This window comes from Vipera berus (assembly GCF_964194415.1).
Source record: "Vipera berus genome assembly, chromosome: Z".
NCBI classification, from domain to species: Eukaryota; Metazoa; Chordata; class Lepidosauria; order Squamata; family Viperidae; genus Vipera; species Vipera berus.
The window spans coordinates 12,068,627-12,140,715 of NC_138205.1; the positions used below are offsets into that span (position 1 = coordinate 12,068,627).

Here is a 72,089-nt window from a genome sequence, read left to right on the forward strand (position 1 = left end):
TTAGTGATGGACGTTCCAGCTCAATTGTGGTCAGAAGTGGACCCTTGGTCTCATCCCATAATTAGGTAGCTTTGTATATTAATTTGTAATCAGGATGCAATATCAAAGTGGTTGCGTCAACTGAGGTTACCCAGGATGTAAACTGGTCCATTAATACCTTTTGTAGCCTCAGTACACTACCAAAATTTGCTCACTGCTTTCAGTTTATTCACTATTGTGCCATGGTGTTTTATATATATAGGTAAGGATTTAAGGGACGCGGTGGCTCAGTGGGTTAGGACGCTGAGCTTGTCGATCAGAAGGTCGGCAGTTTGGCGGGTCGAATTCCGAGTGCTGCGTAACAGAGTGAGCGCCTGTTACTCGTCCCAGCTTCTGCCAACCTAGCAGTTCGAAAGCACGTAAAAATGCAAGTAGAAAAATAGGGACCACTGCGGTGGGAAGGTAACAGCGTTCCGTGCGCCTTTGGCGTCTAGTCATGCCGGCCACATGACCACGGAGATGTCCTTGGACAAGCGCTGGCTCTTTGGCTTTGAAACGGAGATGAGCACCGGCCCCTAGAGTCGGAAACGACTAGCACGCATGTGCGGGGGAGCCTTTACCTTTACCTTTAAGGATTTAATTTATATTGCTGCCCAAATCTCTGGCATGGTTATTGCTTGAAGGCCATTCTCAATAAATGTGATTACACCCTGTGTTTCCTGCATTTTATTTCCTTCTGAACTCTCTGCACAGACTTCCTTCTCAGTTACTAAAATAAAGTTGTTTATGTATATCAGGATAATTTACATATCACATGTCATAATAACATTATGGTCATGAATGGCTGTCAGATAATCATTTTTGCTAAAATTGATATTTTGAGCATCAGATGATCTGTAGTTCTAAATTCCATCGTAAAACTAATTTAATTGTCCAGAGGAGACGGCTAAGCTAATTTCTTTCAGAGAGAAAAAAAGGTCTATATTTACAGTTGACTAGAAAGCCCTTACAAATATTTGCCTAAAAGAGGAAAAATTCACTTATGATTTGTAATTCTGATGATTAAAAAAATATAAAAAAGTGAGTTCTCATTTGGTAATCATAAAGCATGAGGGCAATTTGGAAATAAACCTCTGTTTGGTTATCAGTGACAGGCACTGGCAGATACAGAACTTTTATTATACACATTAGAAAACTACAACATTACATTACTTTTTGACATAATTGTCATTCAAATTGAGGCACTTGTTATAATGTCTTACAAGGTTTGAAATTCCTTAGTAGTAGTCCCTCAGTACCAAATCTGGGCTATGGGGGGGGGGGATGATCAAAAACATCCCAATGGAACTGCTTCAAAGGTTCTTGGGTGCATCTAGTGGTGTGTGGGCAAGTATTATTGTGAACCAACACCACAGCAGAAGTGGTGCCATAGAAAATCCCACCAAATATGAAGATGCCAAAGGAGTACTGCTAATGAAGTTCATGGAGCATGCTTTGACCATCGATTCAGAAGAGTACTGTGAAACATTATGAAAACTCAGATGAGCCATCCATACAAGCATCAGGGCATGCTGACTTCCAGTGTGGTGTTGGTTCACAATAATGCTTACCCACATGCCACTAGATGCACACAAGAACTTTTGAAGCAGTTTTGTTGGGGTGTTTTTGATCACCCCCTCATAGCCCAGATTTGGCACCGAGCGATTACTATTAAGGAATTTCAAAACTTGTAAGACGTTATGACAAGTGCCTCAATGTGAATGGTGATTATGTTGAAAAGTAATGTTGTTATGTACTGGGTTCTTGTGATACACCACGTGGGTTGCTGGAGCAGCTAACGGCTCTCCAGCAACCCAGACTACCAGTCTCCTGTGCTGCAATTGGCTATCCCTAGGTGGCAATGGTTGATTCAAACCTATTGGCTGCCGCCTAGGGGCTAGACTATATATTGCGGCTGGTTGCAGCCTTTTCCTCAGTACAGTTCCAGCATGAAATAAAGTATGAGTTATCCTGTACTCAGCTTCATGTCTTCATTCCTGCACCAAAGAACCCACTATTTAACAAATGTAATGTTGTAGTTTTGTAATCTGTATAATAAAGGTTTTGTATCTGTGTCTATCATTGATAACTAAATGGAGGTTTATTTCTGAATTGCCCTCATATAACCATAAGTAAGAATCTATATTGTAAATATAATAATTGTAGCAGAAGAAAAAAAAAAGTGAGTTCTTTTTCCTGTAATCATAAAGAGTCAAAATTGTAAATATAGTATTTGCTGCAGAGCAAATTGGAAGCTGCTTTTTCCTTTCTCTTTTTGTTCTGTCTGTATGCACTGTTTGTCTTCTCTTTCTTCTTTTTTCCTTCTTTTATCTTTGCTTGCTTGGCTCTGCATTAACTTGTGTTAGCTTTTATATTCTTGTAAAACTTTTAATAAAAATTAGAAACAAAACACACAGAATGGAAGCTTAGTGTTTTTTCCCAGGGCAAATCTGAGGGAAGAATCGGTGTTTGACATGACAAATATTTGACATGACATAAACTAGAAAACATGACACTTAAAACCAACAGAATAAAGAAAACAAGTAAATATGACGAATGATTAATAAACCATAGTCTTTGCTTCCCACTAGGATGTAGAATCAATGGGTATATATTTTGATAACTCTTTTTTTTACCCAAGGAAATACTTGCCAATTATCTTTCAGTCTGAGCTTCATTTCCTTTCCTATCAGTTATGGGAAAAAGAAGAGGGTGGACCAGGAAATCCTTGAAGAAAGTCATGCATCTTGATTTTGTGCCAGGCCTATCTGGAGACTATTTAATGGTTGCTCAGAAAGTGAGAGTCCACCAGTCCAACTGTCCACCAATTCAACCTCTCCAGTTGAAGAACTTTGCAAAGTGAGAGGCTGAAGGCATTCTTGGTAAGTGCTGGTTAGATAGTCTCTGCTATCTGTATAGTGACATGGCATTGCTATAAGGAGAGAATTTTTTGAAGTAGAAATAGAATTTTCCATAGGTTGTATGCTAGACACCGCAATAGCAAAGTATGCAGGTAAACTAGATTCAGAATGAAATGATGGACCTCAAAAATTTGCTTTCTTTCTCAGCAGGCTAATATGAATTGCCACTCTATTAATCCTTCTATACATCTATTTCTCTATTCTCCTAAAGGGCAACCAGAAGATGGGATTTTCCATATATTTCGGCCTCTGTTGCCTTGGAATCTTGATCACCAATCCTTTTTTGGGAGGTGAGCCCCCCAAATTAATCATGATATGGGAAACATAGAGAATTAAACAATTCAGATAAGCCAGAAATTTTCATATGTCCTATACAGGTCAGGTAATCTCCCAGCATTCTGAAATTGTATTGCTGAGGTGCACTAGAAAATGAATATTCTGCTTTTTTCTCCTTGCAGCCAGGGCTGCGTCATGCCCCACAGACTGGTTGCAGAAACAGGGGAACTGCTATGGATATTTCGATGAAAAATTAGATTGGGATGCTGCTGAGGTAAGCCCCCCCCTTTTTTTTCACCAGTCCAGGTGTGGTGAAAGGTTTCCTGAGAAACCAAAATCACACAAATGGAGATGTGCAAGGTTTAAAGTTTGAGACAATCCCACTCATGAGAATGGAGTGCCATTTTTGTGTCTTCCCTCTCTTCCTAGCTCGAGTGCCAGAGCCACGGGCCAGGATGTCATCTTGCCTCTGTCCTCAGCCGCCAAGAGTCCTCACTGTTGTCTCTATACATGAAAGACAAACAGGAATTCCTTAGCAGTGTCTGGATAGGGCTCTTTGATATTTCTGGGGTGAGTCCAACATATTTCGTTTTATTTGATTTTTTCCCATTCCTGATCCACAGTTTGTAATCTTCACACAGTAATTTTACACACACGCTTCAGTTATTTTGGGTGAGCTGTTTGCCGAGGATAATGTATTGTTAGGACCTGAGATTGTTTGTTGATGCTCATAACTGCAGTCAGTGCTGGATTTAGGCATAAGCTAAATAATCTATATTTGAAGTTTGAGAAGTTCCCCCTCCCCAAAATAAAAGATTCTACAGGATATTAAAAGAGGCAGGATACACATATACAGTCCTCTTTAGCTACACTTTAGATTTCAGATGCATTTCTGGTGCATGTCTTTAACAATAGGCCCTTCCAAGCTTTATTGAGTTTAGGGCCTCAAACTAGTCCACATCCTGCACTGACTTCTGTGATATCAAGAAGGCTTCTAAATTATAACCAGTGCTAGGTATTTCACTCCCTCCCTTTTTTTTGAAGGGGGGACCACTTCATCCTGACAGTATAATAACAAAAGTTCATTGTAAGCGGCCTTCCACCTCTACCTTTCAGGCAAATATGAACGGTGGGCGAAGAGTGGTTGCAATAGTCCAAAATATTTCACAAAATTCACCTCTGGCAATCCAAACTTTCATAGAGCTGAATGTTAGATGCAACATATGATGGTGGCGAATATAAATTTCCACCACATTCACTGTCGTGAATTAGTCATGATATGATGCCTTGAGATTCTTTATTTCAATGCATATGCACTACAAAAATTGTAACTTGACCCCCTTGGAAAATTGCTTGAACTTCTTCATCATAGCTAGTATCTAAGAGCTGCCCACCGCTCAACTCTTTCAGCTAATCTGTGTAGTTTATCATTCCAGGTGGTTACTTACCTTCTTAACATGTGATTGCGGTCTGTCTTTCATCAACAGAAAAGGCGATGGAGATGGGCTGATGAATCCACCTACAACTTCAGAGCCTGGATGACAAACCAGCCAGACAACTCTAATCAGGAGGAGCACTGTACGGAGGTGACACATGACTCGGGTAAGCCAACACTTCTTAGCTGGTATTCTCTAATGAGCCATTATTTTCAAGTCAGATCCAGTCATGAAAATTAGAGTTTGTTTTTTTGAATTTGGACTCATCCCATCAGTCAGAGGAATGGAGCCCATATGTTTCACGGAGCTTTTCATAATTGAAAACTGAAGATGTCCTCTCTCTCTCTCAATCTCTCTCTCTCTCTCTCTCTCTTTTAATAATAGCCTTTTAAGAGTAATAGTTAGCATTCCATGAGGGCAAAGCTGGATAATTGTTATCCAGATACAATTTAGCCTTTCCAAATCTGGTCCCCACCAGAGTAAACTTTCCAGCATCAACGGAGGTGCAACAGATCTGAAAAGCAATGAGATGGAGAAAAATGGCCTAAATCTTTTCAAATGAGCATGCCATGTCCTACTGAATGCTCAAAACTGAACCTCTTGTTAGGAAGAGCATGGTAGGCACGTCACAGAGCAGGTCCAAAGTGTAATGAAAGGGCAGGACAATTATGAGTTAAACATTTTTTGATGCTTGAAATTTTTGCCATGCAAGATCTTAGTGGGATCTTGCCTGCCTTTGCGTAAATGTTTTGGATCAAGCGAAGTACTTTGGACAGATTCTCTGCATGATGTGAAAAAATGACTGGTTCAACCAAAATAATCCAGAAGGAAATTTTTTTTTAAAAAAATCCCATTTATATCCTGCCCTTCTCCGAAGACTCAGGGCGGCTTACAATCTAAGAAGCACAAATCAATGTGCTTAGCAATAGCCTTCATTCTATGTATATGCCTGCTTATTAGGGCTTTTGCCCCCCCCCCAGTGGCATTATTACAAAGTCAGCTTATTGCCCCCAACAATCTGGGTCCTCATTTTACCTACCTCGGAAGGATGGAAGGCTGAGTCAACCTTGAGCCTGGTGGGACTCGAACCTGCACTAATTGCAGGCAGCTGGTGTTACTTAAGGAGGCATTAGCCCACTGCTCCACCAAGGATTGCCATTGCAACAGCAGGATCCACTGTCAGTTAAGGTAAAGGTAAAGGTTCCCCTGCACATGCGTGCTAGTCGTTTCCAACTCTAGGCGCTGGTGCTCATCTCCGTTTCAAAGCCGAAGAGCCAGTGCTTGTCCGAGACATCTCCGTGGTCATGTGGCCGGCATGACTAGATGCCAAAGGCACATGGAACGCTGTTACCTTCCCACCGTAGTGGTCCCTATTTTTCTACTTGCATTTTTACGTGCTTTCGAACTGCTAGGTTGGCAGAAGCTGGGATGAGTAACAGGCACTCACTCTGTTATGCGGCACTCGGGATTCGACCCGTCAAACTGCCGACCTTCTGATCAAAAAGCTCAGCGTCCTAACCCACTGAGCCACTGTGTCCCTTTCCACTGTCAGTTACTAGCACTTATTTATGCATTCATTTGTGTATCTGTAGTTAATGTGTTCCACTTTCTATTTTTAACTCAGGAATTTTCTTCATATAGTTTAATAATCATGGGCAATTAAGGTCAGCACCTACATCTCTCACTTCTAGATTAAAAAGTGGTTTTGGAATTGTGAGATCAGGAGAAAAAAATTCATATGAATTCCTTTCCTTTCCTTTCCTTTCCTTTCCTTTCCTTTCCTTTCCTTTCCTTTCCTTTCCTTTCCTTTCCTTTCCTTTCCTTTCCTTTCCTTTCCTTTCCTTTCCTTTCCTTTCCTTTCCTTTCCTTTCCTTTCCTTTCCTTTCCTTTCCTTCCCTTCCCTTCCCTTCCCTTCCCTTCCCTTCCCTTCCCTTCTCTTTTTCCAGACTCCTAAATCTCTTTCTGCCATAAAGAGAGGGACTTTTAATTTTACAATAGCAATTGAAAATATTTTTTTGGGTGGATGATGGTTGTGGAATATTAACTGCTTCCAGTTCTCCATTTATTCCCTGGAAGTCAACATTCTTTCGGCTTTTCCTGGGAAATTCTCTTGGGGCCTCTGGAGATATTTTTATGAAATTTAAAGGGTGACAATATTTTCTAGGTCACTGCTGAAGGAATTAAGAATTAAATTTTGTCCTATCTTTTGCATTTTAGATTTTAAATTGTGGAATGATAAGCCATGTAGCAGTCCTAATGCTTACATCTGTAAGTACCGTCTGTAGAGCCATCTGAGCAAATGTAGCTGGGATGCAACCAGTACCAACTATGAAATACCTGCAGATTTGATTGACACCCTGTTGATTTCACCGCCTTTGAAGCATTCAGAATGACAGACCAGAACTTTCCCTTTTCTATCCACATTTCCTCTTAGAATAGACAACTTTCCCTTTACCCCATCTCCTGACTTTTCTCGGTGGCGATACAACACTAATAAAACCTCTACAGCACATATGTGCAAAGCTTCTGAGTATATTTCTGTCATTTAAGAACAGGAGATGACAACACTTGGTGAGGTTGGGAGGAGTGTAAACAGTTGTATTGGCTGGGTCAAATCCAAGTGTTTCATCCCAGTGTTTGAGGAGAAAGGAATAAAAGGAATGAATGAAATAGAGGGGAGAAAACACATAACTTTTCCAACTAAGTATATACAAAGTGTTGAAGGAGCAGTGAATCCCTAACCACAATAGTTACAAAAAGCTGGCATAAGTAAAGTGCCTTATAAGGAAATTCTGAATCAAGAATCAACAAAAAAAAAGATTGTCCAGATGATGTCTCATCTTAAGTGTAAAACAGGAGAGATGTAATTTTTTTTATTTTATTTTTTAATCCCATTTATATCCCGCCCTTCTCCGAAGACTTAGAGTGGCTTACAATCTAAGCACAAATCAAATGTGCTTAGCAATAGGGGAAGGAAAAAGACGGTGCACTTAACTTCCCTGATCAAACCTATCTTGATAGTTCCTGGTTAACCTGCACCCCTTTTATATCCCTGGCTCTGAGAGATTGATGGTATGCTGAAGGATTCTCCAATAGATGGTGAGACAGGTCTGAACATATCTGGAAGAGCTTAAGAGTCTTTGCTTTCCCATACCAACCTGCTTCCCCCTTCTTCCTTTTCTGTCCCCTTTCCTTTATTTAGGATGCTGAACTTTGTAATCACTGACCCATCTTTAAAGACCTAATTTTGTAATCCCTTACTCAACTTTTGATCCCCCATTTTAAAGTAAATGCAGAAGAAGAAACATCATCTGCTCTTCTAAACCAATAACAATAATAATAGCACCTAGATTTATACTTTATATCACTTCATCGTGCTTTACAGCCCTCTCTAGGCATTTTACAGAGTCAGGATATTGCCCCAACAATCTGGGTCCTCATTTTACCAACCTCGGAAAAATGGAAGGCTGAGTCAACTTTGAGTTGGTCAGAATCGAACTCCTGACTGTGGGCAGAGTTGACTTGCAATAGCATCCACTGTGATGTGGATGCTATTGTACATTTTGGCATTAATGATCTGTCCCCAAAAGATGTACTCTCTGTGCAGAATGATTTCCAAAGCTTGGGACAGGAACTTAGTAGGATAGGCTGTAGGCTTAGTTTTTCAGAGGTTTTACCAGTGTATAAGGAACAAAATGGAAAAGGCCAGCATATAGCAGAATTCAATATGTGGCTAAAGGAGTGGTGTAAAGAGGAAGGCTTTGGTTATATTAGTCATGATGTCTGCAGGTGGTCCAGTGAAAAACTGTACAAAAGAGATGGTTTGCATCCAGCAAAGAAAGGGACTGAGTTACTTGGCATTAAATTCACAGATTTTCTGGAGGAAATATTTAAATTGAACAATGGAGACAGTGAATTAATTGATATAGAACATTCCTGTCCCAGGAATCTAAAACTAATAGGTTTATCAGTGCATGTAACATAGATGTGTGTGCAGATAAGAATATCAACCTTGCTGTCAAGCAAAATCAAGCTTTTAATAGTGAGTGCCACACCAAATGCATTAATCAAACAGTTGGTAAGGAAATAGGGGAACTCAGGCACCACAAAAGTTATATAGAAAGTAAACACAGGGTCAGTCATAAAGGACTCAAATGTCTATACACCAACGCATAGAGTATAAACAACAAACAGGGTGAATTAGAAATTCAGGTAAATGAGGGCAGATATGATATTGTTGCCATTATGGAAACTTGGTGGGATGAAACCCACAAATGGAACACACAGCTAGAGGGATTTAAATTATTTAAAAGAAACAGTCCAAACAAAAGAGGAGGTGGAGTTGTTCTCTATATAAGAAATAACTACATCTCTACAGAAATAGAGCACAACAATGATGAAAACTGTCTTGAATGCATTTGGGTTAATATAAAGGGGAAAAATGACATTGCCATAGATGTATACTATAGGCCACTCAACCAAACAGAGAAAATAGATGAACTTTTTGCTAGTCAGTTAACTAAGGTATGTAGGAAGCACATCACAATAGTAATGGGGGACTTTAATTACCCTGACATCAACTGGGAGACAAACTCTGCACCAAGTGGAAGATCAAACAGATTCCTGACAAACCTAGCAGACAACCTTTTCTCCCCCAAAATAGAGAAGGGGATTGGCCATATTGGACATAATTGTCACTAACAGAGATGAAATGATAGAAGGTGTTGAGGCCACAGGAACATTGGGGGAGAGTGATCATGCAATATTGGAATTCAACATTATGCAAGCACAAGCAATAGAACATAGTCAAACTAGAGTCTTGGACTTTAAGAGAGCTAATTTCAATAAACTTAGAGAGAGCTTGGAAAGGATTCTATGCATGAGAATCCTCAAAAGAAAACAAGTCAATAAGCTTGGGAAATTTTGAAAAGTGAGATTATAAAAGCCCAGTCTTTCACAATACCAACAAAGAAGAAAAATAACAGCTCTCAAAAGAAACCAGCATGGCTGCATAAAGAACTCTCTGATAAATTGAAAGATAAAAAGGACAAGTATAAAAAGAGGGGCACATAACTAAGGCAGAATATCAGTAAACAGCCTGCATCTGCAAAATTGAAGTGAGGAAAGCTAAGGCTCAAAACAAACTAAGGTTTGTGACAAAAGTAAAAAATAACAAAAAAGCTTTCAAAAAAAAAAGAAAAAAAGTTAAGGAAATCATCGGTCCATTATTGGGAGAAAGTGGCAAGAAGGGGACAAGCAACAGGGAGAAAGCAGAACTATTTAACACATTTTTTGCATTGGTCTTTACACAAAGAGAAAGAACAGTACAACCTATCAAAAACTGTACCGTAAAATACAGATTAGAAACACAGGTTAAGATAGGCAAGAAAATGGTAAGTGAGCACCTGTCTACCCTAGATGAGTTCAAATCACCAGGACCAGATGGATTGCACCCCAAGGTTCTGAAGGAACTGGCAGATATGATCTCAGAACCACTGAACTATATCTTTCAAATATCCTGGAGCACCGGGGAACTACCAGAGGACTAGAGCAGGGGATTGGACCAGAAGACCTCCAACGTCCCTTCCAACTCTATTATTATAATTATAATTATAATAATTATTATTATTGCATTCTAACCCAGTGATGGCGAACCTTTTAGTGACCGAGTGCCCAAACTGCAACCCAAAACCCACTTATGTATCATCGGGTGACAGGTGGGTATGGCCCATTGGGTGGGTGTGGCCAATTGGGTGGGCATGGCTGCCATGGTAATGGCAGACTGAGTGGGACTAAAAAGTTCAATCAATCAATTCCACTTTATGAGATCTTTTTTTCCCCGCGAGAAGTTAAAATTGATTGATTGATTGAAACTTTTTTTTTGCACATGGCAGCAGAGGCCTAAAATGAAAAGGTTTTATAAAACCCAGCTGAAGGCCTAGGACTGGGGTGATAGTGTGCGTGACCACAGAGAGGGTTCTGCGTGCCACCTGTGGCACGCTTGCCATAGGTTCGCTACCATGGTTCTAACCTCTGCACAGTATGGCTCTAATGCTAATACATTAAGCTTCCAATTAATCTGTAAAAGACAACCTGAGCTGATTCACACCTCTCCTGAACACAGCTTACTTAAAAAATATAAAGGGATGCAATTTGAATAGGTACATGGAGGCATCACACCTGATTGAGTAAGGTTTGTGTGTTTGAGTAGAAGGTAATTCATGTGTCAAGAAACTGGCTGTTCAGTGTGGAGAAAATTCCCAGTTCTTTGGTGTCAATAATAAATTCTTGAAGTTATGAAACTGATAGTCCACAATCAGTGGGCCGAAGATCATTAGACTTTCTGTAAGAGTAGATTCCATAGAATCGGGCATTCATTGATTCATAGGGATGAGCCCCACCTTCATGGATTACTGCCTTGTCATGGAGAAGGGGCTTGTGTAATTCAATGAAGCTATGAGTTATGCTGTGCAGGGCCACCCAAGATGGACTGGTCATAGCAGAGAGTTCTGACAAAATGTGATCCACTGGAGAAGGAAATGGCAACTCATTCCAGTATCTTTGCCATGAAAACCCCATGGACAATACCAAAAGGCAAAAAGATATGATGCTGGAAGATGAGCCCCTCATAGCGAAAGGCAAGGGAGAAAAAGAAAGATACACCCAACTGAATGGAGAATTCCAGAGAATAGCTAGAAGAGATAAGAATGCCTTCTTAAATGAACAGTGCAAAGAAATAGAAGAAAACAATAGAATAGGGGGGGGGGACCAGAGATCTCTTCAAGAAAATTGGAGAGATGAAGGGAACGTTTCATGCAAAGATGGGCATGATAAAGGACCATAATGGCAGGGACCTAACAGATGCAGAAGAGATTAAGAAGAGGTGGCAAAATTACACAGAAGAACTATACAAGAATGAACTTAACATCCCTGATAACCACAATGAGGTGGTCACTGACCTCGAGCCAGACATCCTAGAATGTGAATTGAAGTGAGCCTTAGGAAAACTAGTGGAGGTGACAGTATTCCAGCTCAGCTATTCAAAATCTTAAAAGACAATGCAGTAAAAGTGCTAAACTCAATTTGCCAGCAAATTTGGAAAACTCAACAGTGGCCACAGGATTGGAAAAGATCAGTTTACATTCCAATTCCAAAGAAAGGCAGTGCCAAAGAATGTTCAAATTATTGCACCATTGCACTCATTTCACATGCTAGTAAAATTATTCTTTAAATCCTACAAGCTAGACTCCAGCAGTATGTGGATCAAGAACTACCAGAAGTACAGGCAGGATTTCAAAGAGGCAGAGGAACTAGAGATCAAATTGCCAACATAAGCTGGATCATGGAGAAAGCTACGGAGTTCCAGAAAAACGTCTACTGTACTTCTGCTTCATTGACTATGTTAAAGCCTTTGATTGTGTAGATCACAACAAACTGTGACAAGTTCTTAAAGAGATGGGAGTATCAGACCATGTTATTTGTCTCTTGAGAAACCTATATGCAGGTCAAGAAGCAACAGTGAGAACTGGACACGGAACCACTGATTGGTTCAAAATTGGGAAAGGAGTCTGGCAAGGCTGTATACTGTCGCCCTGCCTGTTTAACTTATATGCAGAGCACATCATGAGAAAGTCAGGGCTAGATGAATCAAAACTTGGAATTCAAATTGCCAGGAGAAATATTAACAGTCTAAGGTATGCAGATGATACCACTCTAATGGCAGAAAGTGAAGAGGAACTAAAGAGCCTCTTGTTGTGGGTGAAGAAGGAGAGTACAAAAGTTGGCTTGAAACTTAACATTAAGAAAACCAAGATCATGGCATCTGGCCCTCTCAATTCCTGGCAAATAGATGGGGAAGAAATGGAGGTAGTGACAGATTTTATTTTCCTGGGCTCCAAGATCACCGCAGATGGAGATTGCAGCCAAGAAATTAAAAGACGCTTGCTCCTGGGGAGGAAAGCCATGGCAAATCTAGACAGCACACTAACAAGCAGAGACATCACCCTGTTAACAAAAGTGTGTATAGTCAAGGCTATGGTCTTCACAGTTGCAATGCATGGCTGTGAAAGTTGGACCATAAGAAAGGCTGAGCGCCAAAGAATTGAGGCCTTTGAACTATGGTGCTGGAGAAGACTCCTGCAAGTCCCTCGGACTGCAAGTTGATCAAACCAATCAGTCCTACAGGAGATCAACCCCGACTGCTCTTTAGAAGGCCAGATCCTGAAGTTGAAACTCAAATACTTTGGCCACCTAATGAGAAGAAAGGACTAACTGGATGGGTCCGACATGACTTCGCAAGTAACAACAACAACAAGGGATAAGCCGAACATTGTCAATTTGCAAAAGTACTGCATGAAGAATGCAATATGTAGACCAGGATTTTTTTTTAAAAAAAATTGAAATGAAAAAAGTCAGACGTACCCCAGAGACATCATTGAGTCCAATCTAGATATGGCTAAATGATCTCCATTTGTTTTTGATGTGTTCGGCCATCAATATGGATGCTTGGGGGATGAGGATAGAAATGAGATGACGCCCAGGACCACAGTTCTGGTAGTCAATCTATGAATAGAGGCAAGACAAGAAGATGGCTTTCCATGTTCATGAGTTCATTTGTGCAATTTGGTTTCTCAAGGAACATTTCACCACACCTGGACTGGTGAAAATGGTTCTTACCTCAGCATCATCCCAACTTAGTTTATTATCCAAATATCCATAGCGGTTCCCTTGCTTCTGCAACCAATCTCTGAGGCATGATGCAGACTTGCTTGCAAGGAGACAAAAGGGGAAAAAAGTAGGTAAATGGAAGAGTTTTCAGATATTCCTGAACAGAATCTGATTTGGCTCAGCTCTCATCCTTTCAGGGGTGGAAGGACACCATCTGCTGAATTGATGAAGTACATAGACCATATAAAAGCGCTTGCCTTCATAATTGGTGAAGTACATGGGCTTCACCATTTATGAAAACAAGGACTTGCTTCTGGTTTGGGGGGATAGACTTTTAAGATGGAGCAAAAGGCCTCAGGGACAGGTAAATGAAATGGTTTCCAATTTTCCTGAATTTTCTCTTTGGTTGGAAATAGACATGATCAGAAGGGTTGAGGGCTGCAGCTCAGCCTCTCACCCTTTCAGGGATGGAAGGAGACACAAAATACTTCCACTTCCACTTTTATAACCTTGAAAGTGGCCCAAAATCTATTTTCCAGACCAATCACAAGGTATTTTAGGGGGTTGGGAGAATTCTACTGCCCAAAAATCCTCCTGGTCCTATGCTCTGCCTTAAAACATTGGAAAAATCTCAAACAGACAACCCCAAATGACTAAAACAATCCCAAATGTCGACTAATGTCTGACCTGTATAGGACACATGAAAATGTCTGAAGACAGAGCTTACTTATCTAAGTTGTTTCATTTGCTATATATTCCATATCATGATTAATTTGGGGGACTCACCTCCCAAAAAAGGATTGGTGATGAACACTCCAAGGCAACAGAGGATGTACAAGGAGAGTCCCATCTTCTGGTTGCCTGTTAGGAGAAAAGAGAAGTAGATGTGATAGAAGGATTAATAGAGTGTCAGTCAGTCAGTCAGTCAGTCAGGCAATAATAGTTTGCTGAGAAAGAAAGCAAATTTTTGGAATTACATAATTTAATTTTGATCCCAGTCTACTTGCAAAGTTTCTTTGCAGTTCCCTGCATACAACTCATGAAAAGCTCTATTGCTACTTCAAAAGTCCTGTCCTTAATGGAGAATATCTAACCAGCACTTGCCAAGAATGCCTTCAGCCTCTCACCTTGCAAAGTTCTTCAACTGGGGAGATTGACTTGGTGGACGGTTAAGCTGATGGGCTCTCATTTTCTGAGCCAATATCTGAGTCTCCAGATAGGCGTGGCATGAGATCAAGATGGACAAATTTCTTCAAGGATTTCCTGCTCCACCCTCTTCTTTTTCCCATAACTGAGAGGAAAGGAAGTGAAGCTCAGTTCCAAAGATAATTGGCCACATTTTCCTCTGGTAAAGAAAGGAGTTGTCAAAAATCAACCCATTGATTCCACATCCTAGTGGGAAGCAAACACCTTCCCTCATTAATCATGGTCATATTTACTGGATTTGTTCATTTTATTGATTTTAATTGTCATGTTTTCTAGCCCATATTATGTCAAACATTAACACAATTGAGGAAGGTACACCAACTCATCCCTCAGGTTTGCCCTGAGAAAAACACCCTTTGCTTCCATTTTTGTTTTTTGTTTTATAAAGGTTATTGAAACTTTTAGAAGGAATATAAAAGCTAACACAAGCTAAGGAAGAGCAAAAGAAACAAAGATAAAAGAAGGAAGAAAAAAAGGAGGAGAGGACACAAACGGCAGAGAGAGAGAACAAAGAAGAACAGAAAAAAGCAGCTTTCAATTTCTTCTGCAGCAAATATTGTATTTACAATACAGACTCTTACTTTATGATTTTACTTTATGATTACCAAAAAGAGCTCACATTTGTTTTTTTTATAATCTAGGTTTTTTTTTCCTAATCATCAAAACCACAAGTATTTGGATGCTTAAAGTGTCAAATTTAGGAGAAATGGCTAAGATTTCTGCTTATTTGAAGGATCATTCACAAGAAAGATACATTTCGGTTTGGAGAAGATGGATAGATTATATTCAAAAAAATATGGGACTAAAAAGTTCCATTTAGCTTATGAGTAAATTTTAGATTGTTATAATTTATTATACTGGAAATTTTTCTTTTTTCTTTTTTATTATTAGTTATAATAATATATGTGGGACGTGGTGGCTCAGTGGGTTAGGATGCTGAGCTTGTCGATCGGAAGGTCGGCAGTTTGGCGGGTCGAATCCCGAGTGCCGCGTAACAGAGTGAGCGCCTGTTACTCGTCCCAGCTTCTGCCAACCTAGCAGTTCGAAAGCACGTAAAAATGCAAGTAGAAAAATAGGGACCACTCCGGTGGGAAGGTAACAGCTTTCCGTCCGCCTTTGGCGTCTAGTCATGCTGGCCACATGACCACGGAGATGTCCTCGGACAAGCGCTGGCTCTTTGGCTTTGAAACGGAGATGAGCACCGGCCCCTAGAGTCGGAAACGACTAGCACGCATGTGCGGGGGAACCTTTACCTTTACCTATAATAATATATACATTATACGGTATTATTATTGTATTAGTATAAGTTGGATACTTTTAGATTGTTTGTAATTATGTTATAGGCAGGTTAAAGTGCATTATGTATTTGGTTATTTATTTAGTTGGTTAATGTTAGTTAGATTATGATTATTTTGTATTTGTAACCCTGTAATCAGCTTTGGGAAGTGGGGGAGGGGGAGGGGGGGTTAGGGGTGGGTTTGGGATGGCATAATATTGTAACTTTTATAAAACTTTTCAATAATAAAAAAAACCACAAGTATTAAGTGCATTTTTTTCTCTTTCATGCAAAAAATCTATAAGGGGTTTCCAGTCAACCATAAATATAGACTTTTCTTTCTCTAATCAAAGAAGTTAGTTTTGCCATTCTGCTGGACAATATTGGTTTTATAATGTAATATAGAGCTGTCTGATGCTGAAAATATCCATTTTAGCAACATGATTATTTGACCTTCACTCATGACTATAATATTATTATGGCATGAGATACATACAGTAGATTAAACACCTTTATTTTGGTAATTAAAAAGGAACTGTATGCATATAATTCAGAGGGAAATAAAATGCAGGAAATGCAGACTGGAATTGTTTTTATTGATAATTGCCTTCAAGCAAGAACCATGCCAGAGATCTGGTGTGTGTGTGGTGCCAAATATGAAGGAAGCAGATTATCACAGAGACTGCTCTGGCAATGAATACATGTGACGTTTTAAAGAAGCACATCTGGATGTAACAGCGTGATTCTTCCTGACTTCCAAGATGAACATTCTTTAGGTGCAAGCATGAAGTGAAACCTCTTCATTTTCTAACATTTTCATGTTGGCAGATGAAGGCTTTTTTTCCCTTCATGCAAGCAGCATCAATCCATCTTGTCTAATCTTGAATGGAAAAATGAAGCCCTGTTTCCTCTACTGCATATCATCTTGAATATTGGGTGCTATCTAACAAAATGAAATTCAATAATGAAAAAAGTAAGGCTGTACATTTAGGCAAGAAAAACCAAATGTACAGGTATAGTATAGGGGGTACCGTGCTCAATAGTAGCAACTGTGAGAGGGATCTTGGAGTCCTAGTGGACAATCACTTAAACATGAGCCAGCAATGTGTTGCAGTTGCCCAAAAAGCCAACACAGTGCTAGGCTGCATTAACAGAGGGTTAGAATCAAGATCATGTGAAGTGTTAATACCACTTTACAGTGCCTTGGTAAGGCCACACTTGGAATACTGCATCCAGTTTTGGTAAAAAAGATGTTGAGACGCTAAAAAGAGTACAGAGAAGAGCAACAAAGATGATTAGGGCCTGGAGGCTAAAACATATAAGGAACGGTTGCTGGAATTGCCTATGTCTAGTTTAAAGGATGAGGGGTGACACAATATCAGTGTTCCAATATCTCAGGGGCTGCCACAGAGAAGAGGGAGGCAAGCTATTCTCCAAAGTGCCCAAAGGCAGAACAAGAAGCAATGGATGGAAACTAACCAAAGAGAGAAGCAACCTAGAACTAAGGAGAAATTTCCTGACAGAACAATTAATCAGTGGAACAACCTGCCTCTAGAAGTGTGAATGCTCTAACACTGAAGTTTTTAAGAAGAGACTGGACAGCCATTTGTCTGAAATGGATAGGGTTTCCTGTCTGAGCAGGGGGTTGGACTAGATGACCTCCAAGGTCACTTCCAACTATTATTACTATCATCATCATCTTTATCATCATCATCATCATCATCATCATCATCATAATCATTATCTTTTTTGGCAGATGTGTCATTCACCTGTCATGAGATGGGCAGCAATATAGACTAGATGCGTACATATATATGTAACAGCATGATGCAATCATGAATAAACTGCCAGAAGCTGGGCAATTTTGTTAATGTACTGAGGCCACATCCCTTGACACCCAAAGTGGTAAAAGAAGAAGTAAATAAAACACCAAGTCAACAAAAGTACTTGGTGAACCACTTGAGGTCCTGGAAAATCTTAGTTGAAGTGACCACTTAGATATTGCATCCTGATTGCCAATTAATATACAAAGTTACCAAATTATGGGCTATGGCTATGGGTCCACTTAATTATTCCTACTCAGAATCCTCCACCTATAACCACATTGAGACTGTAAGCTAAATGTCTATGGAGATTCTCAGTCATCCAGGTCATAGTTATCCCAAAGATGCTTTCTCATGAAGCAACTGGACTTTCTTGTTTTTCTTTGAAGATGTTTCACTTCTCATCCAGGAAGCTTCTTCAGTTCTGAAGGTTTTTGGATGAAAAGCAAAATGTCTTCAAAGAAAAACAAGAAAGTCCAGTTGCCTCATGAAAAAGCATATTTGAGATTAAGACTGTAACTTTCATTGCCAAGCAAGGTGGGTCCCCCAGCCATAGCTTTGGTACCTGATCTGAAGAGAAGAGGGAAGCACATGAGCTTGAGATGCTTCATCCATCCCATGTTCTCCATAGCTTTCTTAGAGATTTCCGGTCTCACCTCAGCCTCATGCCAGCTCAGCTTCTTGTGGAAGAGCCCATAAATGTCCCTCTGATACCATAATCATTCCCTCAGGCAGAATTCAGCTTGAGAAACTGGGGAAGCACAGTAGACACAAATGGTGGAAAGGGGACATGGTTATGCCATGAGTATGAAATAAGTGAATGCACAGAGGAACTCAGCAACCTGACCTCCGTAAGATTTAATTTTCTCAGTAAACTCCATTTCCGACATGCTGCTTATAATGCCTGACATAGACAGCTTATTATTTGTGCTTTTGACAATTAGAATAAAACTAGGGACGCGGTGGCTCAGTGGGTTAGGACGCTGAGCTTGTCGATCGGAAGGTCGGCAGTTTGGCGGGTCGAATCCCGAGTGTCGCGTAACAGAGTGAGCACCTGTTACTCGTCCCAGCTTCTGCCAACCTAGCAGTTTGAAAGCACGTAAAAATCCAAGTAGAAAAATAGGGATCACTCTGGTGGGAAGGTAACAGCGTTCCATGTGCCTTTGGCAGTCATGCTGGCCACATGACCATGGAGATGTCCTCGGACAAGCGCTGGCTCTTCAGCTTTGAAACGGAGATGAGCACCGGCCCCTAGAGTCGGAAACGACTAGCACACATGTGCGGGGGAACCTTTACCTTTACCTATAGAAAAAAACTAAGCTCTTTTTCTGTAATCATAAAGAGTCAAAATTGCAATATAATGATTGTTGCAGAAGAAATTGGAAGCTGCTTTTTTCTGTTCCTTTTTGTTCTGTCTTTCTGTGCTCTTTGTCTTATCTTTCTCCTCTCTTCTTTTGCACTTATTAGGTTGAGTTAGCTTTTATATTTCTTATAAAACTTTTAATAATAATTATAAAAAACAAAAGTGGAAGCATAGTGTGTTTTTCTCAGGGTAAATCTGAGGGAATGTTCCTCAATTATGTTAATATTTGACATAATATATGCTAGAAACCATGAGAGTTAAAACCAATAGAATAAAGAAATCCAGTAAATATAACCATGATTAATGAGGGAAGGTGTTTGCTTCCCACTAGGATGTGGAATCAATGGGTGGTTTTTTGAATACTCCTTTCTTTACCAGAGGAAAATGTGGCCAATTATCTCTGGAACTGAGCTTCACTTCCTTTCCTCTCAGTTATGGGAGCAGGAAATCCTTGAAGAAATTTGTTCATCTTGAGTCTATTTAATGGCTTCTCTGAAAGTGAGAGTCCACCAGTCCAACCATCCGCCAGCTCAACCTCTCCAGTTGAAGAACTTCGCAAGGTGAGAGGCTGAAGGCATGCTTGGCAAGTGTTGGCTAGATACTCTTTGCTATCCATACAGTGATCCGGCATTGAAATAAGGAGAGGTATTTTTGAAGTAACAATAGAGCTTTTCATGAGTTGTATGCTAGGAACCACAACAGAAAGTTTGCAGGTAGACTAGGATCAAAATTAAATTATGATTCTCAAAAATTTGCTTTCTTTCTCAGCAAGCTAATATGAATGCCAGTTTATTAATTTTTGTATCACATCTACTTCTCTTTGCTCCTAAAGGACAACCAGAAGATGGGATTCTCTATGTACATCGGCCTCTGTTGCCTTGGAACCTTGATCACCAATCCATTTTTGGGAGGTGAGTCCCCTAATTTAATCATGATGTGGGAAACAGCAAATTAAGCAACTTAGTAAAGTAAGTTCTGTCTTCAGATATTTTCATATGTAATATGCAGGTCAGACTTTTTATGCTGAAGCCAAAGTTCTGAAACTGTATTGCTGAGATGCGCTAATAAAATGAATGTACAGTATTTCAGCAATGTGATTTCTCAGGTTCCACATTTAATTTTCCGTCTGAAGGGCAGGAAGAGGAATAATAATTCTCTCCCTCAGACATTGAAACCTTTCTCAATGACTCCATTGTGGCACAGTTTTAGTCATTTAGGACTGTCCATTTGGGGCAAGGATAAGACTAGGGGAACTTTTGAACATTCTCCCAGCCCCCTTGAATACCTTGAAATTGTTCTGGAAAATAGATTTGGATCACTTTCAAGGTTGTAAAGAAGTAGAAGTATTTTGGGTCTCTTGATTGTTTTCCTCCATCTTAAAATCCTATCCTTCAAACCAGAAAAGCTCCTCGCCTTCATGCTAAACCACAGCCCTCAACCCTTCCAATCATGTCTACTCCCAATGGAAGAGATTCCATTCACAGGCATCTGCAATCTATTCAATTCCCTATCATTTTTTCCCCTCTTTTTTTCTCCCTGCAGCCAAGGCTGCATCATGCCCCAGAGACTGGTTGCAGAAACAGGGGAACTGCTATGGATATTTCGATGAGAAACTAAGTTGGGATGCTGCTGAGGTAAGAACTGTTGTTGGTTTTTTTCACCAGCCCAGGTGTGGAGAAAGGTTTCTTGAGAAACCAAAATTGCACAAATGGAGATGTGCAAAGTTTAAAGTTTGTGACAATCCCATTCATGAGCATGGAGTGCCACCTTCATGTCCTTTCTCTGTTCCTAGCTTGAGTGCCAGACTCATGGCCCAGGGTGTCACCTCGCCTCTATCCTCAGCTTCCAAGAGTCCTCGCTGGTGTCTGCATACGTCAAAGACAAACAGGGATCACCTAGCGCTGTCTGGATAGGGCTCCGTGATGTCTCTGGAGTGAGTCTGACATTTTTCATTTCATTTTCTTAAAAATTATTCCTGGTCTATGTATCGTGTTCTTTACTCAGTGGTTTTGTACACATTCTTTTGCTATATTTGACGAGTTGCTTGGTGATCATAATATATGACCTGAGATTGTTTGTTGGTGCTCATAACTGCAGTCTGTGCTGGATTTAGGCATCCACAAAGCAAACTACAATTGAGGATTCACAATCCATAGTGCCTCATAAAATTTTTTAGAATTGTTTTCTTTTGGGTTCTTGGCAATGTATGTGGTATTTTGTGGGTTCTCTAGGTGTTAAAATATTGTGTAGCCATTGTTTAAATAACAATGGGCCCTTCCAAGCTTTGTTGACCTTAGGGCCTCAACTAGTCTACATCCTGCACTGACTGCAGTGATATCAAGAAGGCTGCTAAATTAGGACCAATAGCAATGCTAGGTATTTCACCCCCCTCTCTTTTTGAAGGGGGGACCACTTCATCCTGACAGTATAATAACAAAAGTTCATTGCAAGCGGCCTTCCACCTCTACTTTTAAGGTAAATATGAATGGTGGGAGAAGAGTGGTTGTAATAGCTGAAAATATTTAACAAAACACAGCTCTGCAGTCCAACATTTCATAGAGCTGAATGTTAGATGCAACATATATAATTTTGCGATGGTGACGAATATACATTTCCACCACATTCATTGTCATGAATTGTTCATGATATGATGCCTTGTGATTTTTTATTTTAATGCATATATGCTACAAAATTTCATAGAGCTGAATGTTACACATAACCGTTTCCTCCATACTCACTGTCATGAATTTGGTATGATGTGATGCCTTGCTATATTTTTTTTAATGCATGTACAGTACAAAAATTATCACTTGACCACTGCTTGAACTTGTTGAAGTATCTAAGAACTGCACACCACTCAGTCTTTCCAGCCAATCTGTTTAATTTATCATCACAAAGGTTACTTACTTTCTTAACATGTAATTGTGGCCTGTCTTTTGTCAATAGAAAAGGCGATGGAGATGGGCTGATGAATCCACCTACAACTACAAAGCCTGGCTGGTAAACCAGCCAGACAACAAAAGACAGAATGAGCACTGTGTGGAGCTGGCACGTCACTCAAGTAAGCCAACACATCTTATCTGGTGGTTCTTGATATATCAGGACCATCAAGAAAACTAGAGTTTGCTTGTTTAATTTGGAGTAGTCCCATAAACCGGAGGAATGGAGTCCATGGAATTTTCCATAACTCAAAACTGAAAATGTCTTATCTTTTTTTCTGTAATAGCCTTTAGGAGAAATGATTAGGTTTCTATGAGGGCAAAGATGGATAACTGTTCTCCAGATATAATTCATTCTTTCCAAAACTGGTACCCACCATACATCAGCGTTAACTTTTCACCACCAACGGAGAACTGAGAAGTGATGTCCTATATATCAGGAAAGGTGCAATATAGAGAAAACTAGCCTAAACTTTTTCAAATGAGGATGCTTATATCTTACTGAATGATCAAAACTGGGTCTCTGGTTAGGAGGAGTGTGGTAGCCACTTCACAGTGCGTGTCACAGGTGTAATGAATCAGAAGCAAAATGATTAGTGAAATGATTGGTTATGCTTATAATTTTTACTGTGCAAGATCTTAGCGGGATCTTGTCTGTCTTTGTGTAAATGTTTTGGATCAAGTGACGTACTTCTGACAGATTCTCTGTTTGATGTGGGGGAAAAAAATGACCTGGTTCAGCCAAACGAATTCAGACATTAGAGCACCAAGTTCCACTCTTCACTTAGTTTCACTTTTGAACGAATGAACCTTTATTGTCAAAGTACAACCATGTATACATGACATTGGCTGAGCCTCCCTTCGTGCCCCCCTCCTCACAACTCACAGTGACAACAAACCCTCCATCTTATTACACCATGTGAGCTAATTGCATAACACACCAGCCTCGCAAGTCAGTCACACATAAAATTAAAAAATTATTTCCCGTTCAAGAGCCTAACAGCCCATGGATAAAAGCTGTTCTTCAGCCTGTTGGTGCGGCTGGCTATACTCCTATAATATCTCCTACCCGATGGTAGGAGAGTAAAGAGATACCAACCAGGGTGTGAGTCATCCCTGAGAATTTTCCTCACACTTCCAAGGCAGCGAGCCCTGGCGATGTCATCCAGTGGTGTCAGGGAACAGCCCACAATGTCTTGTGCTGTGCTCACTACCCTCTGTAATACTTTCCTATCCGCGGCTGTCAGACCAGCATACCAAACCACAATACCATATGAGAGGACGCTCTCTATGGTAGACCGGTAAAAGAGGGTCATTAGCCATTGTTCTACCATGTTCTTCTGCAAGACCCTGAGGAAGTGGAGTCTCTGTTGGGCCTTTCTGGCCACCTGGTTTGTATTAACTTTCCAGGTAAGGTCTTCACAGAGGTAGACTCCCAGAAATTTAAAGGAGGAAACTCTCTCCACACAGGCCCCCACCCCGATGAAAAGTGGGGCAGGTTCCTCTTTTTTCCTCTGGAAGTCTAGCACCATCTCTTTCATCTTGCCAATGTTCAGGTGCAAGTTGTTCTTGGAACATCACAAGGATAGTTTTTGTACCTCCCCCCTATATGCTGTCTCATCTCCACCTGTAATAAGACCCACTACGGTGGTATCATCTGCGAACTTAATTATCACAGTAGATGGGTCAGATGTGTACAATGAGTACAGGTAGGGGCTAAGCATGCAGGCCTGTGGCGAGCCGGTGTAAAGCTTCAGGAGGGTGGATAAAACAGACCCGATGCTCACTGTTTGTAACCGGTCCCTGAGAAAGTCTTTAATCCAATTGCAGATGGAGGGAGAAAATTTCAAGTCAGTCAGCTTTTCAATGAGAGTGCTCAGCAAAATGGTGTTGAAAGCCGAGCTGTAATCAACAAAAACCACCCTGAAATAGCTTCCAGGGTTCTCTAGATGGCTTTTTTATGCATTCATTGGTATATCCGTAGTTAAGATACTCCATATTTTATTTCTATCTCAAGAAATTTCTTTGTATAGTTCAATGATTACGAGCAATTAAGGGCAATGCCTACATCTCTCCCTTCTAGATAAAAAAATTGGAATTGTGACATCAGGGATAAGGTTCATGTGAATTTCTTCCTTTCTTCCCTCCTCCCCTCCCTTCCCCCCTTCTTCTTTCCTCTTTTCTTTTTCCACTTTCAAAAACAAAGTCAGTGTTTGCTTTCCTTTTCATGGGAAATTCCATTGGAGCCAGTGGAGATCTTGAAGGCAATATAAAACATGACAATATTTTCTAGGCTATTGTTGAAGGAATTGAGAAGTAACTTCTGTCTTATCTTTGGCCTTTTAGATTTTAAATTGTGGAACGATAACTTTTGTGGCAATCAAAATGCTTACATCTGTAAGTACCAACTATAGAGCCACCAGGACTACAGCAGCTGGGATGCAACCAGAACCAGCTACAAAATACTTGCAAATTTGATTGACACCCTGTCGATTTTACTGCCTCTGAATCATCCAAATGAAAGATCAGATCTTCTCCAGTCCTATCCAACACTTCCTCTTAGCATAGACAATGTCACCTTTACCCTGTTCTCCTCCCTTTTCTCAATGGAAATACAATTTGAATAAATCCTCTGTGGCACATATATAATACAAAGTTTCTGGGGATATTTCTGTCATTCAAGAACAGGGGAGGACAATATTTGGTGGGGTTGGGTGGGACAGAAGCAGTTGTATCGGCTGGGTCAAATCCAAGAATTTTATCCCAGTGTTTCAGGATAAAGGAATAAAAGGAATGAATGGAAGAGAGAGGTGAAAATACATGGTGGCCCCCAGGGGCATCATAGCAGCAGGGGGGCAAAAACATCAAGATGGCAGTCATGATTGAAACTGAAGCACCAACCCCTTTTTTTTGTGCATCCTTTTGAGCAAAAAATTATGGCCGCCACCTTGACTTGTATAGCTTCCTTGTAGATGTCCCCTTTTGCCTCCATTGCCTGGTATTTTTGCCTACATATATTCTTAAGGTGGCACACTTAAACTTGCAAAGACAGACACGCAGTTGGAAAGGTAAATAAATGAAATCTGTTGAAATCCAATTTCTCCACCATCTTCCAATTTTATATAAAAGACAATGGATGTCAGAATCAGATCCTCTCCTGGACATTTCTGTTGCCAGCAACTTCTTTTAAATTCTGGTTCTGACTTTTTGGAAAGCTGTTGGGGTTGACTGCCAATGTCGATGCAGGAATTGCTGCAATACATCTATCAATGACAAATGTAGAGAATGCCTATTGCCAACAGACTGGTCACTCTTTTTTTTCTTTTCGAAAAACTGTATGCTACACTATGAAATGCATACAAAAACTTTAGAAAGGAGTTTGGCCAGGTGGCTAATGTAAATATTCTTATTATTGAATCTTAGTTGTTTTATTGAATCTTATTGTTTCATGATTAGCCTAAGTGAGTGTAACTAACAAAGCATACTGTCAAAAGAAACAACAACAGGATTTTATTGAATTGGCAAGAGTATTAGAACAACATGTCACTGACCAGGAATATTTATTTGTGTTCACTTTTTAGTGAGCAAAGAACAATAAAGCTTAGTAAAGTCTGGATCAACTGAAGGTTAATTGTAAATGAGAGATCAGATCTAAGGAGAAAGAACCCAGATTCACTTAGGCTAGGAAAAGTTGCCTGAACTCCTGGTTTCAGTGAAGGATTCCTTAAAATGATCTGAAATCCAGAACTGAAGCATGATGATCTGAACCCAAAATTACTTTATCCAATCCAAACTGGCTTTTGTTTTTCTAATCAACTGAAAGTTGTAAAGCTTTAGCAGTAAGTGTTAGTACATGACCAGATATATGGAAAAGAAGGAAGATAAACCGCAGGGATGCGTTGTGAAACATGCAAATTTGAAGGCATGAAAACTATACTCTCTAATCCAAAGATAAAGTGACAAAGTTGCATCGTGCTACTTCAAGATATTTAACTGTGCTGAATTGCTCTGGCATAATTTTATTCACATGGCGGCTCATCACTATTGAAATGCAGACCAAATCTTTTTATGCTAACTCTCTGTTTTGGATTTCTCACAACATAATTCACCCACTCCACCCCTCATGAATGACTAAGCTACACATTAAGCCATTTTTTTTGTCTAATAGCACTGCAGACATTGCTTTCACTTGTGTGAGATTCAGAGATTTTCACGTCATCCACCTTCAACCTTTGCAGTGTCCTACTCAAGTTCTCTTCCTGCTTATGATTCTGGGTATTTGTTCAAACTGCTAATTACTACTCCAAATGTCATTACATGCTACTGTTCACATATTGCTACAGCTATTCTACCCACAATTCTTTGTTCTTTAGTCTCCTGGCAAAATCAGCCCTAAGGCAGGATGTTAATTCTAGATGTGGAAGAGCTATAAAGCAATTGCTGCATGCAATGCCAATGCTTTCTGGTTAAATCAACATCTACAAGAATTCTCCAGTCAAAAAAGAATCCATGATAATAAATGGATCATAACTGCAATTTTCTTAAAGTGTCCTGTAAGTGCCAAAACAAATTTAAAAGGAGTATTGTTTGAATGATAAAGATGTTGGTTGCTGCTTGTGAAGTTTAACTGTTGCTGGATACTTTCTAAGTCAAGATCAGGACTTGAATCTTGTCATTCTAAATGCCCCCCAGCTTAGCTTCCTCCTAGTTACACAACAAAGAAATGAAATACTTCATACTTCTACCCCAGGTTTCCTCCAGATTCCAACAGAGATATAGATAAAAGCAGTAGTGTCAGGAGAACATGACACTCAAAAGCTGAATATCCAGGGAAACTTCTTGAATCTGGGTGAGTGTAAAAATACTTATGCTTGAGGCTCTGCAACGAACATTTTATTGCTTATCGTGTGATAATGGGCTAGAATAGAATAGAATAGAATAGAATAGAACAGAACAGAACAGAGCAGAGCAGAACAGAATAGGAATAAGAATAGAATAGAATAGAATAGAATAGAATAGAATAGAATAGAATAGAATAGAGTAGAGTAGAGTAGAGTAGAATAGAATAGAATAGAATAAGAATAAGAATAAGAATAGAATAGAATAGAACAAAAATAAGAACAGAATTGAACAGAACAGAACAAAACAGAACAGAACAGAATAGAATAGAATAGAATAGAATAATAACTTCATTGTCACTTTAAACGTACATTAATCAACATACATTAAAATGAGATTTCGTTGCATACAGCTCTCAGAGGATAATCACTTCCAATATACACTGCATAAACATGACCAAAAAAAAATCAGGTAGAACACACACACACACACACACACACACACACACACACACAGAGAGAGAGAGAGAGAGAGAAAGAGAGAGAGACATATTTTCATTGCTAGTTAAATCTTCTAATATCATTCTTAGTTTAAGAGTCTAAGTAAATGTGCTTCGAAATATGTGCTTATGGAAAAAGAAAACTCTTTAAAGATACATAATTAATTTCATATTTGGTACAATTTAACACAGAGCTCTGTTACTTACAACCCTAATGCTTTCCTTTCCTCCCACTTTTTTATTTTCTCATCCTTCCACTTTGCAGTTTTTCTGTTGTCCTTCAAGATTTTCTTTTTCTTTTCGAACTATTATCTCTATTACTGCAAAACCTCCTTGTTACAAATGGCGCAATGCTGTTTGGCGAGTTCATCAGTCACAATCCCACTTGGATGCTAGCAGTAGCAGAAATTGGTAATTTTGAGCTGCTGCTTTTCTTCCCACAGTTCAAATGTTTCAATTTATCCTGGTAGAGTAGTCTAGTGTTAAGCTAATAAATTCAGAGATTCAAATCCCCAATTGATCATGGAGCTCATTTGTTGACATTCACCAATAAATTTCTTTCAGTTCAGACTAACTAGTTCAATTCAGTTCAGTTAATATGTCTTCTGGGTTATTGAAGATCATGAACCTCTATCGTGTTGGTTTGACTCATGATTGTTATGTGATAGAAAGATATGGGGAGGCCCCGGTTTCCTCTACATTCTATGTCGTTGACCTAATCATATTGGTTCAGCTGCCTTTAGGGATGTTTTCTCACTCCAGACCACAAGAATGCCTTAGAGAGTGATCTACACAACTTGTTATAGAGCAGCTTTTTTTGCTTGTTCTGCCAGTTGATCCACAGGTCTTCACCATCCTCCATTCCTAACCACAATAGTAGAACTATGATGAATATCTCAGAGACTATGGCTAAGATGTGGACATGATTATCTTCCATGCCAAGAATGTTGCGGTTGTGAAGATAAAATTATAAGAGACTCAAATATACTATGCTGTTGTGTTCAATTTGTGGAAGGGTGAATGTGTACACTTTTTTCCCCTCTCCACTCACACAGTTTCATAACTTTAAGACTTGTTATTGACACCAAAGAAGGGAGAGTTTTCTCCACATTGAACGCCGAGTTTGCTGACACAGGAATTACCTTCTATTCAACCACAAAACTTTACTCAATCAGCTGTGGTGCTGATATATATATATATATGAGGGATGCAGTGGCTCAGTGGGTTAGGACTCTGATCTTGTTGATCAGAAGGTCAGCAGTTTGGCGGGTTGAATCCCGAGTGCCACGTAACAGAGTGAGCGCCTGTTACTCATCCCAGCTTCTGCCAACCTAGCAGTTCGAAAGCACGTAAAAATGCAAATAGAAAAATAGGGACCACTACGGTGGGAAGGTAACAGTGTTCCGTGTGCCTTTGGTGTCTAGGCTTGCCGGCCACATGACCACGGAGACGGCTCTTCGGCTTTGAAACGGAGATGAGCACTGGCCCCTAGAGTTGGAAATGACTAGCACGCATGTGCAGGGGAACCTTTACCTTTTTACACTCTCTCTCTCTCTCTCTCTCTCTCTCTCTCTCACACACACACACACACACACACACACACACACACACACACACACACACAGACACGCTATGTTCAGGAGAAGTATGAATCAGCCCAGAATGTCTTTCATGGCTTGTTTACTGAAACATAATGGTTGATTCTTGACTCAAAATTTCCATATACGGAGCTTTATATATGTCAGCTTTTTATAAAAACCTGTGGTTAGGGATTTGCTATTTGATCTCTCCTTTAACACTTTATATATGTTTAGTTGCAAAAGCTGAAAGGGCATGGGGATTAAAAGAAAAATTCCTTCAAGCTTTTTAAAAACTGCAGTAAGTCAAAACAAAAGCTTATATTTAACATGGCTTCTTTGGATAAGCTGCTGCTTTGAGCTTTCTGAAGAAAGCCAAGGATGTAATTGGATCATGACTGTGTGGTTTCTTTGATTTATACTCTGTGTTTTCTTTAGGAGCTGAAAGTATCTTAATTTTATGCCACAAGGTCAATTCTATGAGGTAGGCTGGGAAACAAAAGAGTGACTGGCCCAAATCCATGCAAAGAGATTTGCTGGTCCATGGTCCTAATCCAACACTTCATCCCTACACAACACTAGCACTCTTTTCTGATGCAATAAATAATTTTTTAATGGAAAATATCTCTTGATTTTCTCTTAGCTGAAGAGCAAGAATGAGACCTTTGGCATACAGTAGTCTTTGTCTCCTTGGCTTCTTTATGGCAGGTGAGTTTGCCCTTATGAAAAAAAAGGTCTGAAGATCAAGATGGGTGAAGACAGAGAAGCTGCCTATACATCAATCAAATAGAATGGAAGGCCAAAATAGAAGGCTGTCAATAGAAGAGAATATTTGTAGCTCAGGATTGAAGTATGGTGTCCTTGGTGCTCTCTGAGTGTGATTGTTTGCCTGCAGACATGTCAGTTCCAGACGAGGTAGCATCATCTGTGTGTATCAGTTACTTAGACTAGTCAGTTAAACCTAGGCTAGTAAAGAAATTGTTGCAAGCAAACAACCAAGCTCCGAGAGCATCAAGGTCTATCTAAACAACTGTCAGCCTTCCGGTAAACCCTTTTCAGGCTGCAGTCTGGCTCAGTGGTAAAGTGCCTGTTCTGCAAGAAGGGAATCTCAACTTCAATTCCTGGCTTCTCCCTATCACAAGATCTGTGAAAGAGTTATCTCAAACTATGGGCAGCTTTGCTGTGGTTAGAACAAAGGAAACAAACCTAAATAAAGATATTGTTAATAATAGCAGAAATAAATAATGGTGACAGGGAGCCACCTAATCCCCTGTTAGGCCCAAGCTGCTTAAAGAAACAAAAAAATATGGTAATCTTAAATTAATAGACACCTCTTCCTGCTCACTTTTTGTTTAAGATAGCTGATATCTTTTCCCCCCGAGATGGTGTCCATGTCAGGCCATTATAATGAGCATAACAGCAATAGAGCTTCCTGGGAAAATGTCATCTTATGGAGGCTGAGACGCTGATCTCCTCCCTGCATTCACTTTCATAGTCATGACATAACCATGTCGCCTTTCCAGCATTCATGTCTACTGTGCTTCCCCAGTTTCTCAAGCTGCATTCTGCCCGAGGGAATGGTTAAGGTATCAGAGGAACTGTTATGGGCTCTTCCATGAGAAGCTGAGCTGGCATGAGGCTGAGGTAAGACTTGAAATCTCTAAGAAAGCTGTGGAGAACATGGGATTGATGAAGCATCTCAGCCTCACATGCTTTCTTCTTGGCTTCAGAGCAGGTGCCAAAGCTATGGCCGGGGGACCCACCTTGCCTCTATCCTTGCCCGGCCAGAAACATTGATTGTGTCCAAACATATCTCTGCTTATATGAAAGAAAAAGGGGTGGATGTCTGGATTGGGCTCCATGATGTTCACCATGTGAGTATGACCCTCCATATTTGTCTTTCAATAATCAGCCCCTCATCCCAACATCTATCTAACCTCTATTGATTTGATGGCTCTTTTCTTTGGATTTAGTGTCTGTTTCTTCTGTCTTGGTAACTTCAGAATGGGATCTGGAGGTGGACTGATGAGTCTGTTTTCAATTACAAGAACTGGATGCGAGGAGAACCCAACAATCTTTGGAATTCTGAATACTGTGTTGCTCTCCGAGCCTCCACAGGTGGGTTTTCCATTCAGAGAAGGTTGCGTAGACTTTGTGCACTCTGCAGTCAGGGTTGACCATCTGGAGAATAAAAGTAGTCCTCAGCTTAAGATTATTCATTTGTCAACTCTTTGAAGTTATGACAGTATTGAAAAAGTGACTTATGACTGGTCCTTACACTAATAACTATTGCAGCATCCCAAAGATCAAAATTTGGGTGCTTGGCAATTGGCATACATTTATGGCAGTTGCAGTATCCCAGGGTCATATGACTACCTTTTGCTTCCAACAAGCAAGGTTAATGAAGAAAGTTGGATTTGCTTAATAATCATGTGATCTGCTGAACAGCCATAACAAAAAAAAAATTCTTAAAATTGGATTCAGCTCACTTAATGACCACATTGCTTAGCAATGGAAGTTCTGGTTTCAATAAGCTGAGGACTATGTGTAGGGTAAGTTAAGTAGATCCATAGCCTAATTCCATAACTTGACTAGTTTCCATCCGTTGCTTCTTGTCCTGCCTTTGGGCACTTTGGAGAATAGCTTGACTCCCTCTTCTTACATGGTAGAAAAGAGAGAGAGAGTATGATAATTTAAGAGTTGAAACTGAGTTAAATACAATAAGGAACTTATAATAATAAAAATAGTGCTCTATGCAAACTCCTGTCTAGGTTTAATGAATCGATTCCAATATAAGACAGATAGTCCTGTACTGTCAAGCAAGATTTTCTGCTAGAGATTTTGAGAATGGGATTAAAGTAAGTTTATGCACCAAAGTGGTATGCCTGACAATATAAATGCAACAGCACTATGTGAAGATGTCTACAATTCAGAACTGCATTAAATTCAAAGTCACTTTTCACGAGATGGGCGGCTATACAAATTTGATGAATGCATGAATGTTTCACATGCCACCTTTCTTTGCTGTGCCGAAAAGAAGTGACTGCTATCATATTTCTTATTTGCTTTCCCCTAGGTTATACAATCACTGTTGGTTTTTCAATATTTATTTCCTTACCCAAATAAAGATTAGCTCAGTGCTCTTTCTTCAAAACTGTCATCAGTTGCTTTTCCCCTTGGCTAAAGAAAAGGTTGGATCACAATTTTCTTGAAGCACTTAACATTATGGTTAAGATACATCCCTTTGGGCTGTTTATACCTGATAATTAGATAGTTGTCCTCAGGGAAAAAGACATTCACATGGGAAGGCCTCGAGAGAGGGTGGTTAAATCTCTTGATAAATCTTTGCAGGAAAGTTTGCTTTTATATCTTTTAAAGTAGGTGACAGTGGAAGGAAACCTAAATAAGAGGATTCTAATAAGAACAATATTTCTAACCTGGTTATTAATAGCAATAGCACTTAGACTTTATATACCGCTCAATATTGCGTTACAGCACTTTCTGAGCGGTTTATAAATATCAGCATATTGCCCCAACAATCTGGGTCCTCATTTTACCATCTTGGAAGAATGGAAGGCTGAGTCAACCTTGAGCACATCAGATCAAACTCCTGGCTGTGGGCAGAGTTAGCTTGCAATACTGCATTCTAACCACTGCAACATCAGGTCTCAGTATTAAACAAGGAATTGATTGAGGAATTAAACATGGATGCTACCATGAAACTAAATGCTTTATATATTGTTAGAAACAGGGTGGCAGAACTGTTTACCAGAGGGCACATCTCATATTTGAAGAGAGAAACTATAATGTGAACTTAGCAGATTTCACCATATGAATTACTATATTGCTTACATATCATTGTCAATGTTTGCAAAGCTCTAATGAACTTAAAGTGCAAATACAAAAGTAATGTAGTCTATTTTTCACCAGCATAATTTGTTTTGAAGATAGTTTTGCATTTTTAACCAGCATGAAGGACACGGAATTTCAGGATGAACAACTATTTTCATCCCTACAGCACAAACTGCACACATTTCTTTTCATTTATGAATGACAGTCAAAAAGCATCAAGTAATTTCATTTGTAGGTAAATACAATTCTTGATAGCTCTGTCAAGATGAAGATAGCAAAGGCTCTCAATAAAATATCACTTGGTGAGCAAAATATCCCCCATGTATCTGGATGCTCCATCTTCCAGATTTTCTTATTTTATTCAAATGCCTCTTTTTGAAAATTCAAGAAGGGCTCACATCTAAAACAATGCATACTGAAACAAAAATAAGCGCAACCACACAGTCAGAAACTATAAAGTGTAACAAGTTGCCGTGTATTGCCAACCTTGTTTAATTGGGTAAAAGCTACATAGAGTTGGATCAATTTGTTTCTTTGTTGGATCATACAAAAAAAACAACAACACCTTGGTCTGCAGGCTACACCAGAACTGATGTTTAACAGGTTCAGAAGACTCTCTGCCCACCCAGGTAAATTAGATAGGACACACATTCAGATAAGCTAATTTTACTTTATTCTATGCTCAGTGGGTTAGGACGCTGAGCTTGTCGATCAGAAGGTCGGCAGTTTGGCGGGTTGAATCCCGAGTGCCGCGTAACAGAGTGAGCGCCTGTTACTCGTCCCAGCTTCTGCCAACCTAGCAGTTCGAAAGCACGTAAAAATGCAAGTAGAAAAATAGGGACCACTATGGTGGGAAGGTAACAGCGTTCCGTGCGCCTTTGGCGTCTAGTCATGCCGGCCACATTTCCACGGAGACATCCTCGGACAAGCGCTGGCTCTTCGGCTTTGAAACGGAGATGAGCACCGGCCCCTAGAGTCGGAAACGACTAGCACGCATGTGCGGGAGAACCTTTACCTTTAGCCTTAAGGTTATAAAAATAGCATCTTGCCAGTCTGAAAGTACAAATTTCATCACTTTTAATAGTCTGATACTTTTAAGTGGGTCTTCCCCAAATTTCTTTTTCTGACTGTTAAGCAACAGTTGGTACCCATCTCTCTTGTCCAATAATTTCCTAGGAAGCATGTCTTCCCTTTCCCCCTCAAAGTCATTCTCACATACCATTACATCAACACAACCAACAGTTGTGACGGTAAAAACCTAGTGTCCTCTTTCAATATACCCAAATGGGCCTCTTTCTTGAGTGATGGATAATGAAAACCTGGCATTGCATGTCTTTCTGTTTTCATCTTACTATTAGAATGGGGGGGGGGGGAAGGGAGATGATGTTTTGAATGGGTTAGTTAGAGAAAACAAATCTCTCCCGTTCTGCAGGAGTTTGCTGAGTGAAGCTATCTGGAACCTTTTCAAGGACATTCTAGTCGCTGTGAAGAAGATAGCAGACAGTTCTTGTAACAATGAGAATTTGTTTACCTGAGCTATATGGACATCCGGGGGTTTTGGCTGGCAGTGTCATTGTTATATGCTATGGTAAGATGCCTTGGGATTTTAGAGTTAGTTTTCCTTCGCCTATACCACATCATGTATTCAATAAACCAGTAGGATTTTTAAGAAATAAAAGATATCCTGGGCTTTATTTGGATATTCGAGCTGGAGGTTTACAAAGGCTACATGAGAGAACAACACAGCAAAACTTTCAAGAACCTTAGTCTTAGAAGAGCACTGAGCAGTACTACAAGAAAGACCAGCAATTATCAGAAAAGGAAAATCTTGTCAAAATTTGTGGGACACATAACACCTCCGATCAAAGGAAGACCCATGCTTTTAATAGGGTAGATATGCAAAAGAGGGAATTCGGACAGGAAGACCTTGTGATAAATGAGCAACACACATTAGTTGTACACCTTCACAACTGAGCAAATGGCACAAATGGGCTCTTATCATCCTTTGGATGTTCTTTTTTTTATTAAAGAGTTTTACAAACACAAGATTTTACAATATATCCCCAAATCCCTGCCACCCCAAACCCGCCCACTTCCCCCCCCCACTTCCCAGAGCTAAATACAGGATTATAGTTATAATAATCATATTCTAAATAAAAAATTATGCATAATATACAATTAACCAAATTCATAATGTGCTTTAACTCCCCTTTAACATAAATACATACAAAGTACCAACACTAAGATCAATAACAATATCCCTCTAAAATCTACTCATAAGCTAAATGGAACTTTTTAGTCCCATATTTATTCTGAATATAATCTATCCATCTCCTCCAAACTGAAATATATCTTTCCTGTGAATGATCTTTCAAGTAAGCAGAAATCTTAGACATTTCTGCAAGATTCGAAACTTTAAACACCCATTCTTCTATAGTAGGCAAACTATCCTTCTTCCAATATTGTCCCACCGGTAACCGTGCTGCTGTTATCATATTCAATTGGTTTCTTTAACATCACAATCTACAACAATACCCAATAAAAAAAATTGCGGAGAAAACTTTATCTTTCTCTTAAAAATCTTTTGAATGTTCCACCAAATTTTAATCCAAAAAGCTTTTATATTTCTACAAGTCCACCACATATGAAAATAGGTGGCTTCTAAACTACCACATCTCCAACATTTATACTGTAAGTTAGGATACATGTTAGACAACTTCTTGGGATCCAGATGCCATCTATAAAACATTTTATAAAAATTTTCTCTTAAATTTTGAGCCTGAGTAAATTTAACATTTCTGACCCAAATTATCTCCCAAGTATCCAGCGAAATTGGTTCCTGAATATTTTGTGCCCACTTTATCATACAATCTTTAACTAATTCCGTTTCCAAATCCAATTCAATTAAAGCATTATATATCCTCTTTATATGTGCACAATTTAAGTCTCTAATTTGTTTTACTAAATTTTGATCTATAATTGTGATGCCAACCTTTTGATCTAACTTCCACCTAGCTTTCAATTGGGTATATTGAAACCAAGAGTAACTTATGTTTTCTTGTCTTAACTCATCTAATGATTTAAGTTGCCAATCATTCCCTTCCAATCTAAGTAATTCCTTATAAGAAACCATATCCAAACTCACTCCCATAGATAACGCCCTCTATCGCGTGTCCAGGATTTCCCCAAATCGGTATTTTATAATTTAACTTATAATTTAATTTAATTTGGATGTTCTTAATGGGAAGGAAGGTAAATGAACTTCAGAAAAGATTTGCATTAGAATATTTTCATTGATATTGCACTTTATGTAAGCCACAAGAAAGGTTCAGAAGAAGAAGGTGACCAAAGGTAGTTCTTGTGAGTTGATGTTTTGAAGAAGATGGAAGAGAGCTTTATCTCTGTGGAATGTGAGGAGGTAATGAGATAAGTGGGAAGGCAGCCCATCACATCAGCATCCTGGGAAGCACTGGGAGAAGGTTGTCATCTTTACAACACATGTTTGCAGATGTAGGCATTGCGTGCATTGCATTGAATGTCATTCCATAGTTTAAAGCCTAAAATGCAAATGTAAAGTATTATTATTTGGGGGTGCTTTAGTTTTTTTCCAAATTGGGTAGTCCAGATAAATGAATACGCACATGCAAATACACAGAAACATATATGCAAGAATGTTAGTTTATAATGAGACTAGAAAAAAAAGCTTGTTTGGGTTTAATTCTGCTTTGTAAATCATTGATCTTTATGACTATTATTGAGACTGTCATACATTTTCTCCTATCATTAAACCTAAGAAATTCTCAGAGGGAGACTAGTGGAAAAAGGATAAGATGCGAAGTTGACAACCGGTTGCAAATCCATGTTGTTTAGAATGTCAAAATTTCTTGCATGAGAAGTTTGCTTACCTGTGGATCGTCGCAGCTCCACACAGTGCTCATTGTTGCCATAATTATCTGGTTGGTAGTTCATCCAAGATTTGTAGTTGTAAGTGGATTCATCAGCCCATCTCCACTTCCCAGTCTGTGGAAAGGAAACATGCTTAAAAGAACAAGAACAAAAAAATTTACTGGTAATTTTTGTCTGTGATTATGAGGAATTGAATGTTTTATTGGCAAAGTACAGAGCAGGAATCTACAGGATTAAGGTAAGTCAATAAACATTGTGCTACTGCTGGTAGTGATCTATAGGAGCAGAGTTAAGTCAGATGATCTCACCTGACGGACATCATGAAGCCCAATCCAGACATTAGCAGGTTCCCGTTGGTAAGTCGAGATGTGCTCAGCCACCAGGAGAGTCTCTGCTATGGTAAGGGTGGAGGCAAGATGTGCACCTCGGCCATAGCTCTGGCACTCGATCTGAAAAAAACCAAAAAAGGAATATGACGTCTGTGATCATTTCCCAAATCCAGAATCTGTGAAACTTCCCACATGTTGAATTTTGTAAAATTCTAAATACGATCAATCACTTGTACAATATGATTTGAAGGGATCTTTTAAGTCTTACAGGAGACGCTAATATTGCACATCAACTTAGTGAAATCCTATATTTGCACTTAAACATGTTTCCTTCCTGCTCAAAATTCGAGAATATCTTCATTTAGAATGTTGATAAAGAACATATAAGTCTCAAATATAGGAATACGGTACTATATACTTTATATACAAATACAGTATTATATGCTGTAGCTTAGGATTTGTATCACAGAAAAACCCAACCTATCCATTACCCTATAATCCTTTTCCTAAAGCTGTAGATCATTCATTAGAGAACATGTTGACTGTAAGAAAGACTTTCTACCTCAGCTTCATGCCATGTCAACTTCTGATCAAAATAAGCATAGCAGTTGCCTTGGTTTTGCAGTCATTCCCTGGCACAGGTGTCAGCCTCCACTGCATTGAAAAAGGGTAGTGAAAAAGAAGATTAAAATACAGAACAATATGTTGTCTATATAAAATCCTGGGAAGAAAAGAAACATCTTGCTAGATTGGGTTGTCCAATTCAACATTTTTTTTGACCCAGTGGCCAATTAGGAGAATTCCAGAAGACTCCAAGCATGAAAAGAAGGATGAGAGATCTTTCATTATGTGTTTATTATCACTTTGACCTCAATGAAGCCTTTATACTGTAAGATAACAAAACAATTCCCCAATTCCAAAGGTGGGGTCAAAAATGTTATCAGTTTAGAATCCTTACATAGCAGCAAGGGACCCAAGTCCACCCCCCCCAAGAATTCTGTTGACTCTTATCTAGCACCAATATGCTTTACCATTAGTAGATCAAATTCTTGTGTATAGTTAACATGTAGTAAACGTTTAGTGAATTTGAACTCAACTCCTATTCCTGATTACTTGTGCCTGACAATTGCTCACTAGGATGGAAAAAGTCCAGAGAGCTTTACCTTGCAATAACTTCATCCTCACATAGTTATCTAACTACGTATGTCTAATGTCAGTTTGGTCCTGCACCATATATGACTATTATCAATATATAAAACTTCAGACGGGAAGGTGGGAGACTTTTTTCATCATATATCAGGGCTGGTGGCCCATAGATGAGCCAGGAAGTAGAAAGGGCTGGACAAACTCAACAGCTCAGTCTGAACCAGAGTGACATTGTCTTCCAGCTCAGGGGGGATATTGGAATCAAAAACTTCATAATTCCATGTTGTTCCATTGTCACTTTGTCCATGTTGCACTGATCCTGGCCATGCCACTGGCTAGCCAAATGCAGAAGAAAGGAACAGTACCACTCTAACCCTTTTCTTCCTTGTGTTGTCCAGATTGAGTGCCATAGTTACCACCGTGGGACCCATTTGGCATCCATTCTCACTCTTGCAGAGACTCTCGTGCTGGCTAATCACATAAAATCCTACCAGACTAAATCCAGCAATGTGTGGATTGGATTGCATGACATTAGACATGTAAGTAACTAGAAACACTGTATTATTCTGTTCAACCCATGTCCTCTAATGCTTTATACCTTGCATGACATGTAATTAAAAGTATACTCTCCTTTGAGTTGAGTTTGATTACTCCATGCAGTCTAACCAATGGAGCTTCCTTAATAGTATGAAAATGTCTTCTAGTATGTTTCAATCTAGTCTATAGCCCTGCAAATTCCTTGTTGGCAGCCTGGCCTTCTGATAGATGATGGAAGTTCTCTGAGTTCTACAGAGAAATTATTGAGTCTGTCATTTGTAGCTCTATAACTGTCTGGTTGGGCACAGCAACCAAACAGGACAGATACAGACTTCAAGAGATAGTTAGGACTGCAGAAAAAACAATTGCTACCAGCCTGCCTTCCATTGAGGACCTGTATACTGCACAAGCCAGAAAGAGGGCTGAGAAAATATCTACCCCTCACATCCTGGACATAAACTGTTTCAATTTGTCCCCTCACGACAACGCTACAGGGCATTGCATGCCAAAACAACTAAACACAAAGAGAGTCCCCCCCCCATGCCATCACTCTACTAACCACCCAATTCCAGCATTGTCTTGTGCCTAAAAATATTTACCTATGTAGAAGGCTGTATTACTATCATCCTTCTCACCTTCTCCTCTTTCTTATTTTCTTTCTCATCAACTCATCTCTCCTACTACCTTCTCCTATTGGTATCTTATGATTTATAATTGTATCTTATGATTTATGGTCTATGGCTTACCCCTTTGTTGTTTGTATGGACACTGAGAGCACTGGAGACAAATTCCTTGTGTGTCCAATCACACTTGGCCAATAAAAGAATATTTGTATCCCTATGACACAGAATGAGGAATTGTGGAAAAATTCAGAATTCCTTCCACCAATGAAGGATAGAATCTTCATGATAATTCAGAAGTCCTTGTTTTTCTGTTGAACTGTTTGTCATGCCTTGGTCTTCTGAGTGTTCCTCTCTTTATTTCATTCAGTGATAACTCATCTTTTTTCTCCGTGTTCTTTCATGTATTTCTGGTTTACATTTTTAGATTCTCAGGAGCAAACTTTATACAGTTCTCTCCTTTTCCAATCATACAGTTCTTCAAATATGATTTGTCCTTTTTTGGAATCAGTTTTCAAATAGTTTTTAACATTTCTGTGTGGAAATGCAAGCACATATCTCCTAACAATGCATTTTGCACATACATTTTTAGGGAGACGCATGATTTGAGAATACTTGAATGTCAAGATATTGTCAATAAAGCCAATCTCTGTCTAATGCTATGGTGTAGTGATAATGTGAAGATTTATTCCAGTGTTTCTCAGTCTTGGCAGGTTGTAAATGTATAGACCAGAGCTTTTCAACCTTTTCACCCATTGTACCACTTTTAGGATATGGCAACATCCGAGTACCACCAGTCGCCTAGCAAGGTGTCAAAAACTTGATGACAAAAAATGGAAAAAAGTAATGAAGTACAGGTAGTCCTTGACTTACAACAGTTCACTTAGTGACTGTTTGAAGTTACAATGGGACTGAAAAAAGTGCCCCCCAAGCCACAGCTGAGCAAGACACCTGCCTGCCTACCCAGCGGCACTCTTCCTTCTGTCCAAAGTTTTCATTGTGAGCATTTCTGTTGAGGATTAGCAGTGGGGGTGGGGTGGGGGTGTTTGGTTTTTATTCCCCCCACTCTGCTGGGTGGTTGCAGCAGGTTTTGGTCACTTCACATGGCCCTGGGACACCGTGACCATCATAAATCAGTTGCCAAGCATCTGAATGTAAATCACAAGCCCCTGGGGATGCTGCAACATTCCAGCTGATAGGCGCTTCTTCTGGGCTCAGAAGGGCCAGGATCAGCGCCGAGCTCCAGCTGCAGCCTGGCGCTGATTCTGGTGCTTCTGCTGAGCCTTGACAGCCCTGCAGCTCCAGCTGTCTCTGTTCTGAACCAGCCCCTTCTGGCCTTGTAATAAGGCAAACCCCTATTCAGAAAGAAGAGACTGGAGAGCGTCCAAGGCTGAAAAGCGTTTGCCAAGATTTAATAGTCAATTAACAAAACAAGAAACCAAAACTCCGGAACTTGAATCCTCAAGCAGAAGGGTTGCTTTCAGCAACCAGCCCCTCCCCAAACACTCCTTTTATTGAGAGCTCAGGGCGTGGTCTCCCTGTGCCTCCTCCCGAGGAGACCCGCAGCCTTTTTCTGCTTAGTCCTGCTCGACTGCCTCCTGCGTCGGGCGTCCTTGAACAGGGCCAGCTGTGGGTCATCATCCTCCGCACTATCGGGCTCACGCAGCTGAGAGGAGGTCCCCGGCTGGGAGCTCTGCCAAGCCTGCAAGCCATCATCAGCCGGTTCGTCACCCACACACACCTCCTCCCCCTCATCTGAGTCATCCGACACCTCTGAGCCGGCTGCCGAAACCACAGGCTGGCCCTGAGTCACAACAGTCTCTTGCTCAGGCTTGTGTGGTGCTGCCACCAGTTCAGCTCATTCCCCTCCCCTGCTACTTTTCTAGGATGGTCACATATTACCTGCCAGGTGCCAATGTACCACAGGTGGTACCCGTACCACTGGTTGAAAAGCCCTGGTATAGACTAACTCCCAGTGTCATGTCTCCAGCATAGAGTTTGTATTTGTATATGCTGTTATTGTTCTGTAACACGTGTTGAGCTCCATATAGTGACTAAAGACAAACCTTTCATTGTTTAGAAAGTTGGTTTTAGTAATCTTTTGACCCTACAGAGTACCCATCCTCACTCATTCTGGAAAAAAAAAGGGGGGGTGCATCCTGAGAAGCCAGACTTCATTTTCTAACATTCAGAAGAAACAGAAGCATTTGGAAGAACCCAGCCTAATCCATGATGCATATTCATCAGAGGACAAAATCCGTGTTCCATATGTATAGCATCGCTGGTGAGACGTGAACTTTATCTGCATTTGCTAATTGTTATGCTCACCAGCAACTCTTTATTTTGCATTCAGGTTCTTATTGTATGTATTTCTATTTTTCCCAATTTCAAACTCATCCTATTCCTTCAATAAAGCATCAAGATATATGCACACAGTCTGGTTTGTTGAAGGATAGATGGGTTTAGCTGCATGTCAATCTACACACAGGGTAATGTGTAGTGAGGACAGAATATCCAGAGTTCCCCAGCCAGTATGGAAAAGAGCCTGCAGGTCAGATTGCAACATTTTTCACCCTTGGCTTCACTAAATCAAAGAAAATAGAGTAGATGCATGAAGCGCCAAGCTAATTGCACTCAATGGGACTGCCTATGTGAACCCAGCTGCAGATAGACCTACAAAGCTCAATGGGAAACTAAGGACTAGCCCTAAACTCTGTCTTGGGTGGTTGAGGACAGGTTTTCCAGTGTTGAATTTGAAGATTTCTTTGTTTCATCATTAAGGACATCCTGTTAACCTTACCTTTCAGCCTATTATAGGGTTGTTTTTTTTAATTAGAAAACTTAGTGTTGTACTGAAAGTTTAAGACAGGAATAGTGGACTCTATGGAAAATCTTGGAGATTTTAGTAATGGAAAAAAGTGAATTCTCGTCTTGACAGTATAGGAGAGTAAGAAACTGAACATCTAAATGTAAGGTCCCTAAAGGAGGAATATATCTAGTTGGATTGATTTGATTGGTCAGGACTCTCAAGGGAGTGGAATGTGATAGAGGGAAGGATTGAGTTATAAGTGAGAAGTCAAGAGGGCATTCCAAGGTCCCGAGTGGTTCTCTTGGGTTGTCCAGATATTGGGTAGAACTTGAAGAGTCCCAATAAGAATTTCCAAATATTTCCACAAGTGTTATATGGAACTCTTGAACCGTCGTTAGTTATTAGATGGTTTGAAGCAGCTTTCCAACTTCCAGGATAATTTGCAATTTGACTCCACTAAATATTAGAGCATAGAATAACAGAGTCGGAAGGGACCTTGGAAGTCATCTAGTCCAACTCCCCGCTCGAGCAGGAGAACCTATACCATCTCAGACAAGTGACTGTCCAGCCTCTTTTTGAAAACCTCCAGTGATGGAGCACCTACAGTTTCTGAAGGCAAAGCATTCCATTGGTTGATTGTTCTCAATGTTAGGAAATTTCTCCTTAGCTCTATGTTTCTTCTCTCCTCAATTAGTTTCCATCCATTGGTTCTTGTCTTGCCTTCTGGTCCTTTGGTAAATAGTTTGCCCCCTTTATCTTTGTGGCAGCCCTTCAAATATGGAACACTGCTATTGTGTCATCCCTAATCCTTTTTGCTGAATGGAATGGAAAGAAAAAGTATAAGGTACATTTTGAGTGTTAATCAGTCACAGCAATACTCTGTATTGAGAAGCAATCAGTTTATTATGCAAGTGTGCAGAAGATTTATATCTCCACTACCAGTAAGATTCAGGTTTAGCATCAGATTAATTCTGAGAAGCTGAGAGGATAGGAAGAGAGGACAGCTATGTTGCTAACTATCGACCTTATAGAGAAAGAGGATGGAATGAGCTCACGCAAATTGGAAGTGCAAAGTCACTGGCTTCAGAACTACGTGTCCAGATCTATTTAAAGAGATATTTTTTTGTTAAAATACATTTTCCTTTCAAAAGCATGCTTGATATAATTGAAATGAAGAGATAAAGCAAAGTTGAGCTGAATTCTTGGTCCAAGTTTCCATGGTCGTCTTTAGGTGATGGGAGGCCTGTTTCTCATACAATGCTACCGAAGTGAACAGGAACAAAGTTGTCACAGGTAACACGAATGCGTCTTGTCTGCGGGATTCCTTGATAGTTACAGCGATAAGGAGGAGAGCCACCGGTTTGCTTGCAATCAACCAAATTGAAAGAAAATCTGCTGGTAATGGGAGCTGGGCTCCCGATGTTTTGGCAGATTTTTTGGACCAAGTAGTCAGGCGCATTGATAAAGGTGTTATGGGGTTTGCAACGAGGATTGGTCATGCGCCGAAACCGCATCTGGTTTTCACAATACAAGTTGGGGTTGAGAGGTGGGTATTGACTATTGTTGTCAACGTGCTTATTCTTGAATGCTACCCAGGTTTGCCCTTGGCTTGGCAAGACCAGCAGAGTCCCCAAAAGAAAAGCCAGGGAGACCACCAGCAAGCAGGAGATCTTGGAGGCGAGCATGATGGGAGACTCCAGGGATCTGTAGAAATCAGAAGCAGAAAAGACGGTGAACATGCTGAGTGATTCTCTGGCACTTTCACCCAACGTTAAGAATTCTCAGGTATTGACAAGACATGCAGTTGAGCTGTGGGCCCTTGTGCTCTGAGCACTGAGTGGTCTTCTTATCTAGTACGAGATGAAATATCTGTGTGTATACAGGTTGTCCTCGAGTTACAACAGTTCACTTACTGACTGTTCAAAGTTACAATAGCACTGAAAAATGTGACTTACGACAGTTTTTCACAATTATGACCTTTGAGCATCCCCATGACTAAGTGATCAAAATTCAGATGTTTGGAGACTGGTTCCTATTTATGACCATTGCTGGGTCCCAAGGTCAGGTGATTAACTTTTGCGACCTTCTCACGAGCAAAGTCAATGGGGAAGCCAGGTTCATTTATCAACCGGGTTACTAACTTAACAATTGCAGTGAGTCACTGTGGCAAGAAAAGTTGTAAGATGAGGCAAACTCACTTAACTAATGTCTCACTTAACAACAGAAATTTTGGGCTCAGTTGTGGTCATAAGTTGAGGACTACCTGTATTTGTATGTGTTTGTGTCTATATATAAACAAACAAGCACTTACCGGTAGATAAATAGAGATACGGGTACACAAAGAGAGACATTTATACATATTCACAGAGAGACTTACAGTATGCATTAGGTCTAGTCGCTATATAGTAGCTAGTTTCCATTTCAACGATTGTGAATGGATCACCAGGAGAATCTCATTGGAGAAGGTGGATCAGAATGGAAATGGTGATTGCACATCTACATAGGAAGTCCCATGGAGTGCAATTAGCTTGGCTTTCCATGCATTAACTCCCTTCTCTTAAATTTAATGGAGACAACTTTCAGTAAACATGGAGATCTTCTGAACTTTTTGTAGGGAAGTTCACTTTTCAGATGAATGGGATTGTTTAATAAATAAACTGAGACATGAAGAATATGGCATTGCAGAGTCTTATTGCAACACCTGAAATCAAGATGCAGATGTTTCTTTCTTCAATAGGACTATTTTTCTCTTTAAACAGCAGAATGGCAGGAAGTAACCTGAGATCTAAATGTTGCTGAGGGAAGAGTGAAAAAAAAGAGCATAGAGTACACTTTGAAACTTAATCGGGAAGAACAATGTTCTGTATTTTTTAAAAAGCTGTTTATTATGCAAATGTGTAGACAGATTTATAACTCTACTACCAGTTAGATTCAGATTTAGCTTCAGATTAATTCTGAGAAGGTGCAGAGAACAGGACGAAAGGGCAACTGTGTTGCTCACTATGGACTGTATAAAGAAGAAACAAGAGGCGGGGCACGTAAATTAGGATCCCAAAGCTGCTGGCCTCAAAACTATAGGTCCAGATCTATTTAAGGACAGATTTTTTGTTAAAATACATTTTATTTCAAATGAATGTTGATATAATTGAAGAGATAAAGCAAAAGTGAGCTGAATTCTTGGTCCAAGCTTCCAGGGTCGTCTTCAAGAGATGGGAGACAAGTTTTACTTCTCTGCTTCTCATACAATTCGAACGAAGTGAACGGCCACGCAAGTGTCACAGGTTACCCCAAAGCATCTTGTCAGCACGTTTCCTTGATCGTTGCAAGAATAAGGCAGAGAGCCACCGATGCAAGCAATCAACCAAGTTCAAAATAAACTGTACTGTGGATAAGGGCAGTTCATTGCTAAGTCTGGACATTATAGAGAAGGTAGGAGGCCTTGCAGAGCCTCAGAACCTCATGTCCAGATCTATTTAAAGAGAGAATTTTTGTTAGAAGACTTTTCTTTTCAAAAGCACACTTGATATCATTGAAGGGAAGAGATAAAGCAAAACAGAGCTGAATCATTGGTCCACGACTGCAGGGTCTTCTTCAGGAGATGGAAGGAGAATTTCACATCTTTGCTTCTCATAGAATTTCAATGAAGTGAACGGGCTCATAATTTTCACAGATTATATGAACGCGACTTGACAACACGGTTCCTCGATAGTTGCAGGAAAGGGGAGGCAAGCCACTAGTATACCAGCAATCGACCAAATTGAAATTAAATCTGCTGGTAATGGCAGATGGTCCCCTGATGTATTGGCAGAGTTGTTGGACCGTGTGGGCAGGGGCATTGATAAAAGTGTTGCGGGGTTTGCAAAAAGGACAGGTCAACCCTCGAAACCGCATCATGTTTTCACAATATAATCTGGGGCTGATAGGTGGGAATGGACTATTGTCCATGTGTTTCCGCTGGAATTCTGCCCAGTTTTGCCCTTGGCTGGGCACGGCCAGCAGACCCCCCCCAAATAAAGGCCAAAGAGGCTATCAGCAAGCAAGAGACCTTGGAGGCGAGCATGGTGGGAGACTGCAGGAATCTGCGGAGATTAGAAGCAAATGAGAGGTGAATTGTAGCAGATGACCAGGCTGACCCTTAGGGAGGGGTCAACCTGTCATTAGTCTTGGGTCTCTTCATGCCCATAGGAGATCCAGGTCCAGCCCGCCTTGAATTTCATTGACTCTTATCTACTGCCAATTTGCTTTGACCGCTAATAGTTAAGATTTTTGTAGAGAACTTAAGCTTGCAATAAACCTGTATGTTCATTTGAACTGCCTGGACTTCCAGATTTTTCTGCACTTGACATGACTATTCTAAGGGATCCTCTGACTTCCTCATTTAACATTAAAACTTCTCAGGTAATGGCTACATATGCAGTTGAGCTGTGGGCCCTTGTGATTTGTGCACTAAGTGGTCTCCTTACCTAGTTCTAAATTAAATATTTGTATGTGTGTGTGTCTCTCTCTCTATACAAGTAGTCCTCACCCTATGACCACAGCTGAGCCCAAAATTTTTATTGGCAAACAAAGCAGTTGTTAACTGAGTTTTGTCCCATTTTATGACCTTTTCACTGCAACTGTTAAATAAATCATGCAGATGTTAAGCGAATTGGGCTTTCCCCATTGATTTGGTTGTTGGAAGCCAGCTGGGAAGATTACAAATGGTGATGATATGTGCAATTGTCATAAATACATGTCAGGTGATCACCTGACCTTGGGGATGCTGCAACGGTCAGCAGCGTGAATACCGATCATAAGTCACTTTTTTTCACTGCCATTGTAACTACAAAAGGTCACAAACCAAATGGTTGTAACTTGGGGACTTACCTGTACAAATGCATACAGATACATAAATAGAAATTCAGATACACAGACAGAGACATTTATACAAACAGACAGAGATATTTTTATCTGTATTCAATATTTCCTCTAGGTGATGCAGAACTGAAACGAAATTTCCAATCTATCTAAGAGCAGGCTAGAAAAATCAAATCTTAGAGTAAGAACATTCTGAATAGGAACACACCTGAGCCCAAAATTTCTGTTGCTAAGTGAGACATTTGTTAAGTGAATTTTTCCCCATTTTACGACTTCTGCCACAGTTGTTAAGCAAATCTGGCTTCCCCCTTGACTTAGCTTATCAGAAGTTCACAAAAGATGATCACAAAACCCTGGGACACTGCAGCCGTCATAAATATGAGTCAATTGCCAGGAGTCTGAATTTTGATCACATTATTCTGGGGATGCTGCAATGGTTGTAAGTGTGAAAAACGGTCATAACTTTGAACGGTCACTAAACAAACTGTTGTAAGTTGAGGACTATCTGTAATAAACTTCCTTAGAAGCTCGAATGAGAAGACTATGACTTGAAATATTACAGAGATAACATGCCAAGGAAACGGTAGTTAAAGAAAGATATACTTGGTCAGGCTGAAGGAAGACACCAAGCAGTGAGTCGGGCAATGCATTGTATTATTGATACAGGTAGTCCTCGAGTTATGAGTGTAATAGAACCTGCCCATTCCACTTGTAACTCAAAAACTCGTAGAATGAATCTCGTTCGAGGTACAAGATCATTCCCTTGCTTGTTAAAATGCATGCGGCTGATTAAGCAAACACGAGGTATCTCAGGGTGGGGAAGGCCATGGAGGGCCTAGTGCTGGAACAGGCCCCCAAGGCCTCCCCAACCCGCCAAGATACCTCATGCTTCTTCCTCCCTTCCTGCCGTGCCGGACTCACCTCTCTGTCGTCTGCTCTCTGCCACCCAGATTTGAGGCCGGGGAACGCTTCTGCAACCCCCCCTCCAATGGCCTGATCCAGGCTCCGGAGGCCTTTTCCAAGCTTGATTGGGCTGTGGGGGGGGGCGCTGCTGCAAAAGCATTTGCTTCCTACCCACAAGAGATCTAAGGCCAGCCCACTTTGAATTCATTTCTAGTCTTAGCTCCCACTAATTTCCCTTGACTGTTAGTAGTTCAGATTCTTGTAGAGAGCTTAAGCTTACAATAAATCTGTGTACACCTTTGAACTGCCTGGATCTCCTGATTTCCCTGATGCTTGATAATTATGTCCCACCAGAAGGAATGGAAAGTGAAGGTAAAGAAAGAGGCTGCTGAACAGAAGTTGTTTCAAAAACCCACAGTGTGTGGAGTTATTCTAAGAAGAGTTGCAAAAAGGTTTGCCTGATGAAATGATGAAGTGAAAGAGGTTCCGGTTGAGGAAAAAAAATGCATCTAAGGAATGATTTTTGCTAAAATGAGAGAAGGATGCTAAGTAATGTGTTTGGAAAGGAGAGTTGACAAGAAGGTGGTCAAAGGAAGGAAGGAAGGAATGGTAAGACGAAAAATATTGTCAGCTCCACCAGGTAGACCAAAGCAGAAAACCAATTAGGGAGGTATCTGTCTGAGATACCTCCAAGTGTTTTCTCATTGTTTTGGTCTTAAAAATGGTTTCAACACTTTTGCTTAGGGCTTTGGTTATTTTCCTGCATCTTTCCATCAGGATAAACTTCTTCATCTTCTATTATGTTCTCATCATACGCTAAATAATAATAATATTTGCTGTCTGTCTGCAAAGAGGCAGAAAACAAGATGAAGTAATTTTTAGAGAAATAAAACTAAGATTTTAAAAGTTGGGAACTAGAGAGACCTAGAGAAAAATACAGATGACAAAGGAGAGGAGCAATATAAACTCAACTTGCCATTGCAGAATGAAGCAGAATATTGTAATATTGGTTATTCTATCATCTATCTATCTATCAATCATCTGCCTGCCTGCCTGCTATCTATCTATCTATCTATCTATCTATCTATCATCTATCTTCTCTAAAAAAAATCATATAGTTACCCATCTTTGGATGGTTTGCAATGTATCAAAGAATATTTTTGAACAATGAATTCTCTTGTTTGTTTGCAGTCTTAAAATGGGTGTCTGTGCATAATGTGGTTGCTGACTGTAATGAAATCAGGTTAGAAGGTCTGTCAGGGCCACAGAAATGGTCCATGTGGATGGGTTCAGTCCTGGGACCTCAAGTTGTCCACTTCTATATTTCCCAAGGTTGAGATTTTGTTTCCTGTTTTGATATAAGCTCTCCCTCTCACTGACAGAAGGAGATTTCTGGGAGCTTCTGGAAGCCAGAGACGTCCAGTCTATTTGAGTGTCTTACTTACTTTTCCTCTGGGATCAACAACTGTTTTGGCAGACAAGAATAGGCTATTACTTTGACCTCCCCATTGTAATGAATCTGTGAATGTGTTGTTCTGCTTTTTAAGGTCAAACCCTGATCTCTCTTTGCATGTTGATCTGGACTTTACTCTAAACCATGTAGTGTGCTTGGGTAGCTTTCCCGTCACTTATCTCAAATGTTTACCCTTTTTGGCAGAGAAAATTGCTATCCTAGCTTGCCTAACTGAAACCTTCTCATGTTTATTTCCTAAAGATATAATTGATGAGAAACTAAAAATGAGCCTGGTTACCACCCATGGTTTTCCTTGATAATTATCTTTCTTATTAGATCTTTGTTCTCCCTGACTTCCAAGAACCCAAGGAAATTTAGATAAGAATCATGCTTTATTTTATCCCTATCACAATAAATCTGGGAAGTGTGCTGGCTGAAAATGATTGGCCCAAAGCCATGGAGGGAACATGGGGGTACGGAATCCTGGGTCTCCCCAGGCTTAATCCAACTTCTGATGTGAATTGGGCTGAGAGAGAATAGATGGCCCAAGGTCACTAAGAGGACTTTCATGTGTAAGGCGGGACTAGAACTTACATTTTCTAGTTTCTAGCCAGATACTTTAACCTCTACACCAAAATCTAATGATCTATTAATAAATAATGAACTATGGTTAAACCCAGAATGATTGCCAAAGACACAGTACGGTCCAGGTAAATATGTGAGGGAGAGGAAAGGAAGTATACAGGTACACTCTGAGCCAAAATGAAGCCTCCAACTACTCTGTATACAAAGAAAGAAATCTACTTCATTAAGAGATTCACCAGGTACATGGATATAATTCTGTATCACTACTGCCAGCTAGATTCAAGTTTACTCCATGAGTAATTCTGAAAAGTTTGTGAGGATAGGAAGAAACCACGGCTGTTTTGCAAACTCCAGAGCATATAGAGAGAAAGGATCAAAGAGCTATGTGTGGAAAGTAGCCTTAGAACAGTGTAGATCAAAGTGGTTTCATACTTACCCTCCTGGTGGAAAAAAAAAAGTCAACGTGTAGAAGCTTTCCTTAGAAAAGTAGTGAAAGTTTGGGTTTCTTCTGATAACTTTTGTTTAGAGAGTTCCTATTTATATCCTAATCTCTATGTTTCATTTCAGAATACAAGCCATAGAATGAAGCCTCTTGAGCTTTCATCACTGGGAATGGGTCGAGAGACTTTTATGAAGGCATGTCCAGGTGGTTATAACTCATACCTGATCCTCCCATTTCTCCATGGACTTTGTCTTCTATGTGGAGTGTCTCCTTTCTCTTCTTTACAGTTACTTTTCACTAGAAGGATGAACTGATCTTTTAAGGAGAAGGTGGGTCTGAGAGGAGATGAATGGAGACGGTTTTCCGAAAATCCATATCCTTTGTGTTGCTGAGAACTGTGTGTGTGCAGACCACTGTCCTAAAAGTATTTGGGGCCCGAAGGGAAGCAAACTACCATATGACTTAATTTTAATGACAATTTAATTAAAATTTAATCAAACCAATAGAATATATTCTATATGGTTCTGTTTCATAGATATAATCATTTCTCCATATACAGTCTTTGAAATTACAACTTAGGGACCACTTTTAAAAGAGCTCTGGACTTTTCAGGTTACTCTGGGTTCTTAGTGGTTTCCATGAGAATGCTAACTTTTTTTTTTTTACAAATTTTATTGATTTTCTAATATTGCATTCACATATTTGAAAAGCAGCATGGTGACTGGGTAGTAGTAATTCAATTACATACAGATAAGACCTGGCTCTTCGAGCTCTCTGGCCCAGGCTGAGAATTTTAATTTTAATTTAATTTTAATTTTAATTGGGGTTTTTACTTTTGTTCAGGGATTGATTCAGTTGTTCTGAATTGTTTGTCTTCTCATCCAACTGTTCTTTTTCTAGGTCCTCTAGTTCCTTTTGTGTTGTATAAGAAACCTTTTCCTTTTCCCAAATTGTCGATATCTTTTCTGGATTTTCAAATGTCAATATTTGTTGAATTGTAGATTCTTCTGTCATAGTATTTGAAAGTTTCATTTTTTCTATTATATTTTGTATAGATGGTTGTTTAGCTGTGGTCAAAGTTTGGGCTTTCATATCTGGACTGTCTTCTTGTTCCTTCACATAGCCTCTTAGTATTTCATTGGTAGTGGTAAGAGTTTGAATTAGTGTTTTCAACATAGCGAGAGTTTGTTGATCTTCATCCATAAAGAAATTTTGTTCCTGGCCTTCTTTCATATTGATATTTTAAACTGAAGGCTTTACACTTAGAAAATCCATGAGAGATTTTTTTCCTAGTTAGGGAACACAGAGCCTTTCACAGCTGTTGTTTCAGAGCTCTCAAGGTTATGTATCTTATCTATTTCCCTGGGGAGTCAACCAGGCCTCTTTTAAACTTTCCCTTTGAGTCCCAAAGTTATCTTATTTATTTATTTATTGAATTTATATACCGCCCTATTCCCAAAGGACTCAGGGCAGTTCACAGGGCAAGCTAAAAACAATACAAAAAGAGAGAATAAAATACAATTAAATTAATACAAGCCCACAAAATTAAGATAACATTAAAATTGAAATTTAAAATTAATTTAATTTAGTTTAATTTAATTTAATTTAATATAATTTAAAATCCCTCAGTCCAGGCCAGACAATTCAAACAACCAGGTTTTTAAGTCCCGGTGAAACGAGCGAAGGTCGGGGGCAGTCCGAAGTTCCATCGGCAGTTCATTCCAAAGGGCGGGCGCACCCACAGAGAACGCCCTCCCCCTGGGAATCACCCGCCAGCAATCTCTAACCGGCGGAACCCTAAGGAGGCCCTTTTAATCTTTTCAGTTTTTCTTTTTTTTATAAGAAGAAACCCAGATTTCCAACAGAAGTAAATAATGAAAAATAAGAAATAAAAAAATCTTTCAGTCTACATGCTTTAAGAAATAAAGTTCCAATTGAGATTCAGTTACTTTTCCAACGTTTAAAATGCCCCTGGGTATTTAGTCACCGCTCTTTCTGGAGGGAGGGCTAAAGTCCCCCTTCCCTCGCCGCAGGGGGGGAGAATGCTTAGCAGCTTAAGGAGGTACAGAAAGCAATTAGGGTGTAAAAGAGGTAGATCTCACCCAGTCTCTTCTGCACTGCTTTAAGAGTTGCCTGGTGGAAAATGTGACTTCGGCTGTTCACAGCCTAGGGATGAGCCACAATGGCCGGTCCTTTCATCTGCCAGTTTCGAGGGATCACCAGATGGCTCTCCTGTGATCCAGTGAGTGCCCCTCCTTGCTGGTTGCCTCTTTGGGGCAACTTTTGGCCCTTTTCAGGGCCCCCCAGTGATGTAAAACTGGACGGGAGAGAGAGAGCAAGTTTCCCAACCATCCATAGTGGCTGTGGGGCAAACCAGAAGTCGAGAATGGAATGAAGCCTCTTAAGCTTTTATCACTGTGTATGGGTCAAAAGACTTTTATGAAGGCATGTTACTTTTCACTAGAAGGATGAACTGATCTTTTAAGGAGAAGGTGGGTCTGAGTGGAGATGAATGGAGACTGTTTTCCAAAAATCCATATCCTCTGTGTTGCTGAGAACTGTGTGTTTGCAGATCACTGTCCCAAATGTATTTGGGGCCAGAAGGGAAGCAAACTACCATATGACTTAATGGATATAATCATTTTTCCATATACAGTCTTTGAAATCACAACTTAGGGACCACTTTTAAAAGAGCTCTGGACTTTTAAGGTTACTCTGGGTCCTTAGTGGTTTCCATGAGAATGGTCACTTTTAGTCTCCCCCTAAATGTCTTTCCGACCAAATATGGGTGCTGAAGTATAAAATGAATTGAATTTCCTTAAGCTCTCCAAACTCTTGAGCTTAACAACTTGATGAAGTTTTAGATTGTTCATCAACACCCAACAATTATTACATGACTAAAAATTAGTAAATACTACTTTAACTAATAGTATTATGGGGGTCATTTGCCCAGATTCACCTGGTACACCAGTTGCACCCCTTTCTAGACTGAGATGCCCTACGTACAGTCACCCACGCACTCGTTACCTCCCGTATAGACTACTGTAATGCTCTCTACATGGGGCTGCCCTTGAAGACCACCCGGAGGCTTCAACTGGTGCATAGTGCAGCTGCACGGGTAGTGATGGGAGCACCCCGATACACCCATATTACACCCCTCCTGCGTGACCTGCATTGGCTACCAGTTGCCCTCCGAGTGAGATTTAAGGTGCTGGTTCTTACCTTTAAAGCCCTACATGGCTTAGGCCCGGGATACTTGCAGGACCATCTGCTGCCGGGAACGAATTCCCATCGCCCAGTACGCTCACACAGAGAAGGCCTCCTCAGGGTACTGTCGGCTAGACAATGTCGGCTTGCGACCCCCAGGGGAAGAGCCTTCTCTGTGGGAGTGCCAGCCCTGTGGAACCAGCTCCCCCCTGAGCTTCGGATGGCCCAAGATCTCCAGTCCTTTCGCCGCAGCCTCAAAACACTCCTTTTCCACCTGGCTGACCTAGACTGACAGGGATTTTAATTATATTTACAATTCTAACTTTATTCTTTAATTTATTTTAATTTATTTCAAATTTTATTTTTTAATTTACTGTACAGAGAACTTTAAGTTTTGTTGTTGTTAGCCGCCCTGAGTCCCTCGGGAGATAGGGCGGGATATAAATCCCATTAATAAATAAATAAATAAATAAATAATAGAACTAGGAATAATAATAATAAAAAGTGCTTGGATAGTCCCATCAACTCTTAGGGGTCAGTAATGACCTCTTTGGAGAAAGCTGAATTACATTAACACAGTTAAATACATCTTCCAACTCATACATAGTTCAAAGTAAATCCTGCTCCTTTAAGCCCAGATAATAAAAAGGACTTTACCCTCACATGTCAACAGAAACAGTGAGTTGCTAATATCAAGCTTAACATGGGAAGGTAGGTTTTAAAAAGCTTTGTGTCTTTTTCCCTAAGTCAACCAATTAATTGCCAACATTCCTTCTATTGATTTGGTCATATTAACCAGCCTTTCAGTAAGACTGGCAGAAAATGGGTTGGTTGTTTTTGAGAAACCTCCCCCCAAACGTTAATGTTTTTAAAAATCAGAAACTTTTCCAAGGACTTTTGGAATTATCCCAACCAAGCTATCAATGCCTGCAGAATGTAGCTTGTGGGGAAGAGCATCTGGCATTGGGCTTCATCCATTTTGAGATTGGAACAACTGCATTCAACTGTCATTTGGTCTCATGTAAGACTGTGATGAGTCTGCATATAGTCAGGAGATTGAACAACTGGCCCTGTGGTGCTGCTGGAACAATATGGAGCTGAATGCACTTAAAACTGTAGAGAGGATAGTGAATTTTAGGAGGAGCTCTTCTATTCTACCAGCTCTTATAGTATTAGACAACACAATATCAACAGTAGAGACCTTCAAGTTTCTGGGCTCTATAATTTCCCAGGACTTGAAATGGACACTTAACATTACAGCCATCATTAAAAAGACACAACAAAGAATGTTTTTTCTGCATCAGATTGGAAGCTCAGAAAGCTCAGATTGCCCAAGGATCTGCTGATACATTTCTATAGAGGAATTATTGAGCCTGTCATTTGCACTTTTTTATGTACACTGAGAGCTTACGTACCAGAGACAAATTTTTCATGTGTCCAATCACACTTGGTCAAATCTATTCTATTCTATTTTACTCCACTCCACTCCACTCCACTCCACTTTACTCCATCCATTCCATTCATAACTTTGATTCAAAGCCCCACTCCCTTTTCCCTTCTGATGAGTGATTCACAACAGAAGATATGAAGCCCTTCCATGGCACACCTAGACATAAATACAGACACACAATAGGAGGAAGGGTAGAAAACAGATGCACATTGACAGAACCCATTAGCTGTTGGTCGTCTCTCCTTCCTGGATGACCCAGATCTATGTGTGGAAAGTAGCCTCAGTGCAGTGAAGTGAGTGTCACATACTTACCTTCCTGGTGAGAAAATTGTCAATGTGTAGAAGCTGTCCTTGGAAGAGAGATGTAAGTTTGGATTTCTTCTGATAACTTTAGTTTGGAGAGTTCCTATTTATATCCTAAGCTCTATGTTTCATTTCAGGATACAAGCCATTGCATGAGGCCACTGATGTAGTTTTCTTCTCAGTGGTACAGAAAATGGTATCACTCTTATCAAGCTCCTACTTTGGACATTCCACCAACTGGAAACAGTAACTCTCATGCTCCTTTAAGCCCAGATAATAAAAAAGACTTTGCCCTCATAGATCAACATAACCAGTAAGTTCCTAACACAGGAAGTTCATTTCAAGAGACTCTATTTATTTTCCTCTAAGCAAATCGGTTCATTGCCAAAGTTCCTGCCATTGACCTGCTCATATTAATTGGCCTTCCAGTAAGACTGGCAGAAAATTGATCCGTTGCTTTCCAGCAGTCCAAAAACTTTATCAATGTTTTTTAAAAATGTAGACCTTTTCCAAAGACTTTTGGAATTACCCCATCCATATGTTTACTGATCCCACAATGTGAGACTTATCCTAAATAACCTAAATACTTTGGCCACCTAATGAGAAGGAAGGACTCACTGGAAAAGAGCCTAATGCTGGGAAAGATTGAGGGCAAGAGAAGAAGAGGACGACAGACAATGAGGTGGTTGGATGGAGTCACTGAAGCAGTAGGCATGAGCTTAAATGGACTCCAGAAGATGGTAGAGGACAGGAAGGCCTGGAGGAACGTTGTCCATGGGGTCGCGATGGGTCGGACACGACTTCGCAGCTAACAACAACAAGAACAAGAAGTCCAAACAGGAAGCTATGTTCACAAGCTACTTGTGTTTCCACAGCTAAACCAGGGAGGTGGGAATTGGTTATGGATTGATAAAGGAGAAGGCAAGATTTGGAAGTAATATTTATACATTTGCTGAATAAATTATTATAAATCAGTGCCATTGTAACCTAACAATCTTAAACTATAATATGCAAACTAACTATAATAACACTTTGAGTCCTATCGCACTTTAACTCACCTTAAAAATAACTAAATAATAATAAATCTTATAAATCTAATACTCATTCAAATGCTAAATGAAACTTTTTGGTCCCATATTTATTCTGGATATAATCAATCCATCTTCTCCATTCCAAAATATATCTTTGTTGCGAATGGTCTTTCAAATATGCTGAGATTTTCGCCAATTCTGCCAGGTTCGAAACTTTTAAAGTCCATTCTTCTATAGTAGGCAAATCCTCCTTCTTCCAATATTGCGCTACCAAAAGTCTTGCTGCCGTTATTAAATTCAGCATCAATTTAGTTTCTATAGCAGTAGAGTCAATAGTAATACCCAGCAAAAATAATTATGGAGAAAATTTTATCTTTTTCTTAAATATCTTCTGCATATTCCACCAAATTTTAATCCAAAAAGCTTTTACTTTTTTACAAGTCCACCATATATGATAATAGGTTGCATCATCACAACCACACCTCCAGCATTTAGGCTGATAATTTGAATACATAGATGCCAATTTCTTAGGATCTAAATGCCATCTATAAAACATCTTATAAAAATTCTTTCTTAAATTTTGTGCCTGTGTAAATTTTACATTTCTGACCCAGATTGTTTCCCAAGTATCCATCGTTATTGGTTCTTGAATATTCTGGGCCCATTTTATCATACAATCTTTAACAAGTTCCGTTTCTGAATCTAATTCTATCAATGCATTATTTCCTTGGTTTGTTCAGGCTTAGAGTTACAACTTTGTCCTGTGCGTAGGTGATCTATGTGAGGCTCTACTGCTCACAAACGAAGATCTGTGGTTAATATATGTAACTTTATATGTGGGTAACATTTTGTTCTATTTGACCAGCTGCAGTGGAACAAAATAATGGTCATTTGGCTTTCTTTCCTTTAGTAAATAAGGAAAGAGAAGAAATAAGAAGAAAAAAGGTAAATAAGAAAAAGAGAAGCTATAAAATAAAAATGAGTGAAAGAAAAAGAAGAAAAAAAAAACAGAATTAGGACTTCTGCCCTTTTTTTAATCAAGTAGTTGCCAGCTTACTTTTTCCCTTCCCTCCTTAACATTTTTTTAACTCCCCAAGTCTATAAACCTCTCAGGTGTGAAAGATTAGGTCCATACAAGAAAGTTCAATTAAATTGATTTATTGCTAAAAGCCTGTGCACAGCAATCTTCTCAACTAACAGTTGGTAACTGCTTAGAATGAGATAAAGTTCAATGGCACTCAAGGGCGGTTGGACTTATTCTGTTGTGGCTACATAGGGATTCTAGGCTGATATCCCTTTTCCCGCCACTTCAATGTTCTGTCATTCCTTCTACTACATAATCATCAATTCAGTCTTTCCTTCTTTCCTTTAATGTTTGTCTGAAGGTACTGAAGATCTCTGGGCAAGACAATTCTTCAATATCAGCTGGAGACTCAAATTCCCCTGACATTATATAGCTAAGTTGAAAATTTATAATAGGTAAGAATGAACCTTCCCAGATGCCTTCTTATAAGTATCTCCTTAATATTTTAGTCTTTATTGAACCCGATGATTGAAGACATAATCTATAGGTAAGTTAAAGATGTCAGTGATTTTGTGTTTAGCTGTATGGGCTGAGAGAATGTGGCTGTCCAAAGCCAACCAGTAGGAACCTGTGGCTGGATCAGAACCTGCTCCTCTTGGTAACTAGTTCAACCCATTACCCACTACATCTCACTGGCTCTCTTTACAACCTCTGATTATAACTTTCTGGCTAATTTCAGTCAAAAGGCTTGCATTTATGACTGAATCAATCCATTTTTTGGGTTGAGATATTACATCTCCAATGCATCAATCAGACAACGTTCATCCCAGATTCTAAACTACAGTAAAATCAATCAGCTGTTGGTCATTCTTTAACTTCTTTTCTTTAGTGTTTTGTAGCCTTTTCATTATTTCTTCACTTATGCTTTCTTAGAGAATCATGCAGCCATCACTGTGATATTACATCACAAAATGCAACCTTTATATTGCCACTCTAAAGTTGGGTGACACTGTAAATCACTAATGAGGAATTTGCCTATACTGTATTTGTTGTGTACTATTTTCTTCTATGTACTCGTGAAGTTAACTGCTTTTTCCATCTAGAATGATTGTTGATCTTTGCAGTTGATCAATTCTTGGGTCGCCACCTAATATACACCAAATAAGTGTGCAGTACCTTGGTTCAATCTCCATAAATTGCTTTAGAACAATTCGTTGCATTAGATTTCAAAGGGGAACTGGTTTTTGGATTTCCAAAATATTAGGAGAGAAATTAATGATTTGTTTTTTTTTAGTGAGGAAGGGTTTCAGGAGGGAAGTACAGTGGCTTATCTGAAGAAACAAAAAAAAAGAAAGAAAGAAACAGCAAGCTCCAACATGAACACTTTGTGTTTATTTTTTTTTCCAAAGCTCAACTTAGACATGAGATCAAGAAATTACAATGGAACAAACATGGAGCAGGTAACAGAATTCATTTTAATTGGTTTCCAGCTGTCTAGGTCTCTGGAAATAGGTGTTTTTACTCTGCTCTTAGTAGTTTTTCTGTTAACACTTGCTGGGAATTTCACCATCATCCTACTGGTAGGCTTCAATCAATGCTTTCGTACCCCGATGTATTTCTTCCTTTGCAACCTTTCCCTCTTGGAGGTCCTTTTTGTCTTGTCCATCACCCCTAAAATGTTGATGAACCTTATATCCAGGAACAAAGCCATCTCTTTCCTAGCCTGTTCTGCCCAGTGCTATTTGTATTTCTTCCTTGGAACCACTGAATTCATCCTCATTGCTGTGATGTCCTTTGACCGCTACGTTGCCATCTGCCATCCACTTCGCTATGCCACCATCATGAACAATTGTCTTTGCATTTGTTTGGTCCTATTCTGCTGGATCGGAGGATTCCTGTCTACCATTGTCTCCTTCTGCTTGATCTTTCAGTTATCATTCTGTGACTCCAACATCATAGATCACTTCTTCTGCGACTACAGTCCAATGATCACCCTTTCTTGCAATGATGTCCATGTCCTTTTGAGTTTAGCCTCCACCCTATCCTCTGTGGTACTCCTCAGCTCTTTGTCAGTCACTGCTGTCTCTTACCTCTACATAATTGTCACCATCTTTCGGATGAAAGCTACCAAAGGTCAGCAGAAGGCCTATTCCACTTGTGCATCTCACATCACGGTGGCTTCCATCTTCTACGGCAGTGCCATTTTTATGTATTCCTTATCTAACAAGGAACGCTCTCGGGATATCCAGAAAGCAGTGGCAGTTCTAACTGTAGTGGTCACTCCACTGCTGAACCCTTTTATTTATACCTTAAGGAATGAGAAGGTCAAGGAGACCATCAAGGATTTTATAAAGAGAAAGAAAATTCCTTTATGAAGAAGCTGGAGGCATCTCCAGCAGGACTGATGCTGTTCGAGGTATGCAAGATTATTTGAGTGGCAAACTGGTAATGGATAGGCTGTTGATTACAAAGGTTTTTGTGAAGTGATTCATCTCCATTTAGGAATTAGAATGGCCAAAAATTAAAAACACCTCCAACATATTTAAATATAAACCATACAAATTAAATAAACACAGTTGGCATTTTTCCAGGTTTCTTCTGGTTTTCTATATTGAACATGTGCTACTGGGTGGCTAGTTTGCCACAGATTCTCAATCTAGATTGATATGTCCTATTTTTACACTCTTCCCAGGGCAGTCTGAGAAGTTTATACTTGCTTTGTTTCACCTGATAAAATCCCAGAGTCACATCTTTAGTTACTGAATGTTGACTCCTAGATTCAAGGACTCAAAATAGAATTATAACTCACCATGAATGTTAAGGTAGATATTTAGCAGTACTCTGCAGATTATTTGATCTTGCATTATTTACATTTATTGTACATTACTATACTAAACATAGTCTTTTCACTAATTAATCTGGTTCACCAACTGCAGTGACTCCTGGACCAGGAAACCTTGTTCATTATGACTCGTGTCTTAGCTCCTGTTTGGATTACTGTAACACTTTGTAGATGGGACTGCTTTAAAGAACACATGGAAGCTGTTGATGGCCCACCGTGAAACTACACAGGCAATTTTTGGCATTCTACATAATAGTCACTGCTCTGTGACCTATGCAGGAGAGATTCAAGGTGCTGGTTGTCACCTATAAAGCGCTACATGGCATAGGGTCAGGCTATTTGTTGGATTGCCTGTCTCCAGTTATTTCTGCTCACCTTACCAGAACTAGCAAGATGAGGAAACTTCAGGTCTCTCCTATCAACCAATGTCAACTTGGTCCTTGCTCTAGAACTACATCTTTTCAGAGATCCAGGTGGTCCCAAGCTTATTAACCTTTCATAAGGCATTGAAGACCTGGCTATTATCCAAGGCATTTGGGTAATTTGCATGAAATTCTGCAAATTCTGCTAGTTGATTGAGGCTTTTTATAAGGTTTTATTTATTTTTTCCATACATACAATAATAATTTTTCAACCAACGTGCTATCTGGGTTTAAATACATATTTAATTCCTAATCCTTTATTCTTTCCTCTAACCATCAGTAAAATAAGTCCCAAGTTTGATAATATTCTGTTTCTTCTTTTTCCTTCAGTCTCATAGTCAATCTGTCCATCTCTGCGCATTCTAGTATTTTTTTAATTATTTCTTCATCTGATGGTATTCCTTCATTTTTCCAATGTTGTGCAAATATTATTCTTGCCGCTGTTGTGACATGTAAAATCAAATATAGGCTTTGTTGTTAATCTTTTCGACCTAATAAAAATAGTTAAGGTTTAAAATCTACATGTTTTCCCAATTATGTATCTTTTCCCAATAATTCTTTACTTTATCACATGTCCACCAAACATGATAATAGGCGCCTGACTTATGTTTTCATTTCCAACATCTATCTGACATATTTTTAAACATTTTTGCTAATCTTTCCTTGCCAGACAAATTTCAAAATTAATGAATTTTAATCTTGAAAACAAATTCTCGTTTTATGGGTATTGTTTGAAATAAAAATAAGATTTTTGGCAATACATTCATTTTCACTGTAGCAATTGTTCCTAATATTGACAATTGCAAATTTTTCCATTTTTCAAAATTCAGTTTAATTTGATTCAATAATTTTGTGTAGTTATCTTCTTTTATTGTTGAACATCTTGCTGTTAAATGTATATCCAAATATTTTAACTAATTCTGTTTTTTCTGACATTTGTTTTTTTTTTTGTCTGTAAGATTTTTAACTATTACTTTAGTTTTTTTCTCTGTTTATTTTCAGTCCTGCCATTTCTATGTACTGTTCTACCTTTCCCAGTAATTTAGGAATCATCTCCAAAGGTTCTTCTAAAATAAATACCAAATCATCAGCTTGTAATTTATATGTTTCGCCTTTTATTTCCAGTCCTTTAATTCCTGTATCTTGTCTGATATTTCTATTTAAGACTTCCAGAGTGGTAATGAATAACAATGGAGATAATTTTTATTTTTATTTTATTTTTATTCCATTTATATCCCGCCCTTCTCCGAAGACTCAGGGCGGCTTACAAGCTTAGCAGTAGCCTTCATTCTATGTATATGCCTGCTTATTAGGGCTTTCACACACACACCCAAGCGGCATTATTACAAAGTCAGCTTAATTGCCCCCAACAATCTGGGTCCTCATTTTACCTACCTCGGAAGGATGGAAGGCTGAGTCAACCTTGAGCCTGGTGGGATGCGAACCTGCACTAATTGCAGGCAGCTGGTGTTACTTAAGGAGGCATTAGCCCACTGCTCCACCAAGGCTACTTGGTGGACATCCTTGCATTGTACCTTTTCTTATCTCATAGTTCTCAGTATAATCTCCATTCACAATCACTTTTGTTTGTTGTATATTGTTTTTATCATGTTTATAAAGTTCTGTCCAAAGTTCATTATTTGTAATTGCTGAGTCATAAATTGCCGGGAAATATTATCAATTGTCTTTTGAGCATCTAGGAATGCCAGTTGTTTCCCTGGATGTAGTTCATAGTATTCTAATACGTCCATTATCACTCTTAAATTATTTTTAATGTGTCTCTTTGGTAGAAATCCATTTTGGTCTGAATGTATAAATTCAATTAGGTATTAGTTGATTGTTTTTATGGTGGTTGTTTTCAACTGTAAATTGAGAATTATATGTTTGAGTTGAACTGTATTATTCAGACGGTTGGTGTAATTATTGTTTGCTTTCATTTTGTATAGCATCCAAGATCATTGCTTTGAAATGAGCAACCATATTAATTGTTTAAGTGAGTAAAATTTAAATTCTCTTGTCTCCTTTCTCTGGTCCACAATCATAAAAAAAACTTTATTGTTGAATAAATGTACTATGCAAACCAAAACTCTGTTCTTTTCATTCCAAAATTCTTATAATCTGTAAATTTGTTTGTGAAAATAATGAATTGTCAGGAAGGTTTTGTAATAAATAGATTTTCACCTCTCTGATATGACAGAATTCATATCTTTACGGGAGTAAGATTTCCTTGGGTGCTCTTGATTGGCATCTGGTCAAAAAACATATAGAGATGCATGGATTCAATTTTACGTAGCAAATGGGGGAAGAGTTGGACTAGTTGACCTCCAAGGTCCCTTCCAACATCATCATCATCATCATCATCATCATCATTATTATTATTATTATTATTATTATTATTATTATTATTATTATTTAGATGGGGAGTAATGGGGATTATGGGATTTAAATACAGAGAAAGAAAGAGAAAACAAGGTTGGATGCTAATATACTTGGGATATTGCATCCAATTTTGGTTACCACAATATAAAAAAGATGTTGAGATTCTGGGAAGAGTGCAGAGAGGAGCAACAAAGATTATTAAGAGACTGGAGGTTAAAACGTATGAAGAACGGTTGCAGGAATTGGGTATGTCTTGTTTAATAAAAAAAAAAAGGACTAGGGATGACATGATAGCAGACTTCCAATATTTGAGGGGCTGCCAAAAAGAAGAAAGAGTCAACCTATTCTCAAAAGCACCTGAAGGCAAAACAAGAAGCAATGGATGGAAACTAGTCAGGGAAAGAAAGCAACCTAGAACAAAGAAGAAATTTCCTGATAGAATAGTTAATCAATGGAATAATTGCCTCCAGAAGTTATGAGTGCTCCAACACTGGAGGTTCTTAAGATGAGACTGGACAACTTGAGTAGGGGATTGGATTAGAAGACCTCTAAGGTCCCTTCCAACTCTGTTATTCAATTATTCAATCAAGCATTTTTCTAATGTACTGTATTATAATTCCATTGTCTTTCCTGGTATATGAATTCTGCATAGGGGAAACTAGCCAGATTCTGAATAAATGAAATAAAGGAATAGAAATTGCATATCAGAACTCAAAATAGCAATAAGGCAGTGGCCCAAAATCTCAGCTTTCACGATATTCCATTGTTAATCTCAAAGTAATTATGGTGGAACAAAGAAACTTTGTCAACACTACACATGTCCTGTAATACAAGACTAATGAAGTTTTGCTGCTCCCCTAAACCTTTACTGAAGGAATGATAACTAGTCCTGGAGAAGCTACAAGACTCTGGATTTCTTTTATAAGAGTGGAAATTTCTTAGCCTTTTTAGAAATGAGTTGATTCCATATTGCTTAATGAAAATTAGATTTGGGTTTCTAAACTCCTATTCTCAATTAAGGTTACTGAAGGTCAAAAGCAATGAGTAAAATTAATAAGTTTGTTTCTTTTCTTTATTCCCTAGAAAATTAATTATCAAGTTAAGAATTTATAATAGGAAACTTTGGTCCACAGAGACCTTTCATTTTACTATGTTTTATTAAAGATGTTAAAGAAATTAAAAAGCAGTTGGAGAGCCTTAAAATGGCTTTAGAAAATTTATATTATACATCATTATATGTTATGAAATTCCTATAATCCTTTGATATCATCTTTCCTATGAATGGCAAGGATGTTGCACAGATCCACCAATTTAAATCTGAATTTAAGTTGCGCTAAAGAAAAATCAATGAAAATAATTAACCACAATTAGTCTCATTCATTTTGATGGGTCTAACCACAACTGAATTTCAATCAGTCCCAAATTAAGTTATCTTATTTTCACATTACTATCTCATTTTTGCGTTTTATTCTTATTTTGATACAGTATGCAAAGAATTAGAGTTGAAAAACAGTCTTCAACTTATGATCACAATTGGGGTTGAAACTTCTTGTTGCTAAGCTCTGAGGCTGTCAAGCAAGTTGCGCCTCATTTTATGACCTTTTTTACCATGATTGTTAAGTGAATCACCATTATTATTATGCATATCCAGCTTCCCCAGCTGACTTTGTTGGAAGTCCCCTGGGAAGGTCGCAAGTGATGATCACATGATCCTGGGACATTGCAACTGTTGTAAAGACATGCTGGTTGCCAAGCTCCTGAATTTTGATCATGTAAGCTGCGGATGCTGCAATGGTCATAAATGTGAGGGCTGTCATAAGTCACTTCAAGCAGATGACTAGTGAATGATTGTGAATTGTAAGTCAAGGACTACCAACACTTACTAGAAATAATTATTTATTTACTCTAATAAGTATAACAGAGTTATTCTTGGGTATCAAACTTGATCACGTCACATGACATATTGTGATGTATTGCAATGTTTTTTGCCTTTGCGGAATCAGGGTAGGCAAGGCCTGTGTGTGCCACATCCGGCCCGCGGGCCGCCAGTTTGACATCCCTGGGATAGATGATCCATATATATAAATGTTCCCTTATTGCTTCTAATGGAATCAATTCTCCTAGAAGAGAATGAGGGAGAAAAATCTATTTAGCTTGCTGATCTATAATCAGAGGATCATTGGTCTCAGGTTGGAAAGCTCTGGAGTTGGGCTGTTGTACCAAAAGAATAAGAAAGAGGATCATAAAGAGGATTGTGATGTACCAATAAGTCCTTCCTTCCTTCCTTCCTTCCTTCCTTCCTTCCTTCCTTCCTTCCTTCCTTCCTTCCTTCCTTCCTTCCTTCCTTCCTTCCTTCCTCCTTCCCTCCCTCCTTCCCTTCCCTCCCTCCCTCCCTCCCTTCCTTCCTTCCTTCCTTCCTTCCTTCCTTCCTTCCTTCCTTCCTTCCTTCCTTCCTTCCTTCCTTCCTTCCTTCCTTCCTTCCTTCCTTCCTTCCTGAATTCACATAAGCTTCACTGGGCACAGATAGAGAAAAAGAAAGAGGTTAAGAAACATTTAACAGATCTTGATGGCTTTTATTTGTTTTAATCCAAGTCTTTTCATTTTGGCAGTTCATGAGTTCCTAAGTGTGAAGGAGGCTGAAAGGGATGTGCCGAAAGAATTTTTAAAAACCTATTTTTGTGCAAAAGTATATTTTAGGTATTTGATTGACAGCCTGACTTTCATTCAGGAGATCAAGGTGGCAGGCATGCAGATAAGCTCTTCTCTTTCTCCAGAACATCCCTCTCAGGTGGCAGGGGTGGGAGAGAGGAACTGCCCCAAAGATATCTAAGGTGGGGGTGAATTTGAACCTCACTCTCCCCACTCCCTCATCACTATACCACATTAACATTGGAATGGGGACTAAAGCATAATTTCCTGTGCAAAACATGAACAGATTTAAGAAAATAATGTGTGCCCTTCTTTATTCCCAAATGCTTTAATATCGCTAGTAGAGGCTGGCATATCAAAGCCTCACCATTTTTATATGCATTATGACGCAATAAAATGGGGGCAAGACTTCAGTTGTGTAGACATGGTTGCCATCTTGACTTTTTTAACCTCCCTCCCACACTTTTCCCTGAAAGCCTGTTCCTATAAAGCAGACATGTCAAACACAAGGCCCGGGGGCCGGATCCGGCCCATGAAGTGGTTTCATGTGGCCCGCGAAGCCATCCTGGAAACAATGAGGGAACGGCCCCCACTGCCTTGGCCCTGGCCCAGAGACCTTCCTTCTGCCAGAGACCCTCAGATCTGTCCCACTCCTGCCCAGGCCCCCATAGGCACCCTTGATGCGAATGATGTAGAGCTGGCCACGCCCACCCAGTAGGCCATACGCACTCTAGCCATGCCCACCCAGTAGACCACGCCCATCCTGGCCATACCCACCCGGCCCCCTGAGGGCAACCGCAATGCTGATGCGGCCCTCAATGAAATTGAGTTTGACACCCCTGTTATAAAGTATAATTGGAATTAGCAATTGTTTCCTGAATCCTTTGAGGTGTGTGTGTGTGTGTGTGTGTGTGTGTGTGTGTGTGTGTTAAACTCATTCTCAGAAGGTTATTCCAGGTGGACATAACAGAGTTTTTCTTCATTCCAGCATTGTTCCAAGCACTTCAGCGATTTCATTGCATGAAGTGACGCTGAAAACATTCTCAGTTTTTGAATCTGTGTTTATATGACTTTGCCATGTTTCAAAATCTGTTGGATGTTTGCAGCAAACACACTCTTCCAATGCCTGAGCTCTGCAGAGTAGCAAACAATAGAGAAGATGAAGAGAGATGGAAATCTGATTTTGAAGGCTACATCAGGCAAGTATAGCAAATTATTTCATAGGACACAATCATTGGAAAGAGAAGACTGAAAGACATTGTTCATTTTAATCGGTTTCTTCTCATTTCTTTTCCTTTCCATTTATTTTATTCTGTTGCAACAATTTTAGCATATCGTTAAGCTATCATTTTAGCAGGAATTTTTGTTAAGGGTTGAATTTACACGTACTGTATAACTGTTTTATGCAAATCTATCCAAACTTAACCAATAAGTTTCTGCTTACATTATTTTCTCTCCTGAATAATAGTGTGACAAGCAATCCATGTGCACATTTTGGACAAAAAGGGCAAAATCATATTTGCATTCCGATGAATCATAGGCAAATTTCTCCCATCTACCTAAAGGCTGGAAAGGGTGAGAGAAATTGTGAAAGCAATAAGGACTTTCCTCTTTTTGGAGATGCATTGGCACAAGAAAAAAAGAAGAAGTTAGAAGCAAGACAGTAGATAGCAACTAAACTTATTGGTTTCAGACAAACATTGATTAGCGGCAGTTTTTGGAAGGAGAGGGTGCCTTGGAGTCAGGTTTTTGACTCCTGGCAACTGCCTAAATAAGCCCCTTAAATTTTCTTGGCAAGATTTCCGAAGTGTTTTACCATTGCCATTTTCCTAGGGTAGAGAGAAAGGGCCTGGCTAAAAATCACCCAGCTAATTTTGTGTCTAAAGCAGGGCTAGAATTCACAATCTCTTGCTTCCCAGCTAGATGCCTTCATTACTGTACCAAACTGGCTCTCCCTTAACTATCTAGAACTACGGAAAAATTTCCTGACAGTTAGAACAATTAAACAGTGGAACAAACTGCCTCCAGAAGTTGTGAATGCTCCAACACTGGAAGTTTTTAAGAAGAGACTGGAGAACCATTAGTCTGAAATGGTATAGAGTTTTCTGCCTGAGCAGAGAATCAAATTAGAAGACCTCCAAGGTCCATTCCAACTCTATTATTATTATTATTATTATTATTATTATTATTATTATTATTATTATTATTATTATTATTATCATTATCATCATCATCATCATCATCATCATCATCATCATCATCAGAACATAGGAACTATCACAACTGATCAAAGTCCAGCATTATGGCCAACCAGATATCTCTGACTCCAACCAGGAGATAACATTTGAGCCTTTAAGATTGATAGTCATTAATCAATCAGTCCTTCTTTAATTAACTAAGGAGAAACTTCCTGACAGTTAGAACAACTAACCAGTGGAACAACCTGCCTCCAGAAGTGGTGAATGCTCCAACACTGGAAGTTTTTAAGAAGAGACTGGACAGCCATTTGTCTGAAATGGTATAGGGTTTCCTGCCTTAGCAGGGGGTTGGACTAGATGACCTCCAAGGTACCTTCCAACTTATTATTATTATTATTATTATTATTATTATTATTATTATTATTATCATTATTATTATTATTATTATTATCATTATTATTATTATCATCATCATTATTATTATTATTATTATTATTATTATTATTATTATTATTATTATTATTATTATTATTATTATTATTGTAGCAGGGATGGCTGAAAGGCTTTGCAGGAGCCTGGCCGGGGAGATATTGCCGTGATATTGCTGAGTCTAAAGTACAGAGACCAAGACGGGTGATATGGCCGGTGAAGAGATTAACATACGATGCCCCAGGCCATAGCATAGAGAGAGAGAGTGATGTTTACTGTGTAATGAAGGTTGATTCACTCCAGGATAATATAGATGCTTAGCAAAAAGTTCTCTATTCTTTGGGGGACCAAAGAAACTGCTTAGGTGGGGGGGAGTGTGTAGCAGAGATGGCTGAAAGGCTTTGCAGGAGCCTGGCCGGGGAGAGGGAAGCTCAGACAGCTGCTGCCGGTTTTGGGCGCAGTGGGCATGGATCAGGAGGAAGGAAAGAAAAGGAGGAAAGAAGGGGTGGTGGTGGTGGTTGTTGCTGGTTATCAGAGAGAGACCAGGTGAAGTCAAAGAGGGATTGGAGGTTTTAAGCTGATCCCTTTCTGTGAAGGAGGGAGGAAGAGGCGAGCGAGAGACAGTGAGAAGGTGGGATTTTACTGCTTTCTTTCGCATCAGGGGATATCCCAAGCAGAGGCAAGAGAGAGAGTGAGAAGAGAGAAAGTTGCTGGGGTTGCTAAATTAAGATTGTAACAATAAAGTACAAGGGGGAGGGATTTGACACTGACGAGACATGACACTGCGAGCAACAACAGAAGAGGAGGAGAGGCTGGTCGTTGCTGCTTTGGAGACTAGCGGCCATCCAAACTTTGATTATTGCTATTTGTGCAAGTTTAAGACATTGTGGGGAGTTGCCTTGAGAGAAGCTGTTACTGCAGAATGCTGACTACCTTTGTTCGTGTTCCTATTGCTGTCTGGAGCCAGGGGTTCACCCCCCATACTTGTTTCCAAATGGTCACTGGGAAATCATTGACTATGGCTGCTTTGACTGCCTGGGGCTGTTAAACACCACTAAGTATCGGGGCTAGGGGCTGGTCATCTTTGTTCCTGAAAGCCCCCCCCTTTGATGACAAGAGTCTGCCACCTCGTCACTTCGTGTGAGCTTCTGCTAGAAGAGACACTTTACTAACACCTTGAGAGCACAGCTGCAGAGCTCAATGGAGGGGAGCGGGGCTGGGAGGGTCTGGGCTTTGGCGGCCTCTGAAGGGGTAACACTACATAATTTAAGGCATCCAAGCTTGTTTTTGCAGCAAAAGATACTTGCTTCAGTTTCAGACATTCTGAGGGAAATATATATTGGGGATGAGTTTGGAGAGAAAAAATGGGATTGAATATTTGTTTCCTGTAGAATATGTGACCCTTTCCTAAACTGGCACTTTCTCAATATGTTTGCTTCAGTTTCCAACTCTTCCTTGCAGTTGTTGAAAATTCTGAAGTTTTAATTGGAGCATGTCCATATTGAGTAGATACGAGTGGGTTGGAAAAGCAAGTAGTCCAGTCCACAAAAGGCAAATCCATTTGATGTGAGTGGACAAGTATAGAGAGATATGTCCAGATCTAGTCTTCAATAGAGAGAAGAGCTTATCCTATTGACACATAAAAGTAAGATTATAAATCTGAGTTCGCCAAATCAAACCCATTGCTGGAGACATAGAACATGGAGTAGGGCCTTTGTTGCTCAACATGTTCCAGAAGTGCAGCCCTTGTCTTCACGTTTGTGTGGACCAAACAAGCATGGCTTATTTCTTCATGAATGTCAGAATGGGGAAACTCAACCTAGGAAAATTCCCTTCTGTATCTAAGGCAGAATATTGATGTCAAACAATGCAGCTCAACAACTAGGAGTTCTCCTGATCTTCTCTCCTGGTGTGGAAGTACTCTTCCCATCTGGGATCTGAGCTGATGCTACAAAAGGGGCAACTCAGTGTGTGTTTCGTTCACTGAATAAAAGAGCAAAACAAATTCTACCAAGGGATACAGGAAAAAATGACTGGTAAGTAAGGCATGTTTGTTGAGATAAGCCCAAAGAATTCAATTACAATTTTTGGCAACATATTTAAATATACAAGCAGTATTTGGTGCATCGGTGTTTCTCAGTTATAACCTTTGTCCTTTCAGGTGCTGTTCTTGAGGACCATCAGAAAAAGTCGGAGAACCAAAGCATTTCTGAATTCATCCTCATGGGTTTTTCCATTTGCCGTCAAATTGAACTCCTGCTAGCCTTCCTTTTTTTAACCATGTACATTGCAAGCTTGGGGGCCAATATGGTCGTCCTCTGCATTGTATTGGTAGATAACCGCCTCCATAACCCGATGTACTTCTTTCTTGGCAATGTCTCCTTACTGGACATCTTCTTCACCACTGTCACCAGCCCGCAATTGCTCTGGAACCTCCTCTCTGGCGACAAGTCTATTTCTTTTGCTGGCTGCATGACACAGTCTTATTTCTATTTCTTCTTAGGGACAGTACAGTTTCTTTTGTTTACCTCCATGTCCTATGACCGCTATGCCGCCATATGCAGGCCATTGCAATATCATGCGATCATGAATAGCCAGGTCTGCATCCAAATGGTTTTGACTTGCTGGCTGGGTGGGTTCCTCTCAGTTCTTATTCCCACCATTATGATCTCCAGGCTATCCTACTGCAAGTCTAACGTCATCAACCATTTCTTTTGTGACAGTGGCCCTCTGCTGAATCTGTCCTGCAGTGACACCCGAGTGATAGAGTTGATGGACTTTGTGCTGTCTTCTGTTGTTATCCTTTGCTCTTTGGTCTTAATCATAGTTTCTTACATATGTATCATCTCAGCAATAGTCCGCATCTCTACCCCTTCAGGTCAGGCAAAAGCCTTCAATACTTGTGCTTCACATCTGACTATCATCTCCATCTCCTGTGGCATCAGCATCTTCATCTATGTCACACCATCCCAGAAGGAGACTCTTGAAGTCCATAAGGTCCCTGCTCTACTCACCACAATTGTCTGTCCTTTCCTGAACCCTTTCTTCTTCACCCTGCAAAATGACATGGTGAAACTGGTACTAAGAAACATGATGAGGCATGTTACAGAGTGGATTGCTCACAAAGTTTGTGGTGTGTTGGGAAAGAATGGACATACTAAGTGGGGAGACCAGGCAAAAGCATAAGAAGGGAAAGACAGCAAGCTGGAAATTTTTTCAGCCTTCAATCTTTTTCCACCTTGATTGTTGAAAAAACAATAAAGGGGCTTGAGAAGAAAGATTTCTCTTCATCAAGTTATATTACTTCTTGTTTTTGGTAACAACACTATAAGACATTAATGATGCATGGCTGAAAGTGGACGTTCACGTAGAATATCCTAGGGAAGAATTTCATTTCTGAGCAATCTTTCTGAAAACTAAAGTAATAGATTTATTTTTTTAATTGTAAAGTATCTGTTGAAGAGTTAACAGGTTCCGTCTCTCCCCACTCTACAATATTGGGAATATTTCCTTTTAATAAAGAGAAAGTAGAGATAGTCATTTTTCTAATTATTCACAGTCATACTGTATAATGATCTTTTTGCTGAATGCAATTAATTATATACGAAAATTGTTGCTATTATTTCTAACTGATCTTTTAGGGCTTCGCTGAGCTTGTCGATCAGAAGGTCGGCAGTTTGGCGGGTCGAATCCCGAGTGCCGCGTAACAGAGTGAGCGCCTGTTACTTGTCCCAGCTTCTGCCAACCTAGCAGTTCGAAAGCACGTAAAAATGCAAGTAGAAAAATAGGGACCACTACGGTGGGAAGGTAACAGCGTTCCATGACCACGGAGATGTCCTCGGACAAGCACTGGCTCTTTGGCTTTGAAACAGAGAT

At 39.7% G+C, this 72,089-nt stretch overlaps 4 protein-coding genes and 1 pseudogene across 5 annotated transcripts; 4 read left to right on the plus strand and 1 right to left on the minus strand.

The window, feature by feature from the left end:
• Positions 1 to 2,800: 2,800 nt before the first annotated feature.
• On the plus strand, positions 2,801 to 7,151 carry LOC308677672 (C-type lectin BpLec-like; annotated as a pseudogene). The gene is made up of 6 exons: positions 2,801 to 2,900; positions 3,151 to 3,229; positions 3,398 to 3,489; positions 3,645 to 3,785; positions 4,703 to 4,817; positions 6,869 to 7,151. The product of its transcript is annotated as a C-type lectin BpLec-like (transcript).
• A 12,679-nt stretch (positions 7,152 to 19,830) lies between these two features.
• On the plus strand, positions 19,831 to 24,339 carry LOC308678479 (C-type lectin BpLec-like; the record flags this gene model as incomplete). Its single annotated transcript, XM_081345690.1, has 6 exons — positions 19,831 to 19,897; positions 20,529 to 20,620; positions 20,779 to 20,919; positions 21,390 to 21,461; positions 21,933 to 22,047; positions 24,272 to 24,339. The coding sequence occupies 6 exons, from the start codon at positions 19,831 to 19,833 to the stop codon at positions 24,337 to 24,339; spliced, it is 555 nt and encodes a 184-aa protein (XP_081201816.1).
• A 21,327-nt stretch (positions 24,340 to 45,666) lies between these two features.
• Positions 45,667 to 45,984, minus strand: LOC308678638 (ribonuclease pancreatic-like; the record flags this gene model as incomplete). The annotated part of the gene is made up of 1 exon (XM_081345866.1): positions 45,667 to 45,984. One exon carries the CDS (start codon positions 45,982 to 45,984, stop codon positions 45,667 to 45,669), a length of 318 nt encoding a protein of 105 aa, XP_081201992.1.
• A 12,920-nt stretch (positions 45,985 to 58,904) lies between these two features.
• On the plus strand, positions 58,905 to 59,669 carry LOC308678639 (olfactory receptor 6M1-like; the record flags this gene model as incomplete). The annotated part of the gene is made up of 1 exon (XM_081345867.1): positions 58,905 to 59,669. One exon carries the CDS (start codon positions 58,905 to 58,907, stop codon positions 59,667 to 59,669), a length of 765 nt encoding a protein of 254 aa, XP_081201993.1.
• A 9,320-nt stretch (positions 59,670 to 68,989) lies between these two features.
• On the plus strand, positions 68,990 to 71,399 carry LOC308678640 (olfactory receptor 6J1-like; the record flags this gene model as incomplete). The annotated part of the gene is made up of 2 exons (XM_081345868.1): positions 68,990 to 69,083; positions 70,375 to 71,399. The coding sequence occupies 2 exons, from the start codon at positions 68,990 to 68,992 to the stop codon at positions 71,397 to 71,399; spliced, it is 1,119 nt and encodes a 372-aa protein (XP_081201994.1).
• Between the last annotated feature and the right edge of the window lie 690 nt (positions 71,400 to 72,089).